At 55.3% G+C, this 64834-nt stretch overlaps 2 protein-coding genes across 2 annotated transcripts; both read right to left on the bottom strand.

The window, feature by feature from the left end:
- Positions 1–17150: 17150 nt before the first annotated feature.
- Positions 17151–30380, bottom strand: LOC132334529 (serine/threonine-protein kinase pim-1-like). Its single transcript, XM_059860636.1, has 6 exons — positions 30068–30380; positions 19052–19644; positions 18893–18943; positions 18322–18688; positions 17513–17692; positions 17151–17257 (listed from the first exon to the last, which is right to left on the bottom strand). Exons 1-6 carry the CDS (start codon positions 30378–30380, stop codon positions 17151–17153), a joined length of 1611 nt encoding a protein of 536 aa, XP_059716619.1.
- A 6537-nt stretch (positions 30381–36917) lies between these two features.
- Positions 36918–39192, bottom strand: LOC132334530 (low affinity immunoglobulin gamma Fc region receptor II-like). The gene is made up of 4 exons (XM_059860637.1): positions 38889–39192; positions 38361–38627; positions 37123–37144; positions 36918–37035 (listed from the first exon to the last, which is right to left on the bottom strand). Exons 1-4 carry the CDS (start codon positions 39190–39192, stop codon positions 36918–36920), a joined length of 711 nt encoding a protein of 236 aa, XP_059716620.1.
- Positions 39193–64834: the final 25642 nt, after the last annotated feature.

The raw sequence follows: 64834 nt of genomic DNA on the forward strand, positions 1-64834 counted from the left end.
TCATGCTAACTATCTCTCCATCTGTGTCCCACAGGAGCTCCACAAGACTTTCAGTAAGGCTCCACATTTTTTCGGTCTGTGTGGAACACAAGTTTGTGAAACTCTATCCTGCTGCTGCAGGGCCCAGAGGCCAAAGGCCTGTCCTGAAGCACTCGGGCAGCTGAACTGGGAGGCAGGAGAGCTGGGAGCAACTGCCCCAGTGCCCAAAGCTCAGCCAAGCCCAAGGGACTGCATTCCCCAGCTCAGCCTCAGCTGCTGCCCCTTCTCACCATTGAGGGCTCCTCAATGAGCTCCAGAAGGGCCCTGAGCGCCAGGCGATGCCTCTCCCTGCACTCGCTCTGCAGCTGCCTTGACAAGATTTCCAGGACTCTGTTAGCACCGTGTTCACTCAGGTCCAGGAACTCGAGGACCTGAAAGGCACAGGGCAGTGACAGGGGACCCGGCCGGCAGGAGCCCAGAACCACACAGGGCTGGGCCCAGGCAGCAGCACAGGGCACGGGCACCGTCCCAGGCAGCTGTAGCATCCGAGAGGGCAGAGAGCTGGGAGGCAGCTGAGCGAGGCAGTGCTGGCCATCAGGCTCACCTCCACAAGGAACGCCAGGGCAGGCAGATCCCAGCGTGGCTCCCGTGTGCTGAGCAGCCGGAGCAGGTAGCGAGCGATCCGGGAACACAAGGGGATGGAGACACAGCACATCTCCCTATCAGGAGAAAAAGGAACCAAGACTTTTGGCCAGGGGAACAAACCTCTGCCAGGACTGACTCACAGAGGTCTGGTCTTTCCCCAGCATCCTGCAAGGGGCCCTGGCCTATCTGGGAGGTGGCTCCTTGAGGGCATCCTCCTCTCCCAGCCTTTTCCAGTCTGCTTGGCTATCCCTCATTGACAAGGCTCTCTGGGCCACAACCACGGGGACTGTGTTGGGAACCCTGGGAACAGAGCACAAATGTGAGAGGCAGTGGGGAGAAGGAGGTCTCACCTGGCCAGCAGACCCACGGCAAAGTGGTGGGTGTCAGCACACAGCAGCGAGTCCCAGCCACACCTGCGTTCCATTGCCACCACCACATCCTCCTGCTGCATTCAGCAGAGCAGGGACTTCAGGGTCTGCACTGCAAACCTGCATGCAGAGCAAAGCCCAGGTCACGCTGGCAGCACTGGCTCCTGCCCAAAGACGTTGCAGGGACAGAAGGAGCAGGATGAGCACCTGCTGGGGCTGGTGGCAAGGCCATGTTGCTCCTGGCATCCTTTCCAGAAGGTATCGACCTCCTCTGGCACATCCAGAGTGCTGAAGAACACTTGGAAGAGCAGATGCACAAGGAGGCGGGGGAAATACACCGTCACCATATGTGGGACACAGGGCACCTGGAGGATCTTCCACATCACCACAGCTGCCTGCAAAGGACAAAGCCCCCCAAGACAGCCCTCAGTGCTGAGGTGTTTGTGTGGCAGGGCCCGAGCAGGGGAGGGAGAGGCCAGGAGAGAGGCAGGGGGAGCATGGGGCCTGGTGCCCCTGAAGCTGCTCCTGGGCCAGGTTTCAGCCCAGTCCCTGAGGCAGGGAGATGCAGTGGGGCAAGGAAGATGGAGAGCTGCTGGAGAGGTGGCCGTGGGGCCAGCAAAAGCCAGTTGCAGAAACTCACAGCCAGGGCAAAGACACCCGTTTTGTCCCCATCCGAGGTGCACATGCTGTGCTCTGGCCAGCTCCCCAGCACATCCAGGAGTATCAGCAACACCGGCTCCGCAGTCCTGGGCGAGCACATGATGCTCTTCCACATGGTCAAAGCAGCTCTGTGGGGTTAGAGCTCTGTCTCAGGGGGCTCTCAGACACAGCACCATGGCCTGGGCAGCAGTGGGGATCTGAGCTGGCTTCCAGCTCTGCCTCTGCCCACTGGCCCTCACCAGCAGCACCCAGGCAGCCCAGCCCTATGGGGACAGTCCCCTGAGGGGTGGCAAGGGAGCATGGCAGCAGGCTCGGGGGCTGACGTGCAAGGGCTGGCAAAGAGAGCAGCCAGAGGGCCCTGGAACTCTCTGTTGGTCAGACACTTTGGCCAGGCTGTACAGGCTGATGGGCTGGGGAGCCCTGAGCCCTCTGGGCAGGTGGGCCCCATACCTGTCACAGGATGGGGCCACACGCAGGAGCGTCACGACTACGTCAGCGGGCTGTGCTTCAGTGAGATCCAGCAGGGTCCTGTTCAGCCTGTGCTCAGCAAACTGATTGGCCAGGAGCCACTGGTGGATGTACCTGACCAGGGCTGGCACCTGGAGAAGGCACAGGGAGACTTGGAAAGCTGCCAGAGGGAGGAATGTCTTCAGCTTCCCCAGAGAAGTGCTGCCCTTCCCACCACACTGCCATGTGGCCTCAAAGGTTTCCAGTGACCAGCAGGCGTGGCTTGGGAGGCCAAGCAATTCCTGGGAGGATCAAACCCTGGCCACAGGCTGCTTACTTGCTTTGGACTGGAAAAGCCCTCCTCTACGAGCATATCCAGCAGGGCAGCACTGGTCTTGGTTTGGAAGATGTGCGAATATGCTCTGAGCCCAGCGCCCATGGGGCTGGTCTCTTCTTCCCGAATTCTCTTCAGGAATTTGCAAACCAGCTGTAGGAGAAGGGCAGGAAGCCAGGGATTTTGCACGGAATGCTCCGAGCACGGTGACAGCAGGCCCAGCCCAGGTGGGGATGGCTGCAGGTACCTGTGCTGTTCTGTGGAAGAGGCCACGGGCGGGGTCCTGCTCTTTTGTGCGCTCCAGGGCTGCACCTGGCAAAGAGGGAGCACAGCCAGAGCTGAGGGGCTGTGGGAGAGGCAGGAGAACACAGCCCAGCCCTGTGCTCCCCAGGCAGGGACAGCCCTGGGATGCCCCAGGGGATGGAGCACAGCCCTGCGGGGTGTCTGCCTGGCCCCTCTTCCGTTCTGTCCATGGGCATGGCCCAGGGGATGGGATGGGATGGGATGGGATGGGATGAGATGGGATGGGATGGGATGGGATGGGATGGGATGGGATGGGATGGGATGGGATGGGATGGGATGGGATGGGATGGGATGGGATGGGATGGGATGGGATGGGATGGGATGGGATGGGATGGGATGGCGCAGCGCCAAGCTGGCTGCAGGCACCAACTCTGTGGCCCAGCTCTACCACTCACCACCACTCAACGGCTCCAGCTCTTCAGTCTCCTGTGCGGGGGCAGGTCCAGGGCCTTCTTCCTCTTCTTCCCCCCAGGCCAGCTTGGGCCCTCTTGTGGCTCTCTGCTCCATGTCTTGCAGGAGAGATGCCTTGGAAAGCTCCGAGTCAGCAAGTCCTACAGTCGTGCCTGGAAGGCACCTTCGAGAGAGAAGCCTCGGGAAGGCTACAGGACAGCAAGTCCTGCACTCTGGTCTCGAGGGCTCCTGCCACAAGGACAGGAGACTCCTGTCAAGGATTGTGGTGTGGCCTCAAGGGCACTGGCAGCAGGGATTGGAGATGCCTCCGGGCCACCAAGTCCCACGCTCTGCCCTCAAGGGCACCTGCAGAACAGGAGCCTCGGGAAGGCCACAGGTCAGCAAGTCCTGTGGTCTGGCCTCGAGGTCAGCTGCAGGAACAATGCCTCGGAAAGGCTCTGGGTCAGACACGATCGAAGGCGCTGTGCAGGGGCTCCTCACGGCACCACTCTGTGCTGTCCTGTCCCGTTGCCTGCTCCGAGCACTGTGGCCTGCTCTTGTCACCACCAGCTCCTATGTCACCACGTGTCACAAAGAGCCCTTGGACACCCCTTCTGTGCCATGGTTATCATGCTGCACCGTGTCACAAATAGCCCCTGCACACACTGCCCCCTGCCCTGGGGCTGCCCCCAGCTGAACCAAAGTGGCCCAGGCTAGAAGGAATCTCTCACCCCAAGTGTTTAAGGCAGCTCGACAGGGTCTTTAGGAACAGCTCAGACCATCAGCAAACGCTGCCCTGCTCTCTGGGCTCAGGGCAGCAGAAGGAGACCCCAGGGCTGCCGAGGCAGCCGCTCTGGAAAGGGCACGGGGCCTTCCACAGAAGCTGGCACGGCCTCCTTGGGACACGTCCCAGCGGGTGGCCATCCTAAACCTGTGGGTGTGACATGGACAGGGAACGTGTGGGCCAGGGCAGTAATGCTGCTCTGACCCCTGGGCCTGGGGAGCACTGACATCAGCAGGTGTGGCAGAGTCCCTGCCCAAGCAGACCTGCCACCCCCCCCCGAGCCCTGGCAGCGCTGGTGCCCATCTCCTGCCCCAGAGACCTGTGCCCCCGGGGGGCTTCTGTGCCAGAGGGAGCCAAAGCCCACGTGCATTGGGGGCTGTGCTCCTTCCTGCAGGGGCTGTTAGCAGGAGCACCTGGAGCAAATGCTGGCAACACTTGGTCTTGGTCAGAAGCTCTCACTCCATGCTGAAATTATTTTCTATTGAAGTAATTTCCTTTAGCACAGAAACACCTTAGTGGTGAAGGCACAGAAGAATCTGGCGTTTAAGACTCCTCACTTCAGGAAAGCTTTACTTCCCATTGCTCAACTCAAGGAGTTCCAAAAAGTTGCAAACTTCCCCAATTCATTGGGATGGCCTGAGAAGGTGAAGAGTTGGAAGTTTGCTTCCCATCTCAAAGCAGCAACTCATTAACCCTAACATCATCCACTGAGAGTCACTTTACAGAACATAACACTACACAGAGGCAAAAAAAAGGCCATTCTTTGGTTTGCAAATGGTTTTCTATGAAGGCATGATAATATCCTAATTCTCTTAAGGAATAAAAGCTGTCCAGAAATGAAAGTCCACTCAGTGTTGCAAAAGTAGCCCAAACAAATGAGTAGATGGCAAAAGGGCTAATCCTCGCCCTGGTACAGATATCTAAGTGGCCAGTAAAGTACAGCTCTCCCTTCTTGTTCCCTGCAGGAGAATCAGGACCATGAACAGGAAGAGTCACAGATATTCTTTCTGCCCTCCATAACCAAAGCTGTGCCAAACCACAGATGCTGCCTTCAAACTGACTCAAATTCCAGCCTAGAGCTCTCACCTTCCAGACAACTCCTTCCCCAACACTTCACCAACACCAACCCTCCCAAACTCCCACCCAGAAGCCCTCAACATCCCACCAGGACCCCCAGCTGACCCCGTCCCTCCACAGAGCTTTCCCACCCACCAGCACACGCCCTGGTTCCCTGCAGGTGCCGTGGGATGGCACTCAGGGGGATCTGCCCCAAGGCCTTCCCCAGTGGCAAGCTCAGGCTGCCAGGCCTGGGGTTCCTGGATCACCCTTCCCAGCGAGCCTTCCTGTGCACGGCTGTTCCATTTGCACCTTTGTGCCCAGCTCGGACTTCTCCACTCAACCAGGGCTGCTGGGAAAGGATCCAGAGCAGCCTGACAAGCTCTTTTCTCCAGCTCCCTCCTAACTCTCTGGGGAGGTAGAACATCCCACAGGAAAGCAACTGGTGCCACAAGGAGCAGGCGGCCTCAGGCACCTTTGGCAATGAAACAAGGATTTGTTTGACATAAGTAAGCACAGGCAATTCACATTAGTCAACAAGTACTTAGCACAGACAGACATAAGTACTTAGCACCAGTTAGCATAAGAAAAACCTAATTTGACATGAGAGGGACTTGACAAAAAGCTTTAGACATAGTCTGCCAGAAGAACTAAGGGCAAGTATGGAATCAGCCCTGTGCAGGGAAGCCATGAGGAAGACTTTGTGCTGCTTTGGGGCATCGAGATTGCTCCTGGCCAGTGCCTGGACATCAGCTTCAAGTCTAGGAATCTGACACAATGTATTTCTAACCCCCTGCCTATCGAATCACCTCAGCAGTGTAAAGATGGATGGTACGTTTGATACAATTCCTACATACTGAAATTTCCACTGAAATTTCTAAGTGGCAGAGAAATATTTTAGTGGGGTGCAGACTCCTGCCCTCCTGCCAGGTCAGTAAAAGGGCTTTTGGCAGACAATGCATTTGTCTGCCGATTTCTCTGAATTAGGGAAAGCCCTCAGGACTGCTATATCCTGAGGGAACACCCTTGGCCTTGACCTGTAGGCACCTGCACAAGATTAAAATCAGCTGTCTCAGCTCCCAGGACTTCTCTTGGCCAGCATCCTGACATGGATGCGGGGCTGCTGCGAGGCACTGCTGGGACCCAGCAGGACAGGACCGGCTGTCTCATGTCCACGTAGCACCCCTGACACAGACAGCGTCATCCCAAAACCCGACAAACGCTCACGTGTCAGCAGAGGGGAGCAAGGAGCACTGGGCTCCTCTCCAGGTATCTCAGCTGGGCTGGCTCCACAACACACCCCGATTTGAAGGCCTGCTGATGCCCAGCTGCCAGAAATGCCTACCTTGTTCTCTCCAAGATGCACAGGGAGAGCCAATGAGCAGGACGCCTGGAGAGGCAAACCTTCCAAGCCTTTTCTGAGGCCAGGGACACACCAAGATCAGCCAAGGCTCTCCACACTGCCTGGCCCACCCAGCCCAGCTCTGTGCTGGCCCTGGGCCACAGCAGCTTCCACCAAGTAGGAGGCAAATGCATATTGCTAAGAGTTGAAACACAGCAGACAGGGAAGATGTGAAAAGTGTGTCTGTAAAGGCCTTTTAATTCCCAGCTCTCAAAGAGAGCTCTGGGGCTCGTGGCTGGACAGAGATGCCCCTGCTCACACCTCTGTCCAAAGAGGGGGAACACACCCTGCTGCAGGTGTTTGGGTTGGTCTCTGCAGGTCCAGGTGGATGCCAAACCTGCTCCTCACAGCCTTCTCCCTTGCCCTGCCCCTCTGCCAAGTGCAACGGGCCTCAAGGACTTCAAGGAGCACAGAGAGCCAAAGTAGGACACTTGCACCTACCTCACTGGGAGCTCCCTGGGAAGCACTTTCCTTGAGAAGCAAGCCCCTTTCCTCCAAAGGCATTTCCCCAAATGTGTAGCTTTTCTGGGGAACACCAACGCACTCTTAAGAAAAGCTGGCAAGGCTGAATGACTTCAGGTCCTTTCAGGACAGGCACTCCACCTCTAGCTCCTATTCCCCCAAGTGTGTTTCCAGGTGGAGGTTCAGAGGTGCAGCCCCAGGCCCTCTACAAACACAAGGTACCCGCTGCCTCTTCACCTGCCTCAACTCCTGCCTGCGCTCACGGCAGGAAAACCAGGCTGTTCCCAGCCAGAGCCCAGAGCCCTGTCCCCACAGGACGCTCTTGCCAGAACCTTCCAGAACTCTCTGCTGTGCATGCAGCGCTTTTCATGCACGCTCCCAACAGGCTTTGGATTGCAGAGCACAACCTGGCTGGCTCTGCCACCAGCACGCCCCAAACACAGGTGAAGGAAGAAGCAGCAGGGGTTGTTTTGCGGCCATGCCCAAGAGAAACTGGAAAGGTGCCCTCCCTCTGGTCTCACTTGGTTGGCTTTCTGACTGGCTCTGAGCCTGGGGCTGCCATTCCTCGGTTCTGGGGACCAGAACCACACCTGGGATCCCAGCACTGCCAGGCAGCACTCCAGGCACTGGCACGGTCATGCGTCTGAATCTCGGGCACCGTGCTGCTGCTTCATTTGCTCTTAGGCACACCTAAAGCTCTCCGTTGAGCCCAGATGGTCTCTGGTTCTGCCCTCTTCCTGATCCTGTGCAGGGATGGAGCAGTGCAGTGCTTTCAGGAAGCTGTTCTTGAAACCTTCCAGCATTCCAAGCTCCTTTGCCCTCTGTGGATGCTTGCCATGGAATCCCTCACAGCTGGGTTCAGAGCATCCTCAGCTTGGCTCTTCCAAAGTCCAGGGGCTCCAGGGTGCTCAGCAAGGTCTGTACCTCCACAGCGTCGTGGAAATGGATCTTCAGCACAGGGAACTTCCCAGCCATTGTTCCTGTGTCTGTACACAAAACACGGCGTGGAAGAGAATGGCAGGAGGGGCTTGTGTGTCCCAGGGCCCCAGATTAGCATCACTCCAGTTCCACAGAGATGCAGGTAAAGCAAAGAAGCCAAACAGTTTATTAATGGAAGGTGAAGCAAAGGGATGAGCTGGGAGGGAAGAAAGGGGATGTGCAGGTGTGGAAGCGCTCTGCAGCCACAGGATGGAGGTTTGCTGGCCAGCACACCCTTGGTGGCTGAGGGCACACATGAGAGTGGCCGCCCCCTGATCTCTGCTGAGACCGTCTAGGGTGGCAGTAATTGCTACGGCGTGGGTGACAGCAGGAGCACGGCATGAGAAATCAGAGGCGAAGGAAACAAGGAAGGATCACTCGTCTGAGTTTCCAAGGAACGTTTATTTCTGAAAGGGGTCCAGTTCAAGTGACAAAGAAAATGGGTCTGACTAGCATTTTTAAAGAGGGGATGGTACAAGGGGTGGCTACAACTCTTACCCAATGAGGGGATCTTAGGGGAGGAACAGATCACTTAGCAACTCCAATAAGGATCATTCAGGGGAGGGAAGAAGCCTCACAAACCAATCAACCATCGAGACATAGCTAACTGACACAGAACATTTGAGACTACAAGGGGAGTGACTACGGAGACTGACAAGAGTAAGGGGTAGTACAACTGAGATTGACAAGGGCTTCTAAGGGAATGAGGGGGGAGCAGGGAGACTGACACACCGAGGGGCAGACAAGTGGTGGGAAAACTTTGTGGTAAACAACTTAGGACTGAACCATTAGGGGGAACAAAATGGGGTACATGGGAGAAACCATTATAGCTGACTAACATAGGAAATCTAACTTTTATAATAAAACCACTGTAAAACACCAACTACCACAGGCAGGGTCTGAGGGAAGGAGGGAGGGAGCTGTCTACAGGGAGGGAGAAGGCAGGAGCTATGGGAGCTTCCCACAGGCTCAGCTGTGCCAGTCATCAGCTGTGCCTGGAGCTCCAACTGGTCTTCTCTGGTCTCCAGGTGGTGTCACCTTCAAAGGGAGGTCTGGAGGTCTTAAAGAGACACTGGTTCTTCTGAGCCAGAAGATGAAAGTTCTTCAGCTCTTGCCTTAAACATCACCTGAAAAAATGTGCCTAAATGGGAGGGGCTGTCGTTTTCACTCAGGCCTTGAAGGGCTGGAAGAGAGAGAGGAACAGAGCCACAGTAAGAACCTGGATGTGTAGGAATTCAAGGAGACCTTCCTGCCAGGGCCATCCCACCCAGCTCTTACCCTGGCCACAAGACAGGAGGGGCCAAGGGAATCAGCTGCAAGGTGCTGGCCATGAATCCCCTCACCCATGTCCCTGAAATCTCTGTGTGCTCTGCCCACGCCACCCTCGTCCACACAAGGAGTGAAGCCCACTGCAGCCAGGGCAGGGATTGCAGCTCCCTGCCCAGGCATTGCAGCTCACCCAGCCAGCCCCTGCTGACAGCCCGCTGCCCTCACTCACCCTCGTGGAGGGCCTGGAACTCTTCCTTCTGCCCCATCAGGAGCAGCCTGGCCCTCCCTGGGAACACAGGCTAACCATATCTAAGGCTGCTGTGGCTGTTATCCAGTTTGTTTTATGGCCTAATAAGGTGAGAAATTAATGGATTTTTAACTTCCTCTGGAAGGCGAGCGCATGGATTCAGAGCTATCACACACTAACTGTGTGTTTTTGGGGTATTTTAATAATGGTACTTACTGTGAGGAAATGACATTGGGGTAGACTTTCTCTCAACCCTTCACCCAGCTCTTTGGGTCTGCCCCACCACTTTTCAAAGGGTTCATATCCACTCTAAATGCTAATGATATCATACAGTGGTTGTTTTTGCTGATAGGCCTGTTCTATTTAGCATTCAGAGATAGGGGAAGATTAACCTGGAAAACTACGCTGACACCTACCCCAGAGACAAGGGATGCTGCTGCCCCAGAGCCTGACCCTGCCCCACAGCCCATCTCAGAAATGAACCACCCAGATTGGGTGGGGGTTCTGGTGAAGGAGATGGGCCAGGTGCTGAAGGAGTACATTTCCCCAGCTGGTGAAAACCCTCCCCCTGCCTCAAAGAGGGAGAGTCTGATGGTGCAGCAGTGGAACCCACAGATGTTACAACCATCCAGGTTCCAGCTGAACTGCAGAGGCAGTCACAGCCAGCAGCAGTCGCCCCTGCAGAAACAAGGAGGTCTAAGATGAAATCAGAGCATCCAGGTAAGGATAAGAATGGAGGGCCCTCATAACCCACAGGGGAGCCAGTGGTTGAGATCATCACTGAGTCCCTGATGTACGAAAGTCCCTGTGGATGAACTGCACAAGGACATTGTACGCCGGGAATGTGAGGCTTATACAACCTGGTTACTTCGGGTCGGGGACCTTATGGTCACAGGCGTGCAACTGGATGGTGGTGAGGCAAGGAATTTGGGACCCTTGACCCAGGACTCAGGTATGAATCAGGTATTTGTATCGGATCCAGGGTCCCTTTCCCTCTGGGAGCTGCTTATAATGAGTGTCAGAGAGAGGTTTGTCCAGAGGGAGAGAATGCAGGAGCATCACCATAGAATGTGCTGGAAGACCCTCGAGGAAGGGATCCAACAGCTGAGAGAAGTGGCAGTATTGGAGGTACTCTTTGGGAGGGATGGACAGCATGACAATGACCCTGACAAAATCAGGTGCACAGGGCAAATGCTGTGGAGTCTGGCAGATCTGGGGCCATCTCAATACACCACCTTCACTGCAACGATTAATGCCGATACCAACCAAGAGACAGTGGGCTCTGTCACCAACAAGCTTAGAAATTGTGAGAGTATAATCAATGGCCCAATGCAGGCTCATGTCTCTGCTATTATTAAGAGCCTACAAGAAGAGATGAGGGTGGAGGGAGGAAGAACAGTTCCCACATGGCACCAGTGCGAGTCACAGGCCCCAAAGTCACAGCCCAGCGTTCCCCAGCTAGAGAGAGAGGCTACACCCCAAGGGCTGACCTGTGGTTCTTTCTGTGTGACCATGGGGAAGACGTGGGAAGGTGGGATGGGAAACCCACTTCTGTCCTGGCAGCACGGGTGCGTCAGCTCAAGGAGGGAAACACTAACGGAGGGAGTTCCACTAAAGTGAAGGTAGCCTCAACCTCCCATGTCCAAGTTACCGGGTATGATCTGTCAGATCCCCTTGAAGGAGCCTCTACCGTGTATGCCCAGGAAAGACATAATAACCAGGGTTAGAGGGGCCCTGCCTCTAGCTGGGAAGAGGCACAGCCAAACCGGATCTTCTGGACGGTGTGCATCTGATGGCCTGGCACATCATAGCGACAAAAATACGATGCCTTGGTTGATACTGGTGTGCAGTGTACCCTGATACCATCAGTACATGTTGGGGCAGAACCTGTTTCCATTGCTGCGGTGATGGGGGGATGGCAGCAATTGACGGACCCTCGAGTGTTGACCATCCAGGCTGCTTTTCCTAAGTTCATTTCCCAAGTGCCTTCAGGGTAGTCAGAAGTAGTCTGTTACACCGTTCAACTTTCCCAGCAGCTGGTGCATGATAGGGGATATGATATATCCATTCAATACCATGTTCCCTGGCCCAGGTGTTGATAAGGCCATTCTTGAAATGGGTCCTGTTGTCTGACTCAATTCTCTCAGGGGTGCCATGCCTCCACAGGACTTGTTTTTCCAGGCCCAGGATGGTGTTCTGGGCAGTGGCATGAGGCACAGGGTGGGTCTCCAACCATCCAGTGGTGGCTTCTACCATGGTCAGCACGTAGTGCTTGCCCTGGTGTGTCTGGGGCAGTGGGATGTAGTCAATCTGCCAGGCCTCCCCATACCTGTACTTGGACCACCGCCCATCATACCACAGGGGCTTCACTCGTGGGGCCTGCTTGATGGCAGCACACATCTCAAAGTAATGGATAACCTGAGAAACACTGTCCATGGTTAGATCCACCCCTCCGTCTTGTGCCCACTTAGAAATGACATCTCTACCCTGATGACCTGAGGCATCATGGGTCCATCAAGGTGAGAATAACTCCCTCTTATGTTGCCAATCTAAGTCTATCTTTGACACCTCTGTCTTTGCAGCCTGACCTACCTGCTCATGGTTTCATTGCTCCTCATTGGCTCTACTCTTGGGGACAGGGGCATCTAAATGACAGACCTTCACAGATAGATTTTCTACCCCAGAAACAATGTCTTTCCCCTCATCAGCAGCCCAGACTGGCTTTCCTCTATGCTGCCAGTTGGCCATTTTCCACTTTTCCAGCTAGCCCCAGCGAGCATTTGCTACCATCCACAAATCAGTATAAAGGTAGAGCTTTGGCCACTTTTCCATTTCAGTAATGCCCAGGGCCAGCTGAATGGCCTTGAGTTCAGCAAGTTGACTTGATCCACCTTCTCCTTTGGTAGCTTGTGAAACCTATCATGTGGGGCTCCATACGGCTGCTTTCCATTTCTGGTTCATCCCTTCAATGCAACAGGAACCTTCAGTGAAAAGAGCGTAGCGTGTTTCCTCTGGTGGTAGTTGGTTGGATGGTGGAGCTTCCTCAGCCCGTGTCACTTGTTCCTGCTCCTCTTCGTCAGTGAGACCAAAGTTCTCACCTTCCAGCCAGTTTGTAATTATCTCCAAAATCCCAGGGTGATTCAGGTTTCCAATATGAGCTCGCTGTGTGATAAGAGCAATCCACTTGCTCCATGCAGTGTTGGTGGTGTGGTGGGTAGAGGGAACCTTTCCTTTAAACATCCCCTCCACAGCCTGGCACCAGCAGCTGCTGGCCGCGCCTCCGGGCTGTGCAGGCAGGGGAGGCCGAGGTTGGACGCAGGAAGCACCCGGCCAAGGGGCTGAGCCCGCACCAACCCTTCCCTCCTGCCGCTCTCTCCAGCTGGCAGACCACGGGAGCAGAGCAGCCGAGCACCTGCGCCAGGCCCTGCCCTACCTGCAGAGCCCACAGGAGTCCCTGCAAGTGGTGGCCATCAGGTTCATAGGTGAGCCACGAGCCCGGGCTCCCTCCCGGCCCTGCCACAGCTCGGCCCCAGCCCCACCTGCTGCCCCGGCAGCGCCACCCGGGCCCGGCGCCATCGAGCCCCGCCTGGCCACGGCGCTGCTGCCGCCCTCTCGCAGCCGTGCCCTGGGGCGGCAGCGTGCAGCAGGGGCCGGGCTGAGCCCTGCCGGGCCAGCAGGCCGTGTGGCCACAGTGCCAGCAGCGCCGCTGGCAGGGAACTGTGCCGCTGGGGCTGTGACAGGCTCTGTGTTCCCAGGGATGGCCGAGCGGCACCTGAGGGGGAAGAAGGAAGAGCTCTGGCTCATCTGCAACGGTGAGTGAGGGAAGCGGGCTGGCAGCAGGGGCTGACGGGGGGAGCTGCAAGCCCTGCCCCGGCTGCGGAGGGCTCTGCTCCCTGTGTGGATGAGGGGCGGCGTGGGCAGAGCACACAGAGATTTCAGGGCCATGTGGGGGATTCGTGGCCAGGAGCTTCAGCCTGGTCCCATTGGTCCCTGCTCCCTCCTGGCCATGGCTAGAGCCGGCTGGAATGGCCCTGGCAGGGGACTCTCCTCGGGTTCTCTCAGATTCTGACCGTGGCTCTGTTCCTCTCTCTTTCAGCCCTTGAACACCTGACAGAGGACACCAGCAGTGCCTCGTCACACATGGCACTTCATACACTGAATGTCCTCCAGGCACTCCAGAGTGAGCGATCCTCCGTCTTCCAGAGGCTGCAGGATCAGCTCCGCAGGGCATGGAGGACACGGCCTCGTCTGTCGGGGCTTGGCTGGCTGCGCTGCTGGAGATCTGCAGAGAGCTGAGCCCAGAGGCTCTGTCTGCTGGGGCCACCTAAGCCAGCAGGAATTTTCTATTTCTTCAAGATTGTTCTTTTATTTTTGTTTTTTCTTTAGTATATGAATATAGATTGTGTTATAATACACAGACTCCCAGGAGCTTTCTTTTGCTTCCCAGGGTATGCAGGGCATAGGGGAAGAGGGGAAAAAGGGTGCTTGGGCTCAGCAAGCTGTCCCGGCGTGCTACGTTGCAGGGAAAATAGCCAGAAGCCCCTTGGCCTTTGGTGGTTCGGCTGAAGCCTTTTTGCTGCCAACAGAGCGGGTGGGCAGGGGCTGGAGCTGCAGAGATCCCTGTGAGAGCAGTGCCTGGAGATGGCCACAAGCCCTGTCCCAGGCAGGAAGCGCCATCTGTGTCCTCCTGCCCGTGTGCTGCTGGCTGGATTGCTGAGGGCTCCAAGGTGCCTCTGGATGGGGCTCCTCTGCAGCTGCTGTGGGGCTGCGGCGCTGCTGCCGGGCAGGTTGGCCGGGCTGGGGGAGACCCTGAGGGGACGGGGCCATGAAGGGATGAGGGGCTGGAGAAGCTCTGACAGGACACAGCAGTGGGAAGGCATGAGGGGGATGTGTGAGGGAGTGAGTGGCTGTAACGTTGGCTCGAGGGGGAGTGGGTTGAAGACAAAGACACTAACTCTCCCCAATGTTCATGTGGCAAACAGAGAGCATTTATTCTCAAGCCCTTCCTTCCAAAGGGCCTTTGAAAAACCCAGTGTGGATAATTTCATTGCTCTGCTCTCTATGCCTTGTCAGGTTCTGCCCAGTGAAATGCTGCAGCCTTGGCAGAGATGTGACTGGGCAAGGCCCTGTCACTCAAACCAGGGGCTGGTGCATTCACACAGCACTAGCCAGCCTGCACTGTGACACATGGCAGCAGAGTGCAAGGCACAGCTCCGGGTGCTCCCCAGGAACCTCAGCTCTGGGAGCACTGTCTGCCCCAAGCTCCAGGGGCTGCAGTGGGAGCCCGGCTGGGCTCTGCCCTGGGGCCATCCTGCAGGGACAGCTGGAAACAGGGAGCATTCCCTTGCCACAAAGAGCCAAGCCAGGGCTTAGGGGGCAGCTGCTCCAGCCCGGACTGCACTGTTGTGTGCTGTGCTCTGGGGCAGGGGCTCCCTGCACAGGGGACTGGATGGTGTGCCAGAGTGTTGTCTTAGATAACACAAATTCTAGCGTCATCATAGCGCAAGGATTTCGTATTGTTAGAGCTTCATACCTTCTTGCTGTTCCTCACAGGCAGTTCCTCTACACACTGACTGATCCAGCTCCTTGCAGGAGTAATCTGACTCCTGTCACTCCTCTTCCCTTACTCTTATATATCACTAGTGCTTGTTGGTTGCAGGTGTGGCCTGTCAAGATCAGGCCCGCCTCCAATCTTCAGCAACTGGTCCAGCTGCAACTCATTGGGGACAAGATCACCCTGTACACCAGAGGAGACAGAGCAGCTTCAGCTTCGGCCTAACTGAAGTGGGTGTGCAGGCTGGGAAGGGTGAAGAGGCTCAAGGGGATTCAGAGAGCTCATCCTGCAGGAAGGACAAGGGAAAGGGAGTGGGAGCTCAGCCGTGAGCAGAGCTGAGGGCTGGAGAGTGGCTCTCAATGACACCAAAATCCCATGGGACCTCTGAGACATTGCTGCTCCTCAGCCAGTGACAGGATGCATCCCTAAGCCTCGGGCTCAGCCTTCCTTGTGGGGAGGGGCACCAAGGAAGGCAACAGTGTGATACAGGCTGCAATGGGCTGGGAACTCACCGAGGGAAAAGAGGGAGCAGTAGTAAAAGGCAGATGGGGAGAGAACTGTTCAGAGAAGGGCTGAGCTACAACTTGAGCAAGCTGAGAAATGTCATTTGAGGGGCATCCCAGATTGATTTCATTTCAGAAGTTATTGAACAAATTTATTTTTTGGGGGGTGTCATGTTTTCCCTTGGAGGTGTACACTCTGCAAACTTGAGCTGTGCTGCCAAAATGCTCAAGCAAGTCTGTGCTGCAGGTCACATCATTTCTTCTTTGGCTGATTCCAGCCCGGTGCTGAGCTCCAGCAGAGCCCTGCCAGAGCCCAGAGCAGCCTCAGCACCCGCAGAGCCCGGCTGCAAGGAGAGAAAGCAGAAACCGCCCGTCAGCTGAAGGCTCCTGTGCCCTTGTCCCAGCCGCCCACGGTGCCCAGGCCATGCTGGCCGTGCTCAGAGCGGTGCCCAGAGCTGCCCATCACTGCTGCTTTTGGCAGCAGGGCAGGAGGGCAGGACGTGTGCCCAGCCTGCAGCCAGCCAGGGCACATCCACCTCCTCAGCAGCTGCCCAGAGCAGGAGGCTCCTGTGCTCGCTGCCATCTCCCAGAAGCTCTGATCCCACCATGCCAGGCAGACGGGGACCCACCTCACGCCCTCCCCTGCTGGAAGAAAAGCTGGTCCCAAATGATGTCCTCAGCCTTCTCCAAGGGCAGGCCCATCCACACTGCAGCTGGTCCCAAGCACTTCCTGATCCAGACTGGACCCAACCTATAAGGCTTCATCTAGAAAAACAAACAACAAAATATTGAAAATAGATTACAGACAAAAAGGGGAAACAAGAAAAAAGGTAAAAAAATCTTATCTCTGCCAGGGCCTTGAGGAAGGCCCAATCCCTGCATGCAAGGAAAAACCCACACACGGGGAAGGGAAGCCCAGGCTTTCTCCCTTCCCCCCTGCACTGCCCCCCACAATAATGCTGATCCCAAAGCAAACAAGGGCAGTGGAGCAGCCCAAGCCCTTCCTTGCCTGCACAGCAAAGCAGCCGCAGCACAGGTTCTGGAGTCCCACCTCTGCTCCCACCATGGGGTTTGTTTGTGTCGGGCTGGCTGCCCCAGCCCCAGCCCGGGGCACGGTGGGGGCTGGGGGCTGTTGGCAGGGCCAGGAGCCCACTCCCATTTCGTACCCAGCCCAGCCCATCCCCCCAGCCCTGCCAAAACCAGCTGTGCAGGCGACTGAAGGATCAGCTGCATCTGCCCCAGCAAAGGGGGAACCTTTGGTTCCCCGCCAGGCTGTGCAATGCCCAAATCTGGGAGCATCCCCCTGGGTGTGGACTCATCTGTAAATTTGCTGTGGAGCCTGGCTTTGGAGAAGGTGCCACAATCAAAGTCCATCATCTTCAGCTGGCCAGTGGCCAGGTCCAGGAAGAGGTTGCCATCCTAGATGTCCTCCTCACTGTCTCCAGCAGCAGCAGTCCCACCTGGTACAGCTTCTCCAGGGGCTCCTTCTCCTTCCCTTGGGTGAGACCAGGCTCTCAGGTTCTGCCCAGAGCCCCAGCTGTCAGGGAACCAGGACAAGCAAAACCAGCTCAGATGGTGGCCACCAGTGCTTGCCAGAGCAGCTCAGCTCCAGCACAAGGGCTGTGTGTTCCCGTCTGATGAGCCCTGGGCAGTGACATGGGCAGGACAAAAAAGTCTGGTTTCCTTTGCTTCTGACTGCCAAGGCATGTGTGGAGCTGTAACTTACCAGGGCCCTGCATCACAGTGTGCCTGTGGCTCTCTCCCTTCTTCTAGGGCAGATGAATATCCTGCATCCAAGGATGACAGAGCAGCTCTTCTAATGAGGGCCTTTCCAAGTCCAGCATGGATAAACACCGCCTGATCAGATCTTGGCACTCTGGGCAGAGAAACCACAAACCGCTGGTCAGTTAGAGAAGGCTCCTGTTGGCTTTGCCCCACTATTCCCGTGCCCAGGCCATGCTGGATGTGCTCAGAGCTGGGCCTAAGCTTTCCCATCCATTCCCTGGTTTGGAGGAGAGCAGGGGAGCAGGACATGTGCCACCTCCTCAGCAGCTGCCAGAGCAGGATGCTCACGAGCCCGCTGCTGTCTCCCAGCACTGGTATTCCCCCGTGCCCAGAGATGAGGATCCACCTTGAGAGAGCCCTTGTGGCAGCGAGAGCTGATGGTCCCAGCTGATGTTCTGGCCCCTCCTGAAAGGGTGCTCTCCACAGACCATCTGGTGCAGCAGGATGCCCAGGGACCAGATGGTAGCTGGCCTGCCATAGTACCAGCCAAAGTGGGTCCATTCCGGGGGGCTGTATGACTGTGTTCCTATGGAATACAGATGGAGTTCATCAGGGGGATGCTGCTGCTCCCAGAGCCTGGCCCCAGCATCCCTGCTCCAGTGGCACATGGGGTGTGACGCACTGCCCTCTCACCAGCACCTGGGACTTGTGTACAGACTTGGAGTTGGAAAAGAAGCCACTGGGGTTGGAAGAGGGCAGTGGAAGCCCTGGCAAGGCCGCACCATAACAATAAAGAAACCACTCAGTGCTGGGGGAAAAACCATGCCTGCATCCTCCCTGCCTGCATTGCTCAAAAAAACATTATGAACCCAAAACAAAGCAGGCGAGTGGAGCAGTCCAAGCCCTTTCTCACCTGCACACCAAACTGGCTGGGGCACTGGTTCTGACCCCCCCTTTCAGCTACCCCCACCCACGGGGGGGTGTTTTTTTGGGCTGGCTGCCCCAGCCCCAGTCCTGGGCAGAGTGGTGGGCAAAGGCTGCCAGGAGGGCTGGAAGCTGGCTCCACACCCAGCCCTGCTCAAAAGCAACTCGGCTGAAGTCTCAGTGCCATGAAGGGCTGCAGAAGGGAGAATCCCCACTGCCACACCCAGCTTGGGCTCTGAGATGTTGGGCCATGAGATGGTGGGACCAGGAGCACACCCTGTGTGGGCTCACCTGCAACGTGAGTGTAGGCTGTGTCCTGCAGGTAGGTGCCACAGCCAAAGTCAATCAGTTTGGCCTGCCCGGTGGCCAGGTCAACCAGGATGTTCTCTGGTTTGATGTCCCTGTGCAGGACCCCGCAGCTGGTGCAGTGCCGCACGGCCTCCAGCACCTGGCGGAACAGCTCCCGCGCCACCTCCTCGGGCAGGAAGCCCCGTGCCCAAATGAAATGCTGCAGGTCCTGACACCGCTCCGGGCGCTCCAGCACCATCAAGACGTCGTTGGGGAGCTCAAGCCACTCCAGCAGCTGGACCACACCAGGGAAGCCAGTGGACACCTTGGCCAGCAGCACGATCTCCAGGGGTGCGCTGGTGCCATCGGGCTGCGGGAGGAGCACGATGCCGTCAGTGGGGCTGATGCCGTGCCGGGGCTCGGGAAGCCCTCAGCCAGCCTGGGATGCTCTGTGCCCTGCGCTGGCCCCACGCCCGCTCTCCCTCGAGGCGTCCTGGCGGCTTCCACCCTGTCGGGCCTCGGCTCATCCCCGCCCGGCACGGCCCGGCTGCTCCCGCTGGCCCCGCTCACTCACCAGCTCGCCCCAGTGCCGGACGCGCTCCCGGGGCACCCTTTTGATGGCCACCTGCAAGCCAAGGGAAGCAGCGGGCTGAGTTCGCCGCCCGCCATGCTCAGCCTCATCCTCCGCCCTCCTCCTCCTCCGCCCCCTCCTCCTCCTGCGCCCGCCGCTCACCGGGGCGCCGTCCGAGAGCCGCGTGGCCGCGAAGACGCTGCCGAAGCCGCCGCGCCCCAGCAGCGAGCCCAGCCGGTACTGCTCCTTCAGGCCCTGCTGCGCCTTCCCTGCCGGCGGGACACGGCTGTCAGCGCTCGGCCCGGGGGCGGCAACGGCCCCCGAGCGCCCCTCAAGCGCCTCAGGCCGGCCATCCCCAGGCGTTCGCTCCCTGCAGCGGAACAGCGGCGGCTCGGGGCCGGCGGCCGCGCTGCCGAGCGGCGGAGCTCGGGCCGGGCAAGCGGCAGCGGAGGCGGCGGGAGCGGCCGCGCCGCCTGTGTCCTCCGCGGGCCCCGGGAGGGGCTGGGGCCGGGGCCGGGGCCGGGGCCGGGGCCGGGGCTGGGGCCGGGGCCAGGCTCGGGCCAGGCGGAGCCAAAGGGAGGCGATGCCGCCCCAGCCCCAGGCACGGATGCCCGCCCAGCAGCGCCACCGCCAGTACGACCAGAGCCGGCCGGAGGCGAGACCGCGGCGGGACGCCCGGGGCCGGGCACGATGCAGCCCCGCCCGGGGCCGGGGGCGGGCCGGGGGCATGGCCCGACCGGGCAAGGGGAGAGAGACTGGGAGCAGAGGGGACCTCGGGAAAGGGAGACCGGGAGAGGGAGAGACAAGCGGGACTGCGGGACAAGCGGGACTGCGGGAGAGGGATAGGACAAGCAAGAGGGACTCGGCAAAGTCGCTGCTTTCGCTGCTGCTTTCGCTGCTGCTGCTGCCGCTGCAACTGAAGCGCTGGGGCCGTTTGTCCCCGTGTCCGTTTGCCCGTTGCCCACTCGCCCCCGCGCCGAGCCCCGCGCTCCCCGGGGGCAGCCCCTGAGCCTGTCCAAACACGGGAACTTGGCCGTGTTCAGTCAAGACCCAGAGTTTGCACTCCTGCCCAGCAGCACAGGAATCCCCTCTGTCCCTGCTGTGCATTGTCCCTGCTGAGGGTCAAACACTATCGGAGCACATTCCCTGAATGCTGAATTTGTACGTGACCCAGGCACTGCACTTACCTCTCCAGCATTGCTTTCCAAAGAAAACCAGGGGAAGGCAAACTGTGTGTAGCTCATGGTATTTGACAGTGTCGACAACTTGCCAAGTCATGGATCTTCGAGGTGAGATCCATTTGGAATTAATGGGAAGGAGAAGTAGTGCAAGATGGAAAAGGGGAGCATAAAAATAAATCGAGTAAAACATCTCAGATGGTTTCTTTCTGTTTTCTTTGAATTTCTTAAAAGCTCTTTCATTTTTCCCATCATCTGCTCCTCAATCCTCTTTGCTCTTTCCAAGAATCTTTCCTGGAGAACGAGGTGCAGCTTCTGTCACAAGATGTGCCACCAACTGCAGCTCCTCTTGGCTTTCCACACTGTGTGTGCAGCACGACTCTTGCAGCAAAGCAGGACAAATATTTGAAGAACTTGACAGCTTGTTCTTTCTTTTCCTTGTGGGCTGGGCAGTTGTGCCATTGGTGAGGTTTTCAGTGTTACTGTTCTACCCTCAGAAAACATGATGGGCTACCAGGAATCGTTAGGGAATGCAAACCTGACTGAATGCAGAGAAAGAATCTCCAGAGCCTGCAGCCAGAAATGGAGAGCTGTGGGATAATCATTCCAACATACCTGTGGACATAGGGAAAGTGAGCTAGAAGATGAAAATTGGCTGACAGAGGGAGTTTGTTTCAGTGTTCAGTTCAGATGCTTCTACATCTCATGCATTGATATGAATCAAGAGTACAGTCAGTTCATGAAAAGTACCAGAACATGCTGGACCTGTCAGGAGATGACTGGAAGAATTTGAAAAGGAAAAATGCATGGAATGACTTTGCAAACTTTTTCTCTAAGAAGGGTCATTTTTTCCTAATAATTTCTGATCAATTCCCTCTGCTTTTGTGCTTCCTAACAAGTCCTTTTTCATCCCAGATTGCCCATGAAATGGGAACCCAGAGCTTGTGAAAGTGCCTGAAAGACGCCCTGTTCCTCTGCAGGGACCCTGAGGCTGAAGCAGGAGCCTGAGCCCTCTCTGGGGAAGCCTCCTCCGAGCTGGAATTTGTGCCGCGCTGGGAGAGGAGGAGGAGGGGGAGAGCGCTGGCGCTGTGTGGCAGGAGCAGGAGGTTTGGGCCGCAGGACATTCCGTCTGCGCCGCTGCCCAGCAATGGGCGGCCGTGCCTGGGGCTCTGGGCCTGGCCCCGCGTGCGCTGAGCTCCCAACACTGCGGGAGCTCCCCGGGCTGGGCTCAGCTTCCCGCTGGGACTGGGCGGCAGGCTGGGCTCCAGCTGGGATCAGCAGCAGCTGGAAATACCTCTGCGCATCTCCACTTGCTGCTGCTGCTGCTCAGAAGAAAAATGGAGCAAGTCAAGAAGTTCTGGTTTCTCTTTCTCCTGGTGGATTTTTTCATTTGATTTGACACTTGAGAGGCAATTTCTGTGATTTTATTTCAACAGCAGCAGCAACAGGGCCGTATTTGAGCACTGCAAATGTGGTCTGTGTGGCTTTAATTCTCCTTGACTTAGTGCTCAGGGACTTTAGGGGATTTCAAGATCTGCTAATCATGATGCCTGTGACCAAAAGCCTGAGTTCACCTATTGCCAGCCGGGGGTCTATGTACAAAATCACAAACAGGACCGGACTGCTGAGGAATGTGTCTTGAGGTGTTTATTTTCCAGCATCAGTCTCATTACATGGTTATGACAGTGGGAAGATGCCGGCAGTTTGTGTCCTCGGCAGCAGACAAAGAACTCAATGTTACAACTTACTTTAAAAGTTTTTTGACCAATCACGCAAAGCAAAAGCATATTGTCAGTAGTTCTATCCAACCATTATAAGCACACGTACCTTCGGTAAAACAATGCCTGATTATTTCGAATAAAATACCTGCTTGTGAGCCACAATGTTCAGAGCTCATTTATTAAGCTCAGTACTTCCTAATATCAGGCTAGATATACTTTTCTGCAGCTTAGGGAGTTTTACTAGCCAAGCCTTAATACACAAACTATTGTTCTATTTGTCCTTACTTTCCCACGTCTTATTTAACTTTTCTGCTGCCCTATCTCATGGTTACAGCTCAGCTCTAATCACAGTTCTGCTGTCTCTGAGGCCTGCCTTTTGTAGCTTTCCCAAAATCCTCTGATTTTAAGGATTCCCACATTCACTGTCACGAAAGCACTCTGGGTAGCACTGATCAAAAAAGGCAATTGCAGTTTTACAGATAAATTTCAAGCGGCAAGAGCAGCCATGATCTCCAATTCTCAAGGCAAAGGCAGCAGCAGCCTCCTGCTGTCACCTCAGGGTGAGTAAAGCAGTGCTGAAAACAGCGCTGGAACCTGATCCTTTCTTTCTCTGCGGGCTGGGTCAGGGCAGCACAGGCGGGCCCTGCGCAGTCAGGGCTGGGTGTGGGTGATTGCTGCTCTACTCCAGAACTGAGCTGGAAAAAGCCCTCGGGAGCCGAGGCAGGAGCAGGCGGGAAGGGGCCGGCGCTGCTGCTGCTCCTGGCCGGGAGCCCCGGCTGGGCCGGGCCGGCGCCCCCTGCGCTGCGGCTGCTGCTGCTGCCAGAGCCGGGCGGGACTCGGGGACAGGGAACGGACACGGGGGGACAGCAAAGGCCTGGCGGCTGCAGGGATGGTGGCACTCGGGCCAGCGCCAGCACAGAGCTTCAGCCCGCAATGAACCCCGAGGGAAACGCTGGGGAAAGGCTCCATTTCAGCCTTTCTTCACTCGTGGCTGTGAAGGGACTGAAATAAAAGGAGAACAAGCAGGGCCCGACCCCTTCTCCTTTGGGAGGAGCCCCAGGCCTGGGGCTGTGAGGGGCTGTGAGGGGCTGAGAGGGGCTGTGAGGGGCCATGAGGGGGAGAACGGTCTCTGAGAGGCTGTGAGAGGCCAGGCACCTCATGGAACCAAGGGTCAGTTATGACGCTGCAGAACCAAGGTGATTCCTGCTGACAGTTCAGAACCTCATGGAACCAAGGGGCAATTCTGGACAGCAGGGCCATGGAACCAAGGAGTCCATTGGGACATTACGGAACCTCTTGGAATCAAGGTGATTATCTCACTCTACTGAACCTCATGGAACAAAGGGTCCCTTGTGACACTGTGGAGCCAAGGACACTGCTGTTGGCTGTACGAAAGCTCATGGAACCAAAAGTCCATTGTGACATTCTGGGGCCTCATGGAACCATGGAGACCATTATGACACTTCAGGACTCACGGGAACCAAGGGGCCATTTAACCTAAGGGTCATTGTAGCACGGCGGGGCCTCATGGAATCAAGGGGATCTTAGTGGGGCTCCGTGAGACCACAGAGAGATTCTGACTCTGTGGAACCAAGGAGACCATTGTGACACTACAGGGTGCAGTGGAACTAAGAACTTGTGTGACAGGGAGGAGCCCAATGGAATCAAAGGACCATTCCCTATTTCAGGGTTTCATGGAGCCAAGGTGTCCTTGTGACACTGTGGGGCATCATGGAGTCCTGGCGACCATTCTGGCACTTTGAGGCCTTGTTGAATCAAGGGGCTCTGCAGGCCCTTGTGGAACCAAGGAGCTCTTTGTGACACTGCAGGGACTCATGGAAGCAATGAGACCATTCTGGCACTCTGAGTCCTCATGGCACCAAGGGGTCAGTGTGACGCTATGGGTCCCCATGGAAGCAAGGGGCCAGTGTGACACTATGGGTCCCCATGGAACCAAGGGGCCAGTGTGACACAGCCATGCCTGTGGAACCAAGGGTCCATTGTGATCTTGGCGAGCCCAACAGAACCAAGGGGCCATTGTGGCACTCTGCACAGTCCCATGGAACCAAGGAAACCATTTTGGCACTGCATGGCCTCATGGAAGCAAGGGGCCATTGTGCCACTGCAGAGCCAAGGAGACCACTGTGGTATCGCTGGGCCTTCTGGAAACAAAGTTCTGCTGCAGGGCCCCCAGGATCCAAGAACATGGAACAAGTCTTGCTGGCTTAGCCTGACTGGTCCGGCTGACCTTGGCATGTTGAGGGTTGCTATTCATCTGGTCCTGAAGCCATGGAGCTCCATGTTTTCCTTCCTCTGGGAAAGAACTCTCCTTCTCCTCCAGGGGTTCATGGCTGAAATTGGGATTCTACCTCCATATTTGATTATATCAAAGGATTGTTCCTATATGAAATCTGCCAGAACAGACAGCTCTAGATGGCCTTGGCATCTGGGGGGGCAACCTCTCATCTGCCGTCAAAACACTGGGGGGGCTGTGCTTTTCTTTCCATGGAAAGAAACATCTTTCATGTGCAGGCATCCATAGCCAAAACTGGGAATCTGCCTCCAAAATTCCTTATATCCAAGAGAGCCCCCAGATAAAAGCTGCCAGGACTGTCTAGGTTCCCTTGGATTCCTGAAGACCAGCTCTCATCTGCCTGTGAAACACTGGGGCTCTGCCCTTACCTTCCTGTGCAGAAGAGCTGTCATTCTGCTCCAGGCACCCATGGCTATAGAAATACACTGCTACATATGGCTGAAATGGAATTGCACCTCCAAAACTCCCCAAATATCCAAGGGTTGCTTTCAGACAAAAGCTGCAAGGACAGACAGGTCTGGCTGGCCTTGGCCTCCAGTGCCTGCCTCTCATCTGCCTTCAAAATCCTGGGGCTCTGTGGTTTCCTTCCTGTAGAAAAGAACCGTCCTTCTTGTCCAGGCGCCCATGGCCTCAAGCACATGAGCACTGTATAGGGACAGAGGAGCTCTGTGCTCAGTGGGGTGCAGACCGAGGACAGAAGGGGAGAGCCCTGGGAGGGACTGAAGGGTGGATTCAGAGATGGTGGATCCTTTTGACATCGTAGACTACAGCCAGAGAAAGAAAGAGTTAATGCAAAGGGCAGCTTGGGAGGCCCAGCTTGGGAAAAAGGAGCAAGGAATTTCCCTGCCAGGGCAGGGCTGTGGAGCAACACATCCCCCAGAAGGAGCCTGGGTCAGCCCAAGGCTTTGTGTGGGCAGGCAGAGGCAGGCAGGAGGCAGAGCTGTCAGCAAAGGAAGGGGCCAGCCAGGTGGGGCAGCCGGGGGATGAGCACAGCCTGCAGGGACAGAGGCGCAGGGCAGGGACACCGTAGCACGGCCTGGGCTGCACAGGGCACAGGCATGGGCAGCAGCTGCCAGGCCCTGACAGAGCCAACTTGGGCAGCACTTTGGCCATGGCTGCTGGGCCTGGGCCTGAGCCAGGAGCAGGAGACAAGTGACCCTTGCAGGCCTGGGGCCTCATGGCCTCCTTGTCCCTGCTCAGCAGCCTGGCAGGGGCCGCCCCATGCTCCTGCCCTTGGCACTGCACATCCCCACATGCCAGTGCCCATCCCGGGAAGAGCCCTGAGCAAGGAGGGAGGGACAGGATCTGCCTGGCCAGGGGCTGGGGCTCAGGCCTTGGCCCTTTGCATTCCTGAAACACATCCAGCTTTGCTCAGCCCCAGAGACACCTTTGCCTTGTCTGTCCCCAGCTGGCATCACTGCCTCCAGTGTTCTGCTCTAACTGGAACCTGGGGACACTTTCTCAGTCGTGTCCCTCAGTGGGACCCATTAAAACTTCAAGAAACTTTGGAGTTTAAATTTAACTTTGAATTCTTGAGAAGTTTTTTGAAGACACTCTGAGGGACTGAGTCTGATGTAAAAAACAGAAAAGCCCTGAGAGGGTCATTAAAGTTTTCTTAGTCCAGTGATGGAGAAAGATTTCCAAGACCTTGTAAGAAATACACGTTCCTATTTTAAAGGTTGTATTTTATTTATTTCTCTTTAGAGCAGAGGTGATCCCAGCATTCAGTGATTGATATTGACCCAGGGTCTCTCCTCAGCAGCTCTGGCCTGCTCACAGAAGCTGTGCCTTGAGCTCTGACCCAGTGTGGACAACCTTGCTCCACATTCCCCAGCCCCATCCTGTCTGTCCTCACTCCCCTGGGACCTGCTGTGCTTGCAGAGCTGGCTGCACTCAGCCTAAGAGAGGTTTTCACTCTTTGGGGTTTTCTGAAGCAATCTGAAACTCCTGAGTTTCCCCACTGAAAACAGACACACTGCTCAGGTGTGTGCCAGCCCAAGGTGCCACCAAAGCCACTGCAGACCAGCCCTGGGCCAGCTCTGAGGGTGCATCATCAGCCCAAGCTGCAATGGGCCACTGCAAGGGGCTGTGGCCATGGGCACTGCACCGACCCCACTGCTGGGTTTGGCTGCCACGGCAACCGTGAGAAATTAAACTGTCCTTGGAAACACTGGGGAGGACTGGGACATACTGGGGAACACTGGGAACGCAGTGGGAGACACTGGGACATACTGGGAGTGACACTGGGGAGGACTGGGACAACCTGGGAACACAAGGAATGCTGACTGTCTGTGCGGACTGGGCTGGACTGCAAGGGTAAACACTGGGACATACTGAGAGTGATACTGGGGGATACTGGGACAAACTGGGGACACTGGGAAACTGCAGAGAAGACTGGGGACACTGAGGCATTCTGAGGATGACATTGCGGGAACTGGAAGGGACTGGAAATGAACTCAGGTGTTTTGGGACAGACTGGGTTGTACTGGGAGGGATTGGAGGGGTACTGGGGTTCTCCTGGGCTGTACTGGGAGGGTTTGGAGGCGCACTGGGGTTGTACTCGGCTCTACCTGGAATGAAGTGGTCTGTAGTGGGGTTTTACAGGTCTGTACTGGGGATGAACTGGGCTTTACTGGGAGGGACTGGAGAGGTTGAAGGGGCTGTTCCTGCCTCCACCGCATCCCATTTGCCGAGGCTCCCGCCGATCAACGCTCACAGCAAATCAGCGCCTGAGATCTGAGCCTTGGGGGCGCTGCCTATGGTAGGCTTTGCCTTATTTACTACAACTCCCATCATGCTCCGCGGCCCATATGTGCACCATATGAGCCGGGACTTCAACGACCGTCATGTCCCGCGGCCTGATTAAACGCGGCTCCCCCCCCCCCCCCTCCCCACCACCGCCATTAGAGCCGGGACTCTAACGCCCGTCAAGCCCCGCGCTCCACAGAACCACCGCCCCCCCCGGGATCCGCCCCCTATCTGTCCCATAAGTGTCCCCCAGACCCTCCAGGATCCCTCAGTGCCCCCTCAGCGCCCATTCGGGACCCCCCAAAAGTGTCCCCAGATCCCCTGAGTGCTCCCAATCCCACAGATGCCCGGCACAGCCACTTCTGGGAATTCATCTCCTCTCATCCCCCGCGGTCCCAGAGCCCCTCAGATCATAGTCCCGCGCCTAAAACTCCTGCCGTGCCCCGCGCCCTAAAAAACTCAGCAAGAGCTCCTCGAGCTCCCCCCAAGGGCTCTCGAAACGTTTAAGTTCCCCCGAAGACCTCAAGTCGCGGCTCGGACGCAAAAGTGTCCACCAAGAGCCCTCCCGGACCCCCAAACATCGTGTTCGAGCCACTTCCGGGACTACTGCTCCCATCATGCTCCGCGGCGCGCGTCCAGCGCTGTTCCAGTCGGGACTTCATCTCCCGTCATGCCTCACGCCTCGCCGAGTGCCAGTGCAGCCGCGCCTAGAACTCCCGTGATGCTCCGCGGCACCGTTCCACGGTATCAATCACAGAATCACAGAATTTCTAGGTTGGGAGAGACCTTTAAGATCATCGAGTCCAACCCACGCTCCAACACCTCAAGTAGAACATGGCACCAAGCGCCAAATCCAGTCTTTTTTAAAATACATCGAGGGATGGTGACTCCACCACCTCCCTGGGTAGATGATTCCAGTATTTGACCACTCTTTCTGTGAAAAACTTCCTCCTTAATTCTAGCCTGTATCTCCCTTGGCACAGCTTGAGACTGTGTCCTCTTGTTCTGTCTGTTGTTGCCCGGAGAAAGAGACCGACTCCCAGCTCACCACCACCCTTCAGGAAGTTGAAGAGAGTGATAAGGTCACCTCTGAGTCTCTTTTTCTCCAGGCTGAACAACCCCAGCTCCCTCAGTCGTTCTTCATACAGCTTGTGTTCCAAGCCCCTCACCAGCCTCGTTGCTCTCCTCTGGACATGCTCAAGCATCTCAATGTCCCTCCTAAACTGAGGGGCCCAGAACTGGACGCAATACTCGAGGTGTGGCCTCACCAGTGCTGAGTACAGGGGAAGAATGGCCTCCCTGCTCCTGCTGGCCACACTATTCCTGATACTAGCCAGGATGCCATTGGCCTTCTTGGCCATCTGGGCACACTGCTGGCTCATGTTCAGCCGACTGTCAACCAGCACCCCCAGGTCCCTTTCCTCCTGAACACTGTCCAGCAACAGCATCCCCAGCCTATAACGTTGCAGGGGGTTATTGTGGCCAAAGTGCAGGACTTGGCACTTGGACTTACTGAACTTCATCCCATTCGATTCTGCCCATCCATCCAACTGTTCCAGGTCCCTCTGCAAAGCCCTCCGTCCCTCTAACAGATGGACACACGCTCCCAGCTTAGTGTCATCTGCAATTTGCTAATGAAAGACTCTAAACCCTCATCCATATCATCAATAAAAATATTAAACAGAACTGGCCCCAGCACAGACCTCTGAGGGACACCACTGGTGACTGGCCGCCAGCTGGATGCAGCACCATTCACCACCACTCTCTGGGCCCGGCCATCCAGCCAGTTCTAACCCAGCAAAGAGTGCTCCTGTCCAAGCCACGGGCTGCCAGCTTGTCTAGGAGTATGCTGTGGGAGACAGTGCCAAAGGCCTTGCTGATATCCAAATAAACAACGTCTACAGCCTTCCCTGCATCCACTAGGCGGGTTACCTGGTCAGAAAAGGTGACCAGGTTGGTTAAACATGAGCCACCCCTCCTAAACCCATGCTGACTGGGTCTGATAGCCTGGCCATCCTGTAAATTCTGTGTGATGGCACTTAATATAAACTGTTCCATTATTTTGCCAGGGACTGAGGTCAGGCTGACTGGTCTATAATTACCAGGATCCTCCTTTGCACCCTTTTTGTGAATGGGTATCACATTGGCCAGCTTCCAGCCATCTGGAACCTCAGCTGTGCGCCAGGACGGTTGGTAAATGATGGAGAGTGGCTTTGCAAGCTCATTTGCCAGCTCCCTCATTACCCTGGGGTGGATCCCGTCTGGTCCCATAGATTTATGAACATCCAAGCATTTCAGGAGTTCTTTGACTGCCTCCTCTTGGATAATGGGGGGACCATTCTGCTCCCTGACACCAACAACCACTACAAGCGGGCAGGTGTCTTGAGGGCAGGTCATCTTCCCACTAAAAACTGAGGCAAAGTGGGCATTAAGGACTTCTGCCTTCTCCTCATCTGCAGATACTAAGTTCCCTCCCTTGTCCAACAAAGAACAAAGGCTGGTCCTACCCTTCCTTCTAGCATTAATGTATTTGGAAAACCACTTTTTATTATCCTTTACAAAAGTTGCCAGTCTAAGTTCAAAATGAGCTTTGGCCTCCCTAATTTTTTTCCTGCATGCTCCAGCAGCCTTCTTGAATACTTCCTTAGAGACCTGACTCTCCTTCCAATGCTGATACATCCTCTTTTTATTCCTAAGTTCTTCCAAAACCTCCTTGCCCAGCCAGGCTGGACGCTTACCCCGCTGACTGATCTTTCAGCACAAAGGGACAGTCTGTTCCTGCGCCCTCAAGATCTCCGTTTTGAGGCATGCCCACCTTTCCTGAACTCCTTTGTTTTTAAGGGCTGTTTCCCAAGGGATGCTCTGAATAAGTCTCCTAAACAGGCCAAAGTCTGCCCTCCGGAAGTTCAGTGTAAGAGTCTTACTGGTGCTCCTCCTGACTTCACCAAATATTGAGAACTCTATTATTTCATGATCACTCTGCCCCAAGCGACCTCCAACCACCACATCTCCCACCAGCCCATCTCTATTTGCAAACAGCAGATCTAGCACAGCCCCTCCCCTGGTGGCTTCACCCACCAGCTGCGACAGAAAGTTGTCCTCCATACATTCTAAGAATTTCCTGGACTGCTCTTTACTGCTGTATTAAGTTCCCAGCAGATGTCTGGTAGGTTGAAGTCACCCACAAGAACAAGGGCTGATGATCTTGAAACATTACCTAGCTGCTTATAGAATAGGTCATCTACCTCTTCTTCCTGGTCGGGTGGACGATAACAGACTCCCAGCAGGGTGTCAGCCTTGTTGGCCTTCCCCTTAATTCTTACCCGTAGACATTCAACTCCATCTTCCTTAGTTTCAATTTCTATGGCATCAAAAGTCTCCTTAATACAAAGGGCCACCCCTCCTCCTCGTCTTCCTTTCCTGTCTCTTCTGAAGAGCTTGTATCCATCCAGTGCAGTACTCCAGCTATGTGAGTCATCCCACCACGTTTCCGTGATGGCAGCTACATCATAGCTCTGCAGTTGCACCATGGCCTCCAGCTCTTCTTGTTTGTTGCCCAAGCTGTGTGCATTGGTATACACACACCTCAGGTGGGCTACTGACTTCACCCCTAACTCAGCCTTGCAACCCTTGGGCCTGCTTCCAGATAGCTCAGCTGCTTCCCCTTCCCCCTTCAAACCTAGTTTAAAGCCCTCTCAATGAGCTCTGCCAGCTCATGAGCTAAAAACCTTTTGCCCTTAACAGAGAGATGTACCCCATCTGGTTCTAGCAGAGCAGATGCTGTAAAAGCTTCCCCATGATCAAAGAATCCAAAATTTTGCTGATGACACCAACCCTTAAGCCACTTGTTGATGATGCGGATTCTCCTGTTTCTTTCATCGTTTTCCTCCACCACCAAAGGAACTGAACAGAACACTACCTGTGCTCCTGCCCTACCAACTACCTGACCCAGTACCCTGAAGTCCTTTCTAATTGCCTTGACACTCCTCTTTTCAATCTCATCACTGCCAGCCCGGAGTCTCAACAGTGGGTAATAATCAGAGGGCTGAATCAGCCCAGGAAGTTTCTCAGGGATATTTTGTACCCGGGCCCCAGGAAGGCAACAGACCTCCGTGTGGGATGGGTCTGGTCAACATATGGGGCCCTCAGTTCCCTTCAGAAGGGAATGACCTACTACCATTACCCTTCTTTTCTTCTTGATGTTAAAGGTAGTGATCCATCTTACAGATGAATCATAATTGGGGGGTTCACTGGGCAGACAATTTTCTCCTAAATCATCTAGTTGGGTCTCTATATCCAGGACCTCATACCTATTCTGAAGTGGTACCTGGCTGGATGATGGGGATGGGGAGGAGTTTCTGTTATTACCTCCCCGAGTGAGGACCCATTTCCACTCCTCTTCATCTACTAGGTGCCCTTCTATTGCCTGAGAGCGGGAGGCATACAAGTCCTCAGTCTCTCGGTCAGAGGCCTCCCTTAAAGATGGAAGGGCTGAGCTCCACCAGTCTATTTCCCTTTCACTGTCACTGATACTCCTTAACCTTACAACTTCCTCCCTAAGCTCATCACCAGTGAAAGGAGGTCGTTCACTTGTTCACCCCGCAGGCAGGTCTCCTCCACAACACTCCCTGAAGCCACTGATAAGCTCAAGCACTCTGGGCACAGATGGGTCTGTACAGACACATCCTTTTTGGAGGGCTCGACTTGGTCACTTACACTTATACCAGCCACGGTTTTTGACCATGTGGAAACCATTACTAACACACACCTCAGACACAACCGGGCAGCAGCAAGACCTCAAGGAACACAGAGGACTCTTTACTACAGGGGGGTCCTATCACATCTCAGGGATCTGGAGGGTCCCCATGTCACCGGGACCTCCCCATTGGGTCACACCCAGCGCACCAGTGGTCCCCAGTACCCACACGGTTTCGCCCACACTGGGATGATCTGGGATATCCCCAGAGCAGGGGACAGGCTCTGCTCACACCAGGAGCTGACCCATGGACTGGAGCCCACCCAGAGCCCTCAGGGTCCCCGCAGGCACCAGGCTGGGGACAACGAAACCTCCCTCACATTCTGAGACGTTCATGGTGTGGCTGAGCCCACTGCCGGGTCTGTCACGCGCGTAGGTGCCACTCAGGGTGACAATAAGGCGGTCACGTCCCTGTTGCCACCAGTGCCACCTGTCCTTGTACCAGGTGGTGTCACGGGTGCTCCCCGAGCCCTGGCAGGTCAGTGTCACCTGGTCCCACTGCCCTGGTGGTGTCCAGAGGGGCTCCACGAGGAGCTGGGTGGTCTGGGCACCTGTGGATGATGGGGGACAGCAGCCTGCCAGGGCCAGCGCGGGGCTGGTGTCAGCGGGGTGGGGACATGGCATCCACCAAGGACTCATCAGCGAGGCCGAGGGTCTGTGCTGGAAGGGAGAAGGGACAGGGCTGGGAGGGGGTGGCACTGCAGGAACAGTGGCACAGGGGCACGGGGTGTGGGGCTGTCACAAGAGGTCTCAGTGTGGACAGTGGTGTGGCACAGAGGGCTCAAGGACAGGGACACAGCAGCCAACACAAGCTCAGGCATGGGGACCCTGTGCTGGCACAGGTCACCCCCACCAGCCCCACAGCCACAGCCCCATGGCCCTGTGCCCATGGTCCCATTCCCATGGCACCTGTCACCATGGCCCAAGCACATGGTACTTGTCCCCTTGTCCCTGTCCCTGCATCCCTGTGTCCCTGTCCCTGTCCCCACAGCTGCTGCAGCTCCAAGGTTCCTTCTGCCACATCTTTGTCCCCCCAACTCTATCCCCCTGTCCCTGTCCCCCCATCCCAGTTCCACTCTTCCTGTCCTCTGTTCCTGTCCCCACGGTCACCCCACAACTCTGGTCACACTGGACTCCATGCCTTGCTGGCATTGGGGACACCAGGGGACCAAGCAGCCCCCCTGGGCACCCTCCCCTCCCTATCCCTGGGGTGTCAGGCCCGTGCCCAGGGCTCTCACCCCACAGGAGCAGTGCCACCTTCCCGGCCATCCCGGTGTCCCCAGCCATGTGGACTGGCTGTCACTCGCTGCTGTGGCCACCGCTCCCCTGGCTGGCGGCTCTTTGGATGAAGGGGAAGGAAGCAAGGTCACGCCCGTCCCCATGTGGAGGTGGCCCTTGGTAGGGGCAGGGTGGCCACAAGCTGGGCACAGGCTGGGGACATGATGGGATAGTCTGGGGACATGGTGGGGTATGCTGTTTTAAAGAGTGGGGGGCTCATGGGATGTCAGCAACCAAGGATGGGTGTCCAGGAGAATGGGGCTCCAGGGGAATTGGGGTCTCCATATCTGGGTGGCTTCAGGGATAGGGGTGCTGTGGAAACATGGTCCCCAGGGATTTGGGGTCATGGCATGTGGGTGCCAGGGTTGGGGGTGCAGGGGGAAAAAGGGGACCCTCGGGAACAGGGATTCTGGGGGATGAAGTGGCCATGGGATGGGATCAAGGCAATGGTGGTCCTGGGCAATGGCAGTCCTGGGATGGGGGTCCCATGGGAGGAGAGACCAAGGCAATGGGGGTCCCAGGGGAATGGGGATGCCAGGGATGGGCAGTGGCTGGGTGGGCATAGGGGTCACAGCTCCTTCCCTGGCTGCCTCAGATTTTGGGGTGACTCAGAGCCCAGCAGAGCACCCTCCCTGGGGAACCCCAGGGCTGTCCTGGGATGCTCCGGGTCTCTGCCCCACACACCTCTGGGTCAGGTCCCCCCATTTCCTGGCTCAGCCATCCCAGGCAACACTTGATGCCAACTTGGTTGAGACAAAATTATACATCCATGGAATAAAAGCAAAAATTTTTCCCACACCATTTTTTCCCCAATAAAAGACGTACTCAGCAAGAATCAAACTGAAAAGGTATAAAATTCTCTGGTTTATAGAATCCTTTTTAGAGTTGCTCTCCCAACAAGTCACTCACAATGAAAAACACAAACAAATCCCAAAGAAATGAGACTTTTTTGTTCCCTTTAGAATTCCCTTGGTGCATCCCACAGCAGCGTTTGCTTGTGGATAACACAAAGTGTGGAATCTCCCTGAGTATCCAACACCTCCAGGGGATTGTTCCCTGCCTGCTGGGCAGCAACCCAGCACCTAAGGAAGCCTTTTCTTGCGCCATCTTTAGGAACTCTTCCCCATTTTGCTCATTCCCACCCTGAAATTTGATTGACTTCCCATGGAGGAAGGGGAGAAGCTCTGTCCATCCTAGGGACAGTGCACAGCAATCTGTGGAAATGCCCATGTGTGCCTCAGGGTCTGATTCCCTGCAAAATCCTCTCCAGCCTGCCCTGAATTCCCCTGCCTGGGCACTCCCTGCTCCTGCTGTGACTCCCCTGTTCCCCAGCCCCTCGTGCGCAGCCCCCGCTCAATATTTCCACACTTCTCCCTCTCCTCTGGTGTGCACATCCAGAACCCAAACATTCTTTCCATGAGGTACCAAAGGGCTGCAGGTTTTGTTCAAGAAGGAGGGTCCAGGTCAGCTTGTTGAGCAGATTGGTGTGGGATTTGCAGTAGTTTTGGGGCTCTCTCAGTCCCTTAGGCAAAGGGACAAAATGATCAATTGCTGCATTTCCAGGCTGGTTCCCTCCCAGCTGCCCCTGCAGGGTGGGTTTCCAGCCAGCCCTGCTCTGAAAACCATCAAAGGCCCTCACAGAGCCACTGCTTGGGCTCCCTTTGGGCTTTGTGCTTCTTGCAGGGCTGAGCAAACCAGAGGTAGGCCTTTCCCCCCACAGAATTCTCACCTCTGCAGCAGCTCTAAAGCTGCCAGAATCAAAGCCAAGGGGGTGGGGGGGACCCTGAGGTCCTGGCTGCCACCTGGGGCTGGGCAGAGCAGGGCTGGGCAATGGCCATCCCTGTGCAGTGGGGCTGGGCCATGGCTGGGCCCCACCCTTGGATGGCCACCGCCCCAACATCAACCACTCCACAATGCATATCACTGTTCCAACACTAACAACATCACAATATTTTATCAACAATATAATCAATAATGTAATATCAATTCATATAATATCCAGCAAAAATCAACTTCTATTAACTCGTTTCTCACAATATGTACCAGTAAAGGACAATTATTCCTGTTCCCACATCTTTGCCTTAAATTCCCGTAATTTATAAGTTATAATAGTTCAGAGAGCAGGGCGTCGTATTTTCCATTCCAAGGGAGGTTCCCACCTTGTTCAGCTTCCTTGACAGAGCTGAACAAAGAAACACCATTTCTGCCAGTTTAACCAAAGAGCTGCATTTTTTGCCAGGAGCAGGGAACCAGGTCCTGTGCCCCCTTGCAACTGGGACGGGCAGGAGTAAGCCACCTTACTGGGAGCACTGGGAGGGGGATTGCAGAGCCACTAAGCACAAGGGGGGTAAGAGGAACAAATCTGATTTTGATTCATGTCTCAACATATGCTACACATGATGTGAAAAATGACTCTATGGGTTGTACATGTGCTGGGAACCCTGTCCCTGGTGAGGCTTCACTCAACAGACATTCAGGGGAGAGAAAGCTTCCGTGACTGGGCTGTGAGTGACCCCCACTGGCTGGTGGGACAGATGCCAGGGAAATATGTGTGGGGAAAAATGCCCAGGAAATCGGGCTGTGGGAGGAGCCTTTACCAATAAAAGCAGCAAACTGTGACACAACAGGAGCCTTTTGCTTTGGGTTTCTTGGAGGGATCAGGGGCTCACCTGGAGGGTCAGACTGGCCCTCCTCCCCTGTGGGATTCGCATTCTCTGAACCTGGGAGAAGCAGTGAGAGAAGCAACAATGTTCCAAACAATTCTTATCTCATTTACGGCTCCTGTGTTGTTCACAAGTGGAATGCATTGTGGAAGATTGTTTACCTGAAGGGAATTGGTGATGGATTCTGGTGTGAGTGTTTTGATTCACTGACCAATTGAATCCAGGAATTTGTGTGTTGGGACTGTCGGGTGACAGCCATGAGATTCTGTGCAGTGTGGAGTGCAGCTGAGTGCTTGGCAGATTCCGTTTAGGTGAAATGTAATATAATATAGAATAATATAGTAGGATAAAGTACTTAATTAGCCTTCTGTAAAGATGGAGTCAGATGCATCATTCCTCCCGGACGCTAGACAAAAATATCACCGATACTCCCCGCCCTCGCCATTTCCTCCTGCTGGTCCTTCTTCCCTGTCTGCACCTGTTCTTCTCTGCTTTGCTGCTCCCACGAGGTAGCTCATTCCTGCTCATCCTGGACTCCGTCATTGCTTCCCCGACAGAGCGGATGCTGCCTGCACCCACCTGCCGCCTGTGCTGCATTTCCCCTGCTGCCCACAGCACTGAGCCTGCTGCATCTGCCCACTGCAGCACCAGCCCGCGGCAGCCAGCCCAGAGCCACCAGTGCTGCAGCACTAGCCCACAGCCAGCCCGCAGCAGCCAGCCTGCAGCCATCACTCGCCAATGCCAGAGACACACAGGTGCCGTCGCTTGGAAATCACACCCGGCCACTCACAAAAGCCATGTGGGCTCGCTGTGGCTTGCAGCACACACACTCCATCGGCCGAGTGATGCCCACAGACGCCCGGGCTTCTTGCAGTAACACTGTCCCTGTCTTCTGTTTCTCTCTTTCCTTTTCCCTTTCTTCTCCCTTCTCTCCCCCTTCGGTAAGAACATTGCCCCTCCTCTATCAATAAACAGTTCTCAGATATAATATTGCCGTGTTTGTGCTTCATTTTCATCTGAGAAACCTTTCAGAAAGAATCCTCCCCGACTCCCCGTTTTACAGAGGGATGGAACAGGGGTAGTGGGAGGGGGAATAGGGAATCCCTGGGTGTACTGCAAGCACTGTGGGGAGAGAATGGGGCAGTCTCTGAGGGTACTTGGGCACTTGGATGGGGCTGGGGAGCCCCTGCAGGTACGAGCAAAGGGATGGGGGAGCCCTTGGGGGTACTGGGAGAGGAAATGGGGAGCAGAGGGTGCCCTGTGTAGCCTCCCCTTGACCCATGACCACCTCCCTTGGAAGGATGGGCAACAACAGGAGCCATGGAGGGAGCACCCCCAGTGTCACCCAGTGCCTCCCGCTTCCCAGAGCATCACAACTTCTGGTGTAGATTGTCATAGATGTCGCTGGGTTCCCACGGCTGCCATTGCAGCTTCATGTACGTCTCCTGAGGATCCTCCACCGGGGGTGCCAGGGGGTCTGGAGGGGTCCTGTGGGAATAAGAGGGTGTGTGGAAGGGGATGGGAGGTCTTGGGGGTTTGGGTATAAGGTGTATCATGGCTGGAACCTGTACTCACCTTTCCTGGTGCTTCCTGGCATCTGCAAAGGAAAACTGGAGGGATGACGTGGAGACCCAGGGGCCCCCACCCACCCTTGGGAATGCTGAACCACCACCAGACACACAATGCTCCCCAGGCCCCCCCAGTATCACTGGTGCCCCCCCAGTATCCCTGAACCACCCCACTTACACCAACACCCTGTGTCCCCAGAACCCCGAGCCTGGCAGGGAGGGGCACCCCTGACAGCACCCCCAAAGTCCCTGCACCACCCTCCAACACCTCCCCAGGGCTGTGAGCCATGGTCTCTGGGGGCTCAGCCCCTCCCACGTCAGGGGATGTTGGTGCTGCCCTACAGCCCTCCTTCCCTGGGGCCCTTCCCACCTCTCTCCATGTCCCCCATCCCCCCACTGTCACCCACCCACAGGGTGCCACCGGTGCCAGGCCACAATGACACCCACGAGCAGGAGCAGGAACAAAAGGGCCCCACTGACCCCTGCAGCCACTGCAAGAAACCGAGGGGGACACATCAGGGTCACCCATCACCCCAGGGATCCTGCAGTCCCTGACGCCCCTGTGTGACCCCACCTGTGTCTCTGCGTGTCTCTGTGTCCTGCGGTGTCACCTCCAGTACATCAGGGGTGATGGTGGCATTGGCCGCAGGCACTGTGGGGACAGAGACAGGGCTGAGGCCACAGGGAGGGGCTGGCAGCCAGTGTGGGGGGATGGGACGGGGGGGAATGGGTGTGATGGGGGATTTTGGGGATGGGGTCACACCAAAGAGGGGTGAGGGGCCAAGGGGAGAGGGGGAAGCACACAAGAAAGGTGTCATGGGGGACAAAGAGGTCCCCAGGCAGCTGACCTGAGCAGGCAGTGGGGGCTCCCCGTGCCATCCCAGCACTCACTGCGCACTGTGACGCAGAGCTGAGTGCTGCTCCTCCGCACGCCCCCCCTCGAGGTGCACCTGGCAGCTGTAATTCACCCAGTGGGAGACCACCACAGCAGGGACCAGCAGCTGGGGACTGCTGTGGGCCCCCCACCACCTACCCATCCAGGTAGAACATGTGCAGGAGGGGGGCTCGGGGCCACAGGGGGCTGGGGGTGCTGAGGCAGCTGAGAGTCAGAGGGGACCCATCGGTGAGCTCGGGGGGATCCTCCAGCACCAGCACAGGGCAGAGGCCAGGGCAGGAGAGGGGAGGGGGATTTGTGGCCCCGAGTCTCTGGGGAGGACTGTGGGGGTGTTGGGGTGGGGACTTTGCAGTGCTCACCATGCACTGTCACTGTCACCAGCGCTGACTCCTGCCACCCCCAGGATCCCACCTGGCCCTTGCAGCTGTAGCGGCCGCTGTGGTTCAGCTGCAGAGGGGACAGGGACAGCTGGGTGCCATTGGGGAACACCCCCAGTTCCTCCTCCTCGTGGTAGAAGGACACCAAGGTGATCGGGGTGTCTCGCCAGCTCCGGCAGCGCAGTGTCACCGTGTCCCCCTCCAGCAGCGCCTGCGCTGGCACTTGCAGCACCAGCCAGTCTGGCGGGACAGGGGGGTCCTGTCACATCTCAGGGATATGGAGGGTCCCCATGTCACCGGGACCTCCCCATTGGGTCACAGCCAGCACACCAGTGGTCCCCAGTACCCACACGGTTTTGCCCACACTGGGATGCTCTGGGATATCCCCAGAGCAGGGGACAGGCTCTGCTCACACCAGGAGCTGACCCATGGACTGGAGCCCACCCAGAGCCCTCAGGGTCCCCGCAGGCACCAGGCTGGGGACAACCAAACCTCCCTCACCATTTGAGACGTTCATGGTGGGGCTGAGCCCACTGCCAGGTCTGTCACACTCGTAGGTGCCACTATGGGTGACAATGAGGCGGTCACGTCCCTGTTCCCACCAGCGCCGCCACACCTTGTACCAGGTGGTGTCACGGGTGCTCCCCGAGCCCTGGCAGGTCAGTGTCACCTGGTCCCAAAGCACTGGCGGTGTCCAGGGGGGCTCCACGAGGAGCTGGGTGGTCTGGGCACCTGCGGGTGACAGGGGACAGCAGCCTGCCAGGGCCAGTGCAGGGCTGGGGACAGCGGGGTGGGGACATGGCATCCACCAAGGACTCACCAGCGAGGCCGAGCGTCTGTGCTGAAAGGCAGAAGGGACAGGGCTGGGAGGGGGTGGCACTGCAGGAACAGTGGCACAGGGGCACGGGGTGTGCGGCTGTGCCCGAAAGGTCTCAGTGGGGACAGTGGTGTGGCACAGAGGGCTCAAGGACAGGGACAGAGCAGCCAACACATGCTCAGGCATGGAGACCCTGTGCTGGCACAGGTCACCCCCACCAGCCCCACAGCCACAGCCCCATGGCCCTGTGCCCATGGTCCCATTCCCATGGCACATGTCCCCATGGCCCAAGCACATGGTACTTGTCCCCTTGTCCCTGTCCCTGCATCCCTGTGTCCCTGTCCCCACAGCTGCCACAGCTCCAAGGTTCCTTCTGCCACATCCTTGTCCCCACACTTCCATGCTCCCTCCATGTCCCCCCCACCCCAGTTCCACTGTTTCTGCCATCTGTTCCTGTCCCCATGGCCACCCCACAATTCTGGTCACACTGGACTCCTTGCCCTGCTGGCATTGGGGACATCAGGGGACCAAGCAGCCCCCCTGGGCACCCTCCCCTCCCTATCCCCGGAGTGTCAGGCCCGTGCCCTGGGCACTCACCCCAAAGAAGCAGTGCCACCTTCCCGGCCATCCCGGTGTCCCCAGCCACGTGGACTGGCTGTCACTTGCTGCTGTGGACACCGCTCCCCTGGCTGGCGGCTCTTGGGATGAAGGGGAAGGAAGCGAGGTCACGCCCGTCCCCACGTGGAGGTGGCCCTTGGTGGGGGCAGGGTGGCCACAAGCTGGGCACAGCAAGGGGACGAGGTTGTGTAGATCAAGGTGGGACATTGGGGTCCCAGGAGTGGGGAGCTCAGGGGGTTTGGGAAGGCAGGGTTGGGGTCCCTGGGGAATGGGGGTTCTGTAGAGGGGGAGTCAGTGGCAATGGAGGTGCCATGGGAATGGGGATCACCAGAGCTTTGGGGGATTCAGGGATGGGAGTCCCAGGGGAATGTGGGCTCCAGGGACTTGGGGTCGTGGGATGGGGTTGCTGGGGGAATGGCAGATCGCATGGGAATGGGGGTCCTGGGAGAATCAAGGTCCTCAGGGAAGGAGCATTTCAGGGGATGGAGTGACCGGGAGAGGGTTCCTTGTGAATGGGGTTCTGGGCCATGGAGATCCTGGGGAATGTCTGTAGTGGGATGCAGGTCCCAGGGAAGGGAGGATAGAAGGAATGGGGCTCCCGTGATTGGGATCCCTGGGGAAGGGGGGCGCCAGGGATGGGCAGGGGCTTGGTGAGTTCGTGGGTCAAAGCTCCTTCCCTGGGTGCCTCAGATTTTGGGGTGACCCAGGGCCCAGCAAAGTCCCCCCAGGGTGCTCATTTTTGTAGGGTCACCCCAGGTAGGTTCCAAGAAGGTCTGGGTCCATGTCCCTATAGTCCCGAGGGGCTTTTTCTCCTCTTTATTTCCATTTCCATCAATTTTCCCCTCAATTTCACAAGCCCCCAGTTCATACCTTGATGATACTGGAGAGGCCCTGAGCAGGGAAGGGGTTGGGGGAAGCCCAGGGTGGGGGAAGCTGGGCTGAGGGGTCTGCAGGGAGGGCTGGGGAGGCTGTGCAGGATGGGGGTGTCCAGCTTTTCCCCCCACAACACTTTAAATTTCTTTCTCCTGCAGAAGAAGGAAGAGGCTGTTTGACACGTTTTTTACACGGGGGTGGGTTCTTTCCTGGGGGGATCCTGTCCCAGGGGGGACACATGCTGGCCAAGGGGGTCCTGTCCTGGGGCATGGAGGGTCTGGAGGGTGGCCAGACTTCTCCCTTCTTGCTTGTCCCTTGCAGGACCTGAGTCTACAAGAGCAGCTTGGGAATGGAGCCCAGGGCAGGAAGGAGCTCCCAAACTCCTGCTCCTTGAGGCCAGCGGCCATCCAAGGGTGGGACGCAGCCATGGCCCAGCCCCCTGCACAGGGATGGCCATTGCCCAGCCCTGCTCAGGCCAGCCCCAGGTGGCAGCCAGGACCTCAGGGTCCCCCCCACCCCCTTGGCTTTGATTCTGGCAGCTTTAGAGCTGTTGCAGAGGTGAGAATTCTGTGGGAGAAAAGGCCTGTCTGTGGTTTGCTCAGCCCTGCAAGAAGCACAAAGCCCAAAGGGAGCCCAAGCAGTGGCTCTGTGAGGGCCTTTGATGGTTTTCAGAGCAGGGCTGGCTGGAAACCCACCCTGCAGAGGCAGCTGGGAGGGAACCAGCCCGGAAATGCAGCAAATGATCATTTTGTCCCTTTGCCTAAGGGACTGAGAGAGCCCCAAAACTACTGCAAATCCCACACCAATCTGCTCAACAAGCTGACCTGGATCCTCCTTCTTGAACAAAACCTGCAGCCCTTTGGAACCTCATGGAAAGAATGTTTGGGTTCTGGATGTGCACACCAGAGGAGAGGGAGAAGTGTGGAAATACTGAGCAGGGGCTGCACACGAGGGGCTGGGGAACAGGGGAGTCACAGCAGGAGCAGGGAGTGCCCAGGCAGGGGAATTCAGGGCAGGCTGGAGTGGATTTAGCAGGGAATCAGACCCTGAGGCACACACGGGCATTTCCACAGATTGCTGTGCACTGTCCAAAGGATGGACAGAGCTTCTCCCCTTCCTCCATGGGAAGTCAAGCAAGTTTCAGGGTGAGAATGAGCAAAATGGGGAGAGTTCCTAAAGGTAGCCCAACCAAAGGCTTCCTTAGAGGCTGGGTTGCTGCCCAGCAGGCAGGGAACAATCCCCTGGAGCTGTTGGATACTCAGAGAGATTCCACACTTTGTGTAATCCACAAGCAAACTCTGCTGTGGGATGCACCAAGGGAATCCTAAAGGGAACCCTAAAGGGAACAAAAAAGTCTCATTTCTTCGGGATTTGTTTGTGTTTTCATTGTGAGGGAGTTGTTGGGAGAGCAACAGTAAGAAGGATTCTATAAACGAGACCAATGACCTTTCTGCTGCAGGAAAGAGAAAGTGAATGTTGGCACCAAGCGGGCGGTGGGAGAATTCAGGGAGGGGTCAGGGACACATCACCCACGGGTGTCACCCCCCACCCAGGTCCCCACAACTGGTGTCACTCTCATGGCCCCCACAGGTGTCCCCTGGCCCTGCCCCACCTCAGGATCCACATGTGACCAACGTGGAGCTGTTGGGAACCTACGAGGGACAGAGGGACCCTTGTCACTACGATGACGTGCTGTGACACTGGGGGGCACTGGGGGGCACTGGGGGCACTGGGGGGCATCGATTCCCATCAGGGGTCTCTTCTTCCTCTTCACAGCACCCCATGGGGCTCCTCATGCCCCCTCCCAGTGCCAGGGGGGCACACGACCCTTTTCACTCTTATTGTACACAAAATGCAGCTTTTGATTAAACCATGTGAGAAACCTGGCTCACTCTTTAAAATTTGTAAATGATTAATAAGGGATAAAAGGATCAGTAAACAGCATGCTGGGTGCTTGGCAACTGCCAGAGGCACACTGTTAACTACAACAATTCATCTTACATACCTTTTCATTGTATTGGTTAACTACATACTCAGGAGGGTTACGCATATTCAAATATTCTTTCCAGTTTACATGTTCCAGGAATTCTTTTGCTTGGTTTGACCCTTGATTCCTTTTCATAAAGTACATGCCATACTGCAGAGTAAATTTATATATTTTATGTTCTCACAAGGCCCCCCTGTTCTGTGGTTTGACAGTTCTTGATAAACAAAGGGTCAGTGGTAAATTCCTCTTTGCATTCTTTCTTTTGATGTTTATTTACTTGCTACTTTTCAATGTGTTCTTATCATGCAGATGAGATACCCCACCAGTACATTAAATCAACATTAGCTATTTCACAAAATTATCTGAGTTATTCTGACCATTGTCACTTAGTTACACAAATAAAGGCATTAGCCACTTCTGCAATGGTTAATGTTGTTATACACAGCACATTGTGTCTATCTTGATATTTTGTGAGAGCCTAAACTATAATATATTTATCACACTAAAATAAATGTTCTGCACAGGGATTAGGGTAAAAAGGCTGACAAACGGTGGTGTATCAAAAGCCATTAAAAAGTGATTACAAACTGTATTGTGTCAAAATAGTTTGCAAAAACCAATATAATGGAGAAAGCCAATGGCTCCATAGTTATGAATAATAGGGAGAAGGTGTATTGAAGGGTTTATTAGACTTCTCCTTATCCTGCTCTGATTTTGTCAGCAATAAGTTCAATTCATATCTCTAAATCCGAGGCAGTTTGGCCCATGACAGGATGTGATGAGTGATCTTTCCTGCTCCTTGTCTCAACCCAGGAACCCTTTGCTCAATTTTCTCTTCCCATCCAGGTGAGGAGGGCAGTGAGGGAGCCGCTGTGGTGGGTGCAGGACATCCGGCCACTGTCCACCCACAGCAAGGCAGGAAGGAGGAGGAGGGTCTGGGTCAGGTTACTGAGCAGATTGGTGTGGGATTTGCAGTAATTCTGGGGCTCTCTCAGTCCCTTGGGCAAAGGGACAAAATGATCAATTGCTGCATTTCCGGGCTGGTTCCCTCCCAGCTGCCTCTGCAGGGTGGGTTTCCAGCCAGCCCTGCTCTGAAAACCATCAAAGGCCCTCACAGAGCCACTGCTGGGGCTCCCTTTGGGTTTTGTGCTTCTTGCAGGGCTGAGCAAAACACAGGCAGGTCTTTTCCCCCCACAGAATTCTCACCTCTGCAGCAGCTCTAAAGCTGCCAGAATCAAAGCCAAGGGGGTGGGGGGGACCCTGAGGTCCTGGCTGCCACCTGGGGCTGGCCTGAGCAGGGCTGGGCAATGGCCATCCCTGTGCAGTGGGGCTGGGCCATGGCTGGGCCCCACCCTTGGATGGCACCTGGCCTCAAGGAGCAGGAGTTTGGGAGCTCCTTCCTGCCCTGGGCTCCATTCCCAAGCTGCTCTTGTAGACTCAGGTCCTGCAAGGGACAAGCAAGAAGGGAGAAGTCTGGCCACCCTCCAGACCCTCCATGCCCCAGGACAGGACCCCCTTGGCCAGCATGTGTCCCCCCTGGGACAGGATCCCCCCAGGAAAGAACCCACCCCCGTGTAAAAAACGTGTCAAACAGCCTCTTCCTTCTTCTGCAGGAGAAAGAAATTTAAAGTGTTGTGGGGGGAAAAGCTGGACACCCCCATCCTGCACAGCCTCCCCAGCCCTCCCTGCAGACCCCTCAGCCCAGCTTCCCCCACCCTGGGCTTCCCCCAACCCCTTCCCTGCTCAGGGCCTCTCCAGTATCATCAAGGTATGAACTGGGGGCTTGTGAAATTGAGGGGAAAATTGATGGAAATGGAAATAAAGAGGAGAAAAAGCCCCTCGGGACTATAGGGACATGGACCCAGACCTTCTTGGAACCTACCTGGGGTGACCCTACAAAAATGAGCACCCTGGGGGGACTTTGCTGGGCCCTGGGTCACCCCAAAATCTGAGGCACCCAGGGAAGGAGCTTTGACCCACGAACTCACCAAGCCCCTGCCCATCCCTGGCGCCCCCCTTCCCCAGGGATCCCAATCACGGGAGCCCCATTCCTTCTATCCTCCCTTCCCTGGGACCTGCATCCCACTACAGACATTCCCCAGGATCTCCATGGCCCAGAACCCCATTCACAAGGAACCCTCTCCCGGTCACTCCATCCCCTGAAATGCTCCTTCCCCGAGGACCTTGATTCTCCCAGGACCCCCATTCCCATGCGATCTGCCATTCCCCCAGCATCCCCATCCCATGACCCCAAGTCCCTGGAGCCCACGTTCCCCTGGGACTCCCATCCCTGAATGCCCCACAGCTCTGGTGATCCCCATTCCCATGGCACCCCCATTGCCACTGACTCCCCCTCTTCAGAACCCCCATTCCCCTGGGACCCCAACCCTGCCTTCTCAAACCCCCTGAGCTCCCCACTCCTGGGAACCCAATGTCCCACCTTGATCCCCACAACCTTGTCCCCTTCCTGTGCCCAGCTTGTGGCCACCCTGCCCCCACCAAGGGCCACCTCCACGTGGGGACGGGCGTGACCTCGCTTCCTTCCCCTTCATCCCAAGAGCCGCCAGCCAGGGGAGCGGTGGCCACAGCAGCGAGTGACAGCCAGTCCACATGGCTGGGGACACCGGGATGACCGGGAAGGTGGCACTGCTCCTGTGGGGTGAGTGCCCCGGGCACGGGCCTGACACCCTAGGGATAGGGAGGGGAGGGTGCCCAGGGGGGCTGCTGGGTCCCCTGATGTCCCCAATGCCAGCAGGGCATGGAGTCCAGTGTGACCAGAGTTGTGGGGTGCCCGTGGGGACAGGAACAGATGGCAGAAACAGTGGAACTGGGGTGGGGGGGACATGGAGAGGGGCATGGAAATGTGGGGACAAGGATGTGGCAGAAGGAACCTTGGAGCTGCAGCAGCTGTGGGGACAGGGACACAGGGATGCAGGGACAGGGACAAGGGGACAAGTACCATGTGCTTGGGCCATGGGGACATGTGCCATGGGAATGGGACCATGGGCACAGGGCCATGGGGCTGTGGCTGTGGGGCTGGTGGGGGTGACCTGTGCCAGCACAGGGTCTCCATGCCTGAGCATGTGTTGGCTGCTCTGTCCCTGTCCTTGAGCCCTCTGTGCCACACCACTGTCCCCACTGAGACCTTTCGGGCACAGCCGCACACCCCGTGCCCCTGTGCCACTGTTCCTGCAGTGCCACCCCCTCCCAGCCCTGTCCCTTCTCCCTTTCAGCACAGACCCTCGGCCTCGCTGGTAAGTCCTTGGTGGATGCCATGTCCCCACCCCGCTGTCCTCAGCTTTGCACTGGCCCTGGCAGGCTGCTGTCCCCTGTCACCTACAGGTGCCCAGACCACCCAGCTCCTCGTGGAGCCCCCCTGGACACCGCCAGTGCTTTGGGACCGGGTGACACTGACCTGCCAGGGCTCGGGGAGCACCCGTGACACCACCTGGTACAAGGACGGGCGGCGCTGGTGGGAACAGGGACGTGACTGCCTCATTGTCACCCTGAGTGGCACCTACGCGTGTGACAGACCTGGCAGTGGGCTCAGCCACACCATGAACGTCTCAAATGGTGAGGGAGGTTTGGTTGTCCCCAGCCTGGCACCTGCGGGGACCCTGAGGGCTCTGGGTGGGCTCCAGTCCATGGGTCAGCTCCTGGTGTGAGCAGAGCCTGTCCCCTGCTCTGGGGATATCCCAGAGCATCCCAGTGTGGGCAAAACCGTGTGGGTACTGGGGACCACTGGTGTGCTGGCTGTGACCCAATGGGGAGGTCCCGGTGACATGGGGACCCTCCATATCCCTGAGATGTGACAGGACCCCCCTGTCCCCCAGACTGGCTGGTGCTGCAGGTGCCAGCGCAGGCGCTGCTGAAGGGGGACACGGTGACACTGCGCTGCCGGAGCTGGCGAGACACCCCGATCACCTTGGTGTCCTTCTACCACGAGGAGGAGGAACTGGGGGTGTTCCCCAATGGCACCCAGCTGTCCCTGTCCCCTCTGCAGCTGAACCACAGCGGCCGCTACAGCTGCAAGGGCCAGGTGGGATCCTGGGGGTGGCAGGAGTCAGCGCTGGTGACAGTGACAGTGCATGGTTAGCACTCCAAAGTCCCCACCCCAACACCCCCACAGCCCTCCCCAGAGACTCGGGGCCACAAATCCCCCTCCCCTCTCCTGCCCTGGCCTCTCCCCTGTGCTGGTGCTGGAGGATCTCCCCAGCCCACCGAGGGGTCCCCTCTGACTCTCAGCTGCCTCAGCACCCCCAGCCCCCTGTGGCCCCGAGCCCCCCTCCTGCACATGTTCTACCTGGATGGGTAGGTGGTGGGGGGCCCACAGCGGTCCCCAGCTGCTGGTCCCTGCTGTGGGGGTCTCCCACTGGGTGAATTACAGCTGCCAGGTGCACCTCGAGGGGAGGCGTGCGGAGGAGCAGCACTCTGCTCTGCGTCACAGTGCGCAGTGAGTGCGGGGATGGCACGGGGAGCCCCCACTGCCTGCTCAGGTCAGCTGCCTGGGGACCTCTTTGTCCCCCATGACACCTTTCTTGTGTGCTTCCCCCTCTCCCCTTGGCCCCTCACCCCTCTTTGGTGTGACCCCATCCCCAAAATCCCCCATCACACCCATTCCCCCCCGTCCCATCCCCCCACACTGGCTGCCAGCCCCTCCCTGTGGCCTCAGCCCTGTCTCTGTCCCCACAGTGCCTGCGGCCAATGCCACCATCACCCCTGATGTACTGGAGGTGGCACCGCAGGACACAGAGACACACAGGGACACAGGTGGGGTCACACAGGGGCACCAGGGACTGCAGGATCTCTGGGCTGATGGGTGACCCTGATGTGTCCCCCTCTGTTTCTTGCAGTGGCTGCAGGGGTCAGTGGGGCCCTTTTGTTCCTGCTCCTGCTCGTGGGTGTCATTGTGGCCTGGCACCGGTGGCACCCTGTGGGTGGGTGACAGTGGGGGGATGGGGGACATGGAGAGAGGTGGGAAGGGCCCCAGGGAAGGAGGGCTGTAGGGCAGCACCAACATCCCCTGACGTGGGAGGGGCTGAGCCCCCAGAGACCATGGCTCACAGCCCTGGGGAGGTGTTGGAGGGTGGTGCAGTGACTTTGGGGGTGCTATCAGGGGTGCCCCTCCCTGCCAGGCTCGGGTAGGGCAGGAGCACAGGTAGTGTTCTGTTCAGTTCCTTTGGTGGTGGAGGAAAACGATGAAAGAAACAGGAGAATTCGCATCATCAATAAGTGGCTTAAGGGTTGGTGTCATCAGCAAAATTTTGGATTCTTTGATCATGGGGAAGCTTTTACAGCATCTGCTCTGCTAGAACCAGATGGGGTACATCTCTCTGTTAAGGGCAAAAGGTTTTTAGCTCATGAACTGGCAGAGCTCATTGAGAGGGCTTTAAACTAGGTTTGAAGGGGGAAGGGGAAGCAGCTGAGCTATCTGGCAGCAGGCCCAAGGGTTGCAAGGCTGAGTTAGGGGTGAAGTCAGTAGCCCAGCTGAGGTGGGTGTATACCAATGCACACAGCTTGGGCAACAAACAAGAAGAGCTGGAGGCCATGGTGCAACTGCAGAGCTATGATGTAGCTGCCATCACGGAAACGTGGTGGGATGACTCACATAGCTGGAGTACTGCACTGGATGGATACAAGCTCTTCAGAAGAGACAGGAAAGGAAGACGAGGAGGAGGGGTGGCCCTTTATATTAAGGAGACTTTTGATGCCATAGAAATTGAAACTAAGGAAGATGGAGTTGAATGTCTACGGGTAAGAATTAAGGGGAAGGCCAACAAGGCTGACACCCTGCTGGGAGTCTGTTATCGTCCACCCGACCAGGAAGAAGAGGTAGATGACCTATTCTATAAGCAGCTAGGTAATGTTTCAAGATCATCAGCCCTTGTTCTTGTGGGTGACTTCAACCTACCAGACATCTGCTGGGAACTTAATACAGCAGTAAAGAGCAGTCCAGGAAATTCTTAGAATGTATGGAGGACAACTTTCTGTCGCAGCTGGTGGGTGAAGCCACCAGGGGAGGGGCTGTGCTAGATCTGCTGTTTGCAAATAGAGATGGGCTGGTGGGAGATGTGGTGGTTGGAGGTCGCTTGGGGCAGAGTGATCATGAAATAATAGAGTTCTCAATATTTGGTGAAGTCAGGAGGAGCACCAGTAAGACTCTTACACTGAACTTCCGGAGGGCAGACTTTGGCCTGTTTAGGAGACTTATTCAGAGCATCCCTTGGGAAACAGCCCTTAAAAACAAAGGAGTTCAGGAAAGGTGGGCATGCCTCAAAACAGAGATCTTGAGGACACAGGAACAGACTGTCCCTTTGTGCCGAAAGATCAGTCAGCGGGGTAAACGTCCAGCCTGGCTGGGCAAAGAGGTTTTGGAAGAACTTAGGAATAAAAAGAGGATGTATCAGCTTTGGAAGGAGAGTCAGGTCTCTAAGGAAGTATTCAAGAAGGCTGCTGGAGCATGCAGGAAAAAAATTAGGGAGGCCAAAGCTCATTTTGAACTTAGAATGGCGACTTTTGTAAAGGATAATAAAAAGTGGCTTTCCAAATACATTAATGCTAGAAGGAAGGGTAGGACCAGCCTTTGTTCTTTGTTGGACAAGGGAGGGAACTTAGTATCTGCAGAGGAGGAGAAGGCAGAAGTCCTTAATGCCCACTTTGCCTCAGTTTTTAGTGGGAAGATGACCTGCCCTCAAGACACCTGCCCGCTTGGAGTGGTTGTTGGTGTCAGGGAGCAGAATGGTCCCCCCATTATCCAAGAGGAGGCAGTCAAAGAACTCCTGAAATGCTTGGATGTTCATAAATCTATGGGACCAGACGGGATCCACCCCAGGGTAATGAGGGAGCTGGCAAATGAGCTTGCAAAGCCACTCTCCATCATTTACCAACCGTCCTGGCGCACTGCTGAGGTTCCGGATAGCTGGAAGCTGGCTAATGTGATACCCATTCACAAAAAGGGTGCAAAGGAGGATCCTGGTAATTATAGACCAGTCAGCCTGACCTCAGTCCCTGGCAAAATAATGGAACAGTTTATATTAAGTGCCATCACACAGAATTTACAGGATGGCCAGGCTATCAGACCCAGTCAGCATGGGTTTAGGAGGGGTGGCTCATGTTTAACCAACCTGGTCACCTTTTCTGACCAGGTAACCCGCCTAGTGGATGCAGGGAAGGCTGTAGACGTTGTTTATTTGGATATCAGCAAGGCCTTTGGCACTGTCTCCCACAGCATACTCCTAGACAAGCGGCAGCCTGTGGCTTGGACAGGAGCACTCTTTGCTGGGTTAGAACTGGCTGGATGGCCGGGCCCAGAGAGTGGTGGTGAGCGGTGCTGCATCCAGCTGGTGGCCAGTCACCAGTGGTGTCCCTCAGGGGTCTGTGCTGGGGCCAGTTCTGTTTAATATTTTTATTGATGACATGGATGAGGGTTTAGAGTCTTTCATTAGCAAATTGCAGATGACACTAAGCTGGGAGCGTGTGTCCATCTGTTAGAGGGACGGAGGGCTTTGCAGAGGGACCTGGAACAGTTGGATGGATGGGCAGAATCGAATGGGATGAAGTTCAGTAAGTCCAAGTGCCAAGTCCTGCACTTTGGCCACAATAACCCCCTGCAACGTTATAGGCTGGGGATGCTGTTGCTGGACAGTGTTCAGGAGGAAAGGGACCTGGGGGTGCTGGTTGACAGTCGGCTGAACATGAGCCAGCAGTGTGCCCAGATGGCCAAGAGGGCCAATGGCATCCTGGCTAGTATCAGGAATAGTGTGGCCAGCAGGAGCAGGGAGGCCATTCTTCCCCTGTACTCAGCACTGGTGAGGCCACACCTCGAGTATTGCGTCCAGTTCTGGGCCCCTCAGTTTAGGACGGACGTTGAGATGCTTAAGCATGTCCAGAGGAGAGCAACGAGGCTGGTGAGGGGCTTGGAACACAAGCTGTATGAAGAACGACTGAGGGAGCTGGGGTTGTTCAGCCTGGAGAAAAGGAGACTCAGAGGTGACCTTATGCACTCTCTTCAACTTCCTGAAGGGTGGTGGTGCTGAGCTGGGGGTCGGTCTCTTTCTCCGGGCAACAACAGACAGAACAAGAGGACACAGTCTCAAGCTGTGCCAAGGGAGATACAGGCTAAAATTAAGGAGGAAGTTTTTCACAGAAGGAGTGGTCAAATACTGGAATCATCTACCCAGGGAGGTGGTGGAGTCACCATCCCTCGATGTTTTTTAAAAAAAGACTGGATTTGGCGCTTGGTGCCATGTTCTACTTGAGGTGTTGGAGCGTGGGTTGGACTCGATGATCTTAAAGGTCTCTCCCAACCTAGAAATTCTGTGATTCTGTGATTGATACCGTGGAACGGTGCCGCGGAGCATCACGGGAGTTCTAGGCGCGGCTGCACTGGCACTCGGCGAGGCGTGAGGCATGACGGGAGATGAAGTCCCGACTGGAACAGCGCTGGACGTGCGCCGCGGAGCATGATGGGAGCAGCAGTCCCGGAAGTGGCTCGAACACGATGTTTGGGGGTCCGGGAGGGCTCTTGGTGGACACTTTTGCGTCCGAGCCGCGACTTGAGGTCTTCGGGGGAACTTAAACGTTTCGAGAGCCCTTGGGGGGAGCTCGAGGAGCTCTTCCTGAGTTTTTTAGGGCGCGGGGCATGGCAGGAGTTTTAGGCGCGGGACTATGATCTGAGTGGCTCTGGGACTGCGGGGGATGAGAGGAGATGAATTCCCAGAAGTGGCTGTGCCGGGCATCTGTGGGATTGGGAGCACTCAGGGGATCTGGGGACGCTTTTGGGGGGTCCCAAATGGGCGCTGAGGGGGCACTGAGGGATCCTGGAGGATCTGGGGGACACTTATGGGACTGATGGGGGGCGGATCCCGGGGGGGGTGATGGTTCTGTGGAGCGCGGGGCTTGACGGGCGTTAGAGTCCCGGCTCCAATGCCGGGGGGGAGGGGGGGGGGGCCGCGTTTAATCAGGCCGCGGGACATGACGGTCACTGTAGTCCCGGCTCATATGGTGCACATATGAGCCGCGGAGCATGATGGGAGTAAATAAGGCGAGGCCTACCATAGGCAGCGCCCCCAAGGCTCAGATCTCAGGCGCTGATTTGCTGTGAGCGTTGATCGGCGGGAGCCTCGGCAAATGGGATGCGGTGGAGGCGGGAACAGCCCCTTCAACCTCTCCAGTCCCTCCCAGTAAAGCCCAGTTCATCCCCAGTACAGACCTGTAAAACCCCACTACAGACCACTTCATTCCAGGTAGAGCCGAGTACAACCCCAGTGCGCCTCCAAACCCTCCCAGTACAGCCCAGGAGAACCCCAGTACCCCTCCAATCCCTCCCAGTACAACCCAGTCTGTCCCAAAACACCTGAGTTCATTTCCAGTCCCTTCCAGTTCCCCCCAATGTCATCCTCAGAATGCCTCAGTGTCCCCAGTCTTCTCTGCAGTTTCCCAGTGTCCCCAGTTTGTCCCAGTATCCCCCAGTATCACTCTCAGTATGTCCCAGTGTTTACCCTTGCAGTCCAGCCCAGTCCACACAGATGACCCCTCAGCATTCCTTGTGTTCCCAGGTTGTCCCAGTCCTCCCCAGTGTCACTCCCAGTATGTCCCAGTGTCTCCCACTGCGTTCCCAGTGTTCCCCAGTACATCCCAGTCCTCCCCAGTGTTTCCAAGGACAGTTTAATTTCTCACGGTTGCCATGGCAGCCAAACCCAGCAGTGGGGTCAGTGCAGTGCCCATGGCCACAGCCCCTTGCAGTGGCCCAGTGCAGCTTGGGCTGATGATCCACCCTCAGAGCTGGCCCAGGGCAGGTCTGCAGTGGCTTTGGTGGCACCTTGGGCTGGCACACACCTGAGCAGTGTGTCTGTTTTCAGTGGGGAAACTCAAGAGTTTCAGATTGCTTCAGAAAACCCCAAAGAGTGAAAACCTCTCTTAGGCTGAGTGCAGCCAGCTCTGCAAGCACAGCAGGTCCCAGGGGAGTGAGGACAGACAGGATGGGGCTGGGGAATGTGGAGCAAGGTTGTCCACACTGGGTCAGACCTCAAGGCACAGCTTCTGTGAGCAGGCCAGAGCTGCTGAGGAGAGACCCTGGGTCAATATCAATCACTGAATGCTGGGATCACCTCTGCTCTAAAGAGAAATAAATAAAATACAACCTTTAAAATAGGAACGTGTATTTCTTACAAGGTCTTGGAAATCTTTCTCTATCACAGGACTAAGAAAACTTTAATGACCCTCTCAGGGCCTTGATGTTGTTTAGATGAGACTCAGTCCCTCAGAGTGTCTTCAAAAAACTTCTAAAGAATTCAAAGTTAAATTCAGACTCCCAATTTTCTTGAAGATTTAATGGGTCCCACCGAGGGACACGGCTGAGAAAGTGTCCACAGGTTCCAGTTAGAGCAGAACACTGGAGGCAGTGATGACAGCTGGGGACAAAAAAGGCCAAGGTGTCTCTGGGGCTCAGCAAAGCTGGATGTGTTTCAGAAATGCAAAGGGCCAAGGCCTGAGCCCCAGCCCCTGGCCAGGCAGATCCTGTCCCTCCCTCCTTGCTCAGGGCTCTTCCCGGGATGGGCACTGGCATGTGGGGATGTGCAGTGCCAAGGGCAGGAGCATGGGGCGGCCCCTGCCAGGCTGCTGAGCAGGGACAAGGAGGCCATGAGGCCCCAGGCCTGCAAGGGTCACTTGTCTCCTGCTCCTGGCTCAGGCCCAGGCCCAGCAGCCATGGCCAAAGTGCTGCCCAAGTTGGCTCTGTCAGGGCCTGGCAGCTGCTGCCCATGCCTGTGCCCTGTGCAGCCCAGGCTGTGCTACGGTGTCCCTGCCCTGCGCCTCTGTCCCTGCAGGCTGTGCTCATCCCCCGGCTGCCCCACCTGGCTGGCCCCTTCCTTTGCTGACAGCTCTGCCTCCTGCCTGCCTCTGCCTGCCCACACAAAGCCTTGGGCTGACCCAGGCTCCTTCTGGGGGATGTGTTGCTCCACAGCCGTGCCCTGGCAGGGAAATTCCTTGCTCTTTTTTCCCAAGCTAGGCCTCCCAAGCTGCCCTTTGCATTAACTCTTTCCTTCTCTGGCTGTACTCTACGATGTCAAAAGGATCCACCATCTCTGAATCCACCCTTCAGTCCCTCCCAGGGCTCTCCCCTTCTGTCCTCAGTCTGCACCCCACTGAGCACAGAGCTCCTCTGTCCCTATACAGTGCTCATGTGCTTGAGGACATGGGCGCCTGTATAAGAAGGATGATTCTTTCCTACAGGAAGGAAACCACAGAGCCCCAGGATTTTGAAGGCAGATGAGAGGCAGGCACTGGAGGCCAAGGTAAGCCAGACCTGTCTGTCCTTGCAGCTTTTGTCTGAAAGCAACCCTTGGATATTTGGGGAGTTTTGGAGGTGCAATTCCATTTCAGCCATATGTAGCAGTGTATTTCTATAGCCATGGGTGCCTGGACCAGAATGACAGCTCTTCTGCACAGGAAGGAAAGGGCAGAGCCCCAGTGTTTCACAGGCAGATGAGAGCTGGTCTTCAGGAATCCAAGGGAACCTAGACAGTCCTGGCAGCTTTTATCTGGGAGCTCTCTTGGATATAAGGAATTTTGGAGGCAGATTCCCAGTTTTGGCTATGGATGCCTGCACATGAGAGATGTTTCTTTCCATGGAAAGAAAAGCACAGCCCCCCCAGTGTTTTGACGGCAGATGAGATGTTGCCCCCCCAGATGCCAAGGCCATCTAGAGCTGTCTGTTCTGGCAGATTTCATATAGGAACAATCCTTTGATATAATCAAATATGGAGGTAGAATCCCAATTTCAGCCATGAACCCCTGGAGGAGAAGGAGAGTTCTTTCCCAGAGGAAGGAAAACATGGAGCTCCATGGCTTCAGGGGCAGATGAATAGCAACCCTCAACATGCCAAGGTCAGCCAGACCAGTCAGGCTAAGCCAGCAAGACTTGTTCCATGTTCTTGTGTAGGATTTGTGGCTGCTGTAGAGGGGATGAAACGACCCTCTCAAGCTTCTCCTACTTGAGGGAATCCTGGGCAGGTGGTCCAACTCCCAGGGGAGCTGTCTCCTCGATTCTCCTCACGCGCACACAATCCCAGGTAGCTCAAAACAGTCCAACCAGACGAAGAAGGAGGATTCTGCACACTCTGCCAAGGGTCCAACCAGGTTAATTGAAGGAGCAGTAGAGGATCTTAGGCAGGGTGGGTAGGAGAGAAGAAGGGATACAACCAGACTGAAGGGAAGCAGGTGGCAAGAAGCAGAGAGCTGGGCGGGAACAGGGTTTATAACATTGTAACAAGTAGGAGGGGCTAGGGTACAAAGAACCAATGGGATAGGGGACCAGGGGAGGAGCAGGAGTGGAGTGATCGGGGATGTACAAATGAAATGAGGGGAAGAGGATGGCACCAACATACAGGCCAATGGGGAAGGGGGAACCACAGAACTTTCTAGCTCTTTGGGAGGGAGCCATAGTTGACGGACACCTGCAGGGGAGTGCCCTCCCAAGGCATCTCCACCCCATTATCCCTAGGGTCTCCTCCCACATTCTTGGATCCTGGGGGCCCTGCAGCAGAACTTTGTTTCCAGAAGGCCCAGCGATACCACAGTGGTCTTCTTGGCTCTGCAGTGGCACAATGGCCCCTTGCTTCCATGAGGCGATGAAGTGCCAAAATGGTTTCCTTGGTTCCATGGGACTGTGTAGAGTGCCACAATGGCCCCTTGGTTCTATTGGGCTCGCCAAGATCACAATGGACCCTTGGTTCCACAGGCATGGCTGTGTCACACTGGCCCCTTGCTTCCATGGGGACCCATAGTGTCACACTGGCCCCTTGGTTCCATGGGGACCCAGAGTGTCACAATGGCCCCTTGGTGCCATGAGGACTCAGAGTGCCAGAATGGTCTCATTGCTTCCATGAGTCCCTGCAGTGTCACAAAGAGCTCCTTGGTTCCACAAGGCCCTGCAGAGCCCCTTGATTCAACAAGGCCTCAAAGTGCCAGAATGGTCTCCAGGACTCTATGATGCCCCACAGTGTCACAAGGACACCTTGGCTCCATGAAACCCTGAAATAGGGAATGGCCCCTTGATTCCATTGGGTTCCTCCCTGTCACACAAGTTCTTAGTTCCACCGCACCCTGTAGTGTCACAATGGTCTCCTTGGTTCCACAGAGTCAGAATCTCTCGGTGGTCTCATGGAGCCCCACTAAGATCCCCTTGATTCCATGAGGCCCCGCCGTGCTACAATGACCCTTAGGTTAAATGGCCCCTTGGTTCCAGTGAGTCCTGAAGTGTCATAATGGTCTCCATGGTTCCATGAGGCCCCAGAATGTCACAATGGATTTTTGGTTCCATGAGCTTTCGTACAGCCAACAGCAGTGTCCTTGGCTCCACAGTGTCATAAGGGACCCTTTGTTCCATGAGGTTCAGTAGAGTGAGATGGACACCTTGATTCCATGAGGTTCTGTAATGTCCCAATGGACTCCTTGGTTCCATGGCCCTGCTGTCCAGAATTGGCCCTTGGTTCCATGAGGTTCTGTACTGTCAGCAGGAATCACCTTGGTTCTGCAGTGTGTCCTAGGTTGTCTATATGATGCTTTTATCCCCAATTGTCTCATTCCGTTTATGCTGAATAGTAAGTTTTGCACCTTTAAGACTTGCTTCAAAGATTGAGGGGGGGAGAGGAGGCGCGCAGTTTGTTTTCAGACACTGAACTTACTCCTACACATTCCTGCTTCTGGACTGCGTGGTTCTGCGGATGAACAGATGGCGGGACAGGGCTCTCTATTTTTTTCTTGCTTTTTAGTTAGTTTAGCTAGCTGAGGCAAAGAAATTCCCTGGACTGTGCTTTTTTTTTTTTCCTTTTTTTTTCCCCTTTCTCTGGACCGGTTCACACCTGCTCTGGACTGAACAACCATAAGAGCACCAGCAGCTCGCATCGGTGGGCCGGGCCGGGCCTGGGCCACGGCATTTCCAGCGCCGGAGGGACTGATAAGAGACTGAGTGAGCTGAACTGGAATCTGGGGAGGGGACTTTCTGGGTTTGTCATCTCCTTTGGAGCAGCAAGGGGTTTTATTGTTTAATATTAAGTTTTCTTGTTTAATAAACAGTTTTTTTCCACTTTTCTCCAAGGAAGTATTTTCTCCTGGACCTGCTGGGGGAGGGGAGGTAGAATCCGATTTCCTAGGGGGGCCCTTTTGGGTTCTCTCCCAGATTTGCCCTGAACCAGGACAAACACATATATTGTTGCCCAACGTGAGGCTCGAGAAAGTGGAAAAAAGCATTATTGATTGCATGTTGGTTGTGCTTGCTCTGCAGTGAGTTAAAGCAGTCAGTAGCCATGTTGCTCGATTTCGTAATGTCTCTTGGGGTGGAGGCCTTCCTGTGGTTCTGGTCTATAAGCCTTTTTGAGGTTTCAATACCTTTCTGGTCACTAGGATTATTGTCCCTAAGACGTAAGTTTCACAGTACAGGGGCACGGATTGGAACAGCTATTTTGCTGGCCTTGGTGATAATGATTTATAGGGCATTTACAAGGTTACTGGAGTCTGCTTACAATATGTATGGTTTATGGTTTCTTCGTCCTACCCCGCGTCCTAGTTCCGGCAGTATGTTTTGGGAATTTATTAGTAATTGCACCCAGTTTGTTAGAGGAGGAGCAGGGAATGAGACTTTCCAGCCTTTCCTTTCCTTCTTCTCCTCTGAATCTGTTATGTCACTTTTTGAGAATGTTCAGTTTCCCCTGAATGGTAAGGAGACCATGTTTCTAGCATTTAATGTGGTAAGCTTCCTCTATATGGTCTGCAGCTTCTCTAGAATGAGGGCTGAGATGTCCAGAGGAGCTGACAAGACCCCTGACCCAGAAGTAGACTCAGGCATGAAAAATGATGAGTGATGTGGAGAATGGGAAAATATGGGCCAAACCCTGAAGGAATTTTCTGATCCTGTAGACTGGGATTTTCCATGTGAACAAATTCAGAACCCAGCTGAGGTGGGAAAATACCTGAAAGAGAAATGCCATGGTGACTGTAAGGAAAAAAGTCTCATTGCAATAAGCTGGGCCCTGGCCTACGCTTATCGCACCCTGCTAGATACTAAAGGGCAGCAGACAGAGGCAGGCAGGCAGGGAGATAAAGCAGCAGCTACTCCAATCACTCAGGCTGCAGCCAACACTCCAGCTGCTCAGGCTGGAGCTAAACCAAACAGTAACGCTTGAGGGAAATGGCAGTGGCAGAGATTGTCTTCTCGGATGATGTAAACACTGTAAATCCAGACTTGGTACCATGCACATCTGTAATGTGGAGAAAACTTGTACGACTTGGGCCACATGAATATGCTTTTGCTCTAGCAATAATGAAGCGAGATGACGGTGAGGAGACCGTGCTGGATATGGCAAAGCAACTCCGAGCATATGCAGACGCTGTGCATGGCCCGACACATGCCAGAATCGCAGCAGTGGGAACACGTCTGCAGAGGTTAGAGGATAAGATAGAGGAGAATCACAAGAAGCTCAGAGAGGAGATTAAGGAAGACCTTCTTCAAATCTCAGCAGTACAGATCAGAGGTTCTGGTGCCCAATGCAGACGTTCCCCAGATGGAGAGAGAAGGTACACCCCACGAGCTGAGCTGTGGTTCTTCCTGCGTGATTGTGGAGAAAACATGAGGAGATGGGATGGAAAACCTACAGCTGCTCGGGTACAATGGGTACGTGAACTGAAGACTCAGAGAGGAAGTTCCAAAAGGGAAGCAGCTCCAGTAGCCAGTAACTGAACTGTCATATATGATGATAATGACAATATTTTTGATGCCCTTGAAGGAACCTCCAAGACATATGTCCAGGGAAAGCAGGATAACCAGGCTTAGAGGGGCCCTGCCTCTAGCCAGGTAGAGGCTAGGGAAAACTGTGTTTTTTGGACTGTGTGGATTCGTTGGCCTGGCACATCTGAACCACAAGAATACGAAGCTTTGGTCGACACTGGTGCGCAATGTACATTAATCCCATCGAGACATGTGGGGGCAGAGTCTGTTTCTATTGCCGGTGTGACAGGGGGATCCCAGGATTTCACTTTGGTGGAAGCTGAGGTGAGCCTGACTGGAAATGAGTGGAAGAAACACCCTATTGTGACTGGCCCAGAGGCCCCATGCATTTTAGGCATAGACTTCCTCCGAAGTGGGTATTTCAAGGACCCAAAGGGACTCAGATGGGCATTTGGAATAGCTGCTGTAGAGGCAGAGGGCGTCAAGCAATTGAACACCTTGCCTGGACTGTCAGAAGACCCATCTGCAGTAGGACTTCTGAAGGTGGAAGAGCAACAGGTGCCAATTGCCACCTCGATAGTGCACCGCCGGCAGTATTGCACGAATCGAGATGCCGTGATCCCCATTCACAAAATGATCCGTGAGCTGGAGAGCCAAGGGGTGGTCAGCAAGACCCACTCACCCTTCAACAGCCCCATCTGGCCTGTGCGTAAATCTGAGGGAGAATGGAGATGGACTGTGGACTGCCGTGCATTGAATGAAGTGACTCCACCACTGAGCGCTGCTGTGCCGGACATGCTGGAACTCCAGTGTGAGCTGAAGTCCAAGGCATTGAAGTGGTATGCCACGATTGACATTGCCAATGCATTTTTCTCCATTCCTCTGGCAGCAGACTGCAGGCCTCAGTTTGCTTTCACCTGGAGGGGAGTACAGTACACCTGGAACCGATTGCCCCAGGGGTGGAAGCACAGCCCCACCATCTGCCATGGACTGATCCAGGCTGCACTGGAAAAGGGTGAGGTTCCAGAACATCTGCAATACATCGATGACATCATTGTATGGGGGAGGACGGCAGCAGAAGTGTTTGAGAAAGGAAGGGAAATTATCCAGATTCTCCTGAAAGCCGGCTTCGCCATCAAAAAGAGCAAAGTCAAAGGACCTGCCCGAGAGATCCAGTTTCTGGGAGTAAAGTGGCAAGATGGACGGCGTCAGATTCCCACTGATGTCATCAACAAAATCACATTAATGTCTCCACCATCCAGCAAGAAGGAAACACAAGCTTTCCTAGATGCCATAGGCTTTTAGAGAATGCACATTCCTGAGTACAGTCAGATTGTGAGCCCTCTCTACCTGATCACCCGTAAGAAGAACAATTTCCACTGGGGCCCTGAGCAGCAACAAGCCTTTGCCCAGATCACGCAGGAGATCGCTCATGCAGTAGCCCTTGGCCCAGTCAGGACAGGACCAGAGGTGAAGAACGTGCTCTACTCTGCAGCCGGGAACCATGGCTTGTCCTGGAGCCTTTGGCAGAAGGTGCCTGGGAAGACTTGAGGCCGACCACTGGGATTCTGGAGTCGAAGCTACAGAGGGTCTGAAGCCAACTATACCCCAACAGAGAAGGAAATCTTGGCCGCCTATGAAGGAGTTCAAGCTGCCTCGGAGGTAATAGGCACTGAAGCACAACTCCTCCTAGCACCTCGACCACCAGTGTTGGGGTGGATGTTTAAAGGAAAGGTTCCCTCTACCCACCACACCACCAATACCACATGGAGCAAGTGGATTGCTCTTATCACACAGCGAGCTCGTATTGGAAACCTGAATCACCCTGGGATTTTGGAGATAATTACAAACTGGCTGGAAGGTGAGAACTTTGTTCTCACTGACGAAGAGGAGCAGGAACAAGTGACACAGGCTGAGGAAGCTCCAACATCCAACCAACTTCCAGCAGAAGAAACATGCTACACTTTTTTCACTGAAGGTTCCTGTTGCATTGAAGGGATGAATCAGAAATGGAAAGCAGCTGTATGGAGCCCCACATGACAGGTTTCACAAGCTACCAAAGGAGAAGGTGGATCAAGTCAACTTGCTGAACTCAAGGCCATTCAGCTGGCCCTGCACATTGCTGAAATGGAAAAGTGGTCAAAGCTCTACCTTTATACTGATTTGTGGACGGTAGACAATGCTCTCTGGGGCTAGCTGGAAATGTGGAAAAGGACCAACTGGCAGCATAGAGCAAAGCCAGTCTGGGCTGCTGATGAGGGGAAAGACAGTGCCAGTGGGCTAGAAAATCTGTCTATGAAAGTCTGTCATGTAGATGCCCATGTCCCCAAGAGTAGAGCCAATGAGGAGCATTGAAGCAACGAGCAGGTAGATCAGGCTGCAAAGACAGAGGTGTCAAAGATAGACTTAGATTGGCAACATAAGAGGGAATTATTCTCACCTTGATTGACCCATGATGCCTCAGGTCATCAGGGTAGAGATGTCATTTCTAAGTGGGCACGAGACCGAGGGGTGGATCTAACCAGATCTAACCATGGACAGTGTTTCTCAGGTTATCCATGACTGTGAGATGTGTGCTGCCATCAAGCAGGCCCCGCGAGTGAAGCCCCTGTGGTATGCTGGGTGGTGGTCCAAGTACAGGTATGGGGAGGCCTGGCAGATTGACTACATCCCACTGCCCCAGACACCCCAGGGCAAGTGCTACATGCTGACCATGGTGGAAGCCACCACTGGATGGTTGGAGACCCACCCTGTGCCTCATGCCACTGCCCAGAACACCATCCTGGGCCTGGAAAAGCAAATCCTTTGGAGACATGGAACCCCTGAGAGAATTGAGTCAGACAACAGGACCCATTTCAAGAATGGCCTTATCAACACCTGGGCAAGGGAACATGGTATTGAATGGATATATCATATCCCCTATCATGCACCAGCTGCAGGGAAAGTTCAACGGTGTAACAGACTACTTCTGACTACCCTGAAGGCACTTGGCAGGGGAACCTTCAGAAATTGGGAAATGAACTTAGGAAAAGCCACCTGGATGGTAAACACTTGAGGATCCATCAATCGAGCTGGTCCTGCCCAGTCTGAACCCTTGCACACAGTGGATGGAGATAAAGTCCCTGTGGTACCCATGAAAGGTATTTTAGGAAAGACTGTTTGGATTAATCCCACCTCAGGGAAAGGCAAACCCGTCTGTGGGATTGGTTTTGCCCAAGGACCTGGTTACACTTGGAGGGTAATGCAGAAAGATGGAGAGAGCCGTTGTGTACCACAGGGAAACCCAGTCTTCAGTGAGAACTGTGTGTAAGGTTTCATTGTGATGCAGATGGAAAAAGAATAAGGGGTGGATAATGTCCTGGATTGCAAGGTAATTAATGTGTATATTCTATTTTCCATCTGTTAGAGGTGTGGCAGTTATCTTCTGTTAATTGGGCAGTTTTCTTTATCTCTTCAACAAACCAATCCTCCCTCTGGGAAATGTCTTCTCTTCATGGGCCATTGAGTGTCACTGCATAAAATTACTGATAAAATTACATCATCCCATTGGGAGATGCTCCACCCAGGGGGAGGAGCCAAGCATTCCTACCTGGATATATTCTGAGATTTTGGGACACCAGAGCAGCCTTTTCCCACTGGATTCCCACAGGAGCTGCTGTCTTCTCCACTGGATTCCCAGAGGAAGACCAGGCCCATCTACAGCACCCCTGGACCTTCAGAGGAAAACTCCACCCTTCTACAGGATCACTGCTCCAACAGAACCCCATCTGTCACTGCAGCCAACATTTAATGGGACTGCTGCCAACACCCTGACACACAGGGTGTCAGGTTGTGTTCTGACTCTGTCAGTGGTTTTTTTGTTGTCTGTATGATTGCATTTGTCTTTTTAGTTTTCCTAGTAACAAACTGTTATTCCTATTCCCATATCTTTGCCTGAGAGCCTTTTAATTTCAAAATTGTAAGAATTTGGACGGAGGAGGTTTCCATTTTCCGTTTCAGGGGAGGTTCCTGCCTTTTTTAGCAGACACCTGTCTTTTCAAACCAAGACAGTTGGATACACAGAATTTTAGAGGCAGAATATCAATTTCAGCCATGGACACCTGGAGGTGAAGGACGGTTCTTTTCCATAGGAGGGAAAGCACAGAACACTGGTGTTTCAGGGCCAGATGAAAGGCAGCAATCAGAGGCCAAGGGCAGGCAGATCTCTCTGTCCTGGCAGCTTTTGTCTGAAAGCAGCCCTTGGATATCGGGAGTTCTGGAGGTGGAATCCCAATTTTGGCCATTTCAGCATAGATATAAAGGATGGTTCTTTTCCACAGGAAGGAGAGCACAGAGCCCAAGTGTTTCAAAGGCAGAAGAGGAGACAGGTGGCTCCTGGGAGGCCAAGCCAGCCAGACCTGTTTGTCTTGGCAGCTCTCGTCACCGAGAAATCCTTGGATATACAGAATTTGGGGGGCTGAGTCTCAATTTCAGCCCTGGACATCCTGATGAAAAGGATGGTTCTTTTCCATTGGAAGGAAAGCACCGAGCCCCAGTGTTTCAAAAGCAGGTGAGAGGAAGCCCCCAAGAAGCCAAGGGCAGCCAGACCTGTCTGTCCTGGCAGCTTTCACCTGGGAGCAATCCTTGGATGGACAGAGTTTTGGAGGTGGAATCCCACTTTGGCCATGAGCACCTGGTCGAGGTGGATGGTTTTTCCATAGGAAAGAAAAGCACAAACTCCAAGAGTTTATGAAGAAGATGAGAGGTGGCCTCCCATGGGCCAAGGCAGCCAGAGCTGTCTCTCCTGGCACCTTTCATCTGTGGGAAGTCTTTGGACATAGGGAATTTTGGAGGTGGAATCTCCGTTTTGGTTGTGGGTGCCTGGAATGGAAGAAGAGTTCTTTTCATGAGGAAAGCACAGAGCCCCAGTGTTTCAAAGGCAGATGAGAAATAGCCCTCAGGAAACCAAAGCCAGCCAGACTTGTATCTTCTAGCAGGTTTTGTCTGGGAGAAATCCTTGGATATGGAATTCTGGAGGTGGATTCCCAACATTGGCCAAGGGGACCTAGACATGAAAAGTGCTTTTATTCCCATAGGAAAGAAAAGCACATGGTCCCAGTGTTTCAAAGGCAGAATAGAGGTGGGCTCAGGGTGGTCAAGCCAGCCAGGTCTGTCTGTCCTGGCAGATTTCATCTGGGAACAATCTGTGCATACAAGGAAATATGGAGAAGGAATCCCAATTTTGGCAATGGACACCTGGAAAGCGGGACAGTTCTTTCCATAGGAAGGAGAGCACAGAGCCCCAGTACTTCAGGGGCTGATGAGAAGCAGGCCTCAACATGCCAAGGTCAGCCAGACCTGTCAGAAGCAGGCCTCAACATGCCAAGGTCAGCCAGACCTGTCAGGTGGCCCCGAGAAGGCCAAGCCAGTCAAACAGTCAAGACCTGTTCCATGTTCCCTGGGTTCCATGGGGTCCCACAGTATCACAATGGTCTCCTTGGTTCCATGAATCCCTGTAGTGTGACAATATTCTTCTTGTCACAATGTTCTCCTTGCTTCTGTAGAGTCACAATGGATCTTTGCTTCCATGAGGTCTTGCAATGTCACAATGGCTCCTTGGTTCTGTGGCCCAACGTCTTCATCCTTGACCCTTGGTTCCATAGGGTCTCTGAGTTTCACAACTGTCTGGCACCAGAGTGTCACAATGGTCTCTGATTCCATGAGGTTCCATAGTGTCACTATGGTGTCCTTGGATCTGCATTGCCTCCATGGCCCCTTGGTTCCATGAGTTCTGTACTGTCAGCAATGGATTCTTTGTTCCAAAGGGGCCTTGATGTGTCCCAAGGGCTCCTTGGTTCTGTGACATTCCAAAGTGTCATGTATGGAAAATCACACAATGGAAAGCCAGTGTCAATAAAGGAGACAGAGGAGTCCTGCAACTTTATTCCAATAAAGGGAAAGAGTCCACCAGGGCACACACCCACGGGGTTTTCTCTCTCGAGGTTCCAGAGGGTGCAGCCTCCTTTTATCCAAACTCCTGGCCACATGTTGCCTTCTTCCTGTCCCCATTGGCAGGGAGGTACTGGGAAGGTTCAGCCTTCCCAAACCACCTGTCACATTTTCCCCTCTTGAACCTGTCATTTTACCCCAAAGTTCATAAACTCAAGCTTGTGCAGACCCACGTGTCTGTTTCAGGAGCCAAGCTGTCTGGGCTCTGTAATGAAGTTAATGGAGACATTAAGACCATTTCAAAGATGTTAACACCAAAACCTTCACCCATCGAACTGTCTGTAAAAAATCTTCCCTATCAGTCACAATGTACTCCTCATTTTTGGGCCCCACTCTGTCACAAGGGCCCCTTGGCTCCATGAGGTTCCCCAGTGTCACCCTGGTGTCCTTGGATCCACATTGTCACAACTGACCCACAGTTCCATGAGGTTCCCCAGTGT

This window comes from Haemorhous mexicanus, chromosome 16, assembly GCF_027477595.1.
Source record: "Haemorhous mexicanus isolate bHaeMex1 chromosome 16, bHaeMex1.pri, whole genome shotgun sequence".
NCBI classification, from domain to species: domain Eukaryota; kingdom Metazoa; phylum Chordata; class Aves; order Passeriformes; family Fringillidae; genus Haemorhous; species Haemorhous mexicanus.

Bases quoted from the DNA above. Each gene is read 5' to 3' on its own strand.
- LOC132334529 (XM_059860636.1), bottom strand. From the start codon at position 30,380: ATGGTGCAACTGCAGAGCTATGATGTAGCTGCCATCACGGAAACGTGG. The intron at 19,645-30,067 runs GTAATGTTTCAA...CTCTGCTCCCAG, and splicing joins CCTATTCTATAAGCAGCTAG to TCTCTCTCCCCTTGCCCGGT. The intron at 17,258-17,512 runs GTGGATCCTCAT...TTCTCTGCCCAG, and splicing joins GCCACAAGGGCTCTCTCAAG to AGTGCCAAGATCTGATCAGG.
- LOC132334530 (XM_059860637.1), bottom strand. From the start codon at position 39,192: ATGCCATGTCCCCACCCCGCTGTCCCCAGCCCTGCACTGGCCCTGGCA. The intron at 37,145-38,360 runs GCAAAGTCCCCA...TTTCCTTTGCAG, and splicing joins GACAGTGCATGGTGAGCACT to ATGCCAGGAAGCACCAGGAA. The intron at 37,036-37,122 runs GTGAGTACAGGT...TTATTCCCACAG, and splicing joins GCCAGGAAGCACCAGGAAAG to GACCCCTCCAGACCCCCTGG.